General features: G+C 36.5%; 2 long non-coding RNA genes across 2 annotated transcripts; one reads left to right on the forward strand and one right to left on the reverse strand.

The window, feature by feature from the left end:
* Positions 1–4,052: 4,052 nt before the first annotated feature.
* Positions 4,053–7,091, reverse strand: LOC145243825 (uncharacterized). Its single transcript, XR_013862944.1, has 2 exons — positions 6,142–7,091; positions 4,053–6,095 (listed from the first exon to the last, which is right to left on the reverse strand). It is a non-coding gene; the product is annotated as an uncharacterized LOC145243825 (long non-coding RNA).
* An 11,641-nt stretch (positions 7,092–18,732) lies between these two features.
* On the forward strand, positions 18,733–33,835 carry LOC145243826 (uncharacterized). The gene is made up of 2 exons (XR_013862945.1): positions 18,733–19,006; positions 30,660–33,835. It is a non-coding gene; the product is annotated as an uncharacterized LOC145243826 (long non-coding RNA).
* Positions 33,836–70,000: the final 36,165 nt, after the last annotated feature.

Consider the following 70,000-nt stretch of genomic DNA (forward strand, 5'->3'; position numbering starts at 1 on the left):
AGATGAAACGTCACTTCCTGCAACGTGGATTTACTACAAAAATATCTCTCTGACCTCCTCCCACCCTCTCCCTCTCTCTCTCGATCTACTATCTAATAGAGACACAGAGAGAGAAAATAGAGAGAGTATGAAAGAGCCAGAGAGAGAGAGAGAGGAGATGCTCTTTAACATTCCTCCACCCCTTTTTTATCAAAATGTATGGCAAGCCATACATTTTTAATAACTAACTAACTAAAAAAAATAATTATGTCCGAAGTACATCTTTATTCTTTCACTTTCCGGACTCACCCCTTTTCCAAGAAAGATCAGGCACCAGTACTCTTCTATAACACTATCAACCCTTCTGCTGCTTCTCGAAAGTCCCTCCTCGACATTAACTTGCTTCCAAGTTAGACAAAGATACAGCTTTGCAGATATACATCTTGTCTAGGCGGTCGCATTGTTGAATATTTTCCACTGACTCTGCTCTTTATTTGGACCACTTGGCCAAACAAATGGAGACTCCATTTTCGATCACTTTTTCGAAATGGGGCCAGCATATCGCAATTACGACCAGAACGTCGGATGCTCCATGTTGGTGGTAGCTTTATCGCATGGGGACTCGAACCCCAGACCCTCAGATTTAAAGTCTGATGCTCTACCGACCCAACCATCCCACTCGCGTTCTCGACTTTCAGCATAGGCCTAAGTCCCAGTTTTTTTTTTTTCCTTTACTGTAATGCCCTGACGTCTTTCTCTGAGTGGTCCTATTACTGGAGCTTTGTTCTATTCAATCTACTACTTCGGGACTTCACAAAGCTTCTACTAACTCCCTTGGTTGGTCTAAGCCAAGATACGCCTTCATACTGATTCACTCGGAGCCTGTTTGAGTTCCTGGAACCCGACAAGATACGGAATCATCACTCTCTAACTAATGCGCCAAAGCTTACTTGCGCATCGATTTCTAACTAAGTAGCTTTCCCTTTGTGATGTGGTGTGTTGCACACAGGGCCTTTGAGCGTGTAGTGTTGTAGCTTAGTGAATGTGTAGAGTGCTTAGCTGCTTGGCTTTCAGGTGCTTTGCTCCTCTTGCTTCCAGCTGTAACCGCCACCTATACTCGCAAGAGTGAAGGGGAGGCAGTTTAGTAAGCCCTGCCCACTGGTGGTTAGAGCGTCTCACTGGTCAAGACTCGCATGCCACCTCCTCGTGGTACATCACGGTTTAACTGGGTACCTTGCGGCCCCAGGCTAAGTGTATGTGGGATCTCGGAGCAGTCTGGAGCCCCAGAGGTGTTGAGTGCATGGCCCTCCGGCGTGAGGACACGCCCTGGCTTACACCAATCCAGACCCCAGCTATGTGGTCAAATAGCAAAATGTCATCTCGGCAGCAGGAGTTGGCAGTCATGGTATGAGCGCAGCTGATATATTTTTCAACCACCGGTCTCCCATGGCGGATCACTGAGCGGATGAATCAAGAACGATCAACGGTCAGGGATCAACACCCAGTTAGCGGGTACTGCGGGGCAACCTACCACTGCTCCAGCTGTCGCACTCCTGTGCTCCGCTGGGGTCCGCAATGTTGGGTCCAGAGGTGGATGTTCTGTTCTGGGCATGCACTCATCCACTACTTCCCTGCCCCGGCGCTTGACGTTTCAGGCAACTACTATGGATATGTCAAGAATAAATACACAGACTTCCTGAACTGTAGAAGACTGAAGCGCCTTGCCAATCGTCGTCCTCGACGTTAAGGGCCTATGTAGCTTTCCCTTTGTGATTTTTCCGTATTCCCAGCAAGTCCCAAGATTCCAACCCAGATATCCCTCACACATTCCTCTAAAAAAAATAAAAAAAAATAATAAGGCTCTATCTTGTCCCTTACGTAATCTGCATCTTTCCCTTTCTTCTATCTCCCCGTGATTAGGCTTGGTACCGACTGTCCAGTCGCTCCGTACCCTGAGGAATTATCGCGACCTCGCACGCCAGACTTTTGTTGGACAAGACTTATTGCCGTTGCTTGGGCCTACGTGGCATCTTCCAACTCACTGGAACCACTAGTATTGTTTTAACAGGGTTCTCATTACTCTAAAATAGTATTTCCCCTGCCAAATTTTCTAATTTGTGACAATACCGTGGCTTATAAAAGAAATAAAACAACAGAAAAAACTGCTTTCTACAGCCTAATCACCTTGTAATTCTCATGAAAAAAAATGCAACTACGCGCTAAACGTCCCTAAAATATAACTAAACCAACCAAATCTATTCCAAAATAATTTAATTTAATAATACCAATTAAATTCACCCAGCATGGTTTTTTTTTTTAAATTTGGTACCTTTAATTCACGATAGGGTAACATTTTACTTCTAAAATTCTTCCTCCACCCCTTTTTTATCAAAATGTATGGCAAAGCCATACATTTTTAATAACTAACTAACTAAACTAAGGAGGGAATACATACGCTACCCGCTGGCAAGAAGACTGTCCTACGATAAATCGATAAACTCAAAATTAAATAAATACAACAATAAAATTGCCATGTAGCGCTACCCTGCGCTCTTCAAGGTCAAACTCCTTTATGACCCCATAGCTTCTTCGTACCCATCTCGGGACTTCCAGAGCATCCTTTGCTCCCGGTCGACACTACTCGTGGTCGATAATTTCACGGCTCCTAGCCGAACAACAATAAAACACAAAATCGAGGTCCGTCTGCCTCCTACTTACATCTCAGGATTTACGGACAATCTTCTTTACTCCTAGGTAGCACAAAAACAAAAAAATAAAATCCCATCCCAAACCTTCACCATTTCACATCAAATGTTCTTAATTAATTTACCTCCTCTATGACTATACTTAATTGGTCCAAGAGTAATCAAGTCGGTTTTATTTATTCTACCCCATTGTGGTCAACACACAATGGACACGTCCTCCGACTGTCCATATTAGTTACAGAGATCGCCCATTTCTCTATAACTATCTCGTGTTTTCCTGAGCACCTACCAAAATATGGATTTTTTTTTTATTTATTATGAGGACGTTCTGTACCGCCCTCCACCGAATTACGCATCCGGAACAAAAAAAAAAAATCCGTCGAAACTACAAGAACAATGCAACAAACAAAAAAATATGTATACATGACCACCTCGAAACTAGGATAAATACCGACTGACTTCCTGACCTCATTACTCATAATCCAGCAAACCGTCTGCCTGTCCAACTACTGTATTTCGATAAAAAAAAAAATCCTTATTCCTTATTCTTTTGTCTTCCGACATCATCCCATTTTAAAATTCTCATTTATGTTTTCCTTGCATAATCCCGTTATCTCAAAAATTATTATTGATAATTGATATACCTCTATCCTGTCATCATCTTATTTTTAAAAAATTAAATTACATTGACACCACGTGGCAAGACCATCGATGCCCCCATCTGCTATACAAATACAAGATAACAAAAGTACAGAAAAAGAAATACAGAAAAATACACATGGAAACTCAACAATACTTAACAATATTCAATAATACTTAATTAATATATACTTAATTAATTCACTTATAACTAACAACTTTCAGCAAAGTTCAACAAAATTATCACAGATCAAATTGTCCACGTAAGCAAAGTTCAAGGGTTTTCTGAAACTAAAAAATAAATCATTATTCTTTTACAATTAACCACAGAATTAAATTAAAAAGTTCCGCTTCTATTCTATTCATATAATTATAATTTACTTAAAATTAATCCGGAGGGATGCCGCATCACCAACCTGATTTTTATTTCACCTAATACTTTCGACAATAGTGTAATTTTTTCTTTTTTTTTTTTTTCAAATCTAAAATGACATCTTGCTATTCCGAATGCATTTAAAAGTTCACTGTCCCTTATTTTTGTAACGCTTTGCTAAATTCAACAATGTCAAATGACTGACAGGTTTATAAACTGTGGACAAGCTCGATGTCATTTTGCTTAAACAGATGTTCGTTTGTGTTGTCTTGTAGGGGACTAGGATATATAAATACCCCAATCCCGTTACAAAATAATAATGAAACGAATGGGAATTGAAGGAAACAAAGACACAATTAATGGATAAGATAAATGTCGTTTATTTGCTGTTGAAAGAAATGAATGTTTTAGTTATAACATGTCCGCGCGTATGTAACCAATGTCCGTTGCAGGACTAGTGTTGTAGCAAGAATAGGAAATGTGTTTTCATCTCAAGTCCGGGTCATTATTGTTTGTTCGCGCGTGGGAATTGAAGTGAGTGTGGTAGTGGAAATGAGAATCCAGCGTGTAGGCAAGGAAGAGAATATTAGAGTTGTCATCAGTTAGTAGGCAGCTACGCGAAGGTGTTCTTAGTGGCCAGTAGTAGATAGAGAGAGAAAGAGTGAGAATGTATACATACAGTCTTTAGCTCGTGCCCCATACATAGTAGGAAGTGGGCGTGAGGTGCGCGTGCGCGCGCCGAAACGGCGCGCGGCTTGTTCGCCCAACCTCTCTAGTTGAGAGTTGGTTCCAAAGAGAAAGAAACAGCTTATCACCTTGTTTTTATACTCGTTTCCAGAGTGTATTTTGCGCATGTGTATTTCCTTAGAAAGCGGAAGTGACGTCGTCCATGTGCGTGATCGTGTTCGCGTGTGTGAGTACATGTGTGTACGTAAGTGTGTGTGTGTATATATACGTGAATTTGAGTGTATGTACGCGAACGTGAATAAGTGTACACTGTACATGTGTGGACGTGGGCGCGTATGTTTGTGTGCGCGTATGTATATGACAGCTTGAAATATGAATGTGTGTTTTGTGTGAGACTTGAAAAAGGCTCGTACAAATACTCCCCTTCCTAGGAAAAAAAAAATACATGCAGTGTATATATTTATGTATATATATATATATATTTTTTTTTTTTGTGAGTAATGTTTTCGGCAGTTGATTTTTTTGTTCTGTTTTTTTTTTTTTTTTTTTTTTTTTTTTTTTTTTTTTTTGCTGTTGGTGTGGTTGTTTGAAAAACAACGTCAAAAAGAACAGAATGTCAAAAACGGAGTGTGTTCGTAAAAAAAAAGTATTTACTTACGCGTGGAAAATGCGTTTACTTTTTTTTTTTTTTTTTTTTTTTTTGGCTGACATTTGTTGGTTTGGTTTCTGTTGTGTGTTGACATGTGCAAAGAGTTGCTTGGACAGAGAAGTGAATTGTTCCGTTTGGAAGGAAAATTTTTTTGTTTCGTGTTGACGGTGTCATGTGTGTGTCCAGTTGACGGTAGCTTCGCATGGTTCTGCGGTAATGTGTGCATCGTTTGGACGGGCGCTAGTCGCGCGTTTGTTCTTGTTGAACGGGGTCTGGTTACTGTTGTCTTCGCAAGTGCGTCTGCGGTAATGTGTGTACATTGTCTGTACGGGCGTTTGTTGTGTAGTCGTTCGTGGTTGCCGGCTGTCAACGAAACTTCCAAGTTTTGAGTTTATCCGCGTGCGTCGTGCATCTCAACTCGTATTGTTGATTCAACTTCTTCCTATGTGTTGATAGGGATGTCCTGTTTCTTTATTGCTGCGTCTGCTGTGCGGGAGGGAATTGCATAGGCCTATGTGATTTTGCTCCTCGCGTTTGTTGCAGGGTAATGTCAGGAAACCGTGAAAATGTTTGTCAAGCTCGAATTTGTTTTGAAATTCGATATGAAAGTCGACAACTCCGTGTTCGTTTTTTTTTTTTTTTTTTTTTTTTTTGCAGAGTCTGACGAGGGTTCGTCATTGTAGTTGGTAGTAGCTATTCCTGTGGGTAGTGGTTTGGTTCGCTTGGTTTTCTTTGTTGAGAAGTTCGCTTTTTTCTTTATCAAATAAAACGCGCGTCTCCCTCAAAACAATTAATCTCAAAACGGTAGGGTCGCCATGCTTGTTCGTTCCCAGTCAGTCGGGCGCCAGTTTGTTGTGGACTTGTGGCATAGGAGGAAATGCGTGCTCCTCTCGCGTTCCGAGGGAAAATGAATTGTCTCGAGGAAGAAACGAACGACGTGTTAAATTGAATTAAACGAACAGGAATGTCTTTGGTGAAAGAAACAAGTAAAAGAAAGGGTACCACACGTGGTTAGTTTTGCGTGCGTCTTTCGCTGTAAGCTGGTGAGAAAGAAAGTTTATAGCTTGGCGTGCGTCTCTCGTTAAGTGGTGAAGAGGAAAAGTTTATACCTTGGCGTGCGTCTCTCGTTAAGTGGTGAAGAGGGAAAGTTTATCTTTGTAGAGAAAGAGTCTGTGTGTGTATGAGTGCTTCATTCAACCTCATCCATTTCATTTAAATAACGGGGTCACCAAATTTGTAGGGGACTAGGATATATAAATACCCCAATCCCGTTACAAAATAATAATGAAACGAATGGGAATTGAAGGAAACAAAGACACAATTAATGGATAAGATAAATGTCGTTTATTTGCTGTTGAAAGAAATGAATGTTTTAGTTATAACATGTCCGCGCGTATGTAACCAATGTCCGTTGCAGGACTAGTGTTGTAGCAAGAATAGGAAATGTGTTTTCATCTCAAGTCCGGGTCATTATTGTTTGTTCGCGCGTGGGAATTGAAGTGAGTGTGGTAGTGGAAATGAGAATCCAGCGTGTAGGCAAGGAAGAGAATATTAGAGTTGTCATCAGTTAGTAGGCAGCTACGCGAAGGTGTTCTTAGTGGCCAGTAGTAGATAGAGAGAGAAAGAGTGAGAATGTATACATACAGTCTTTAGCTCGTGCCCCATACATAGTAGGAAGTGGGCGTGAGGTGCGCGTGCGCGCGCCGAAACGGCGCGCGGCTTGTTCGCCCAACCTCTCTAGTTGAGAGTTGGTTCCAAAGAGAAAGAAACAGCTTATCACCTTGTTTTTATACTCGTTTCCAGAGTGTATTTTGCGCATGTGTATTTCCTTAGAAAGCGGAAGTGACGTCGTCCATGTGCGTGATCGTGTTCGCGTGTGTGAGTACATGTGTGTACGTAAGTGTGTGTGTGTATATATACGTGAATTTGAGTGTATGTACGCGAACGTGAATAAGTGTACACTGTACATGTGTGGACGTGGGCGCGTATGTTTGTGTGCGCGTATGTATATGACAGCTTGAAATATGAATGTGTGTTTTGTGTGAGACTTGAAAAAGGCTCGTACAGTCTTGTCTATATAAATATATATATATATACGTTTTTTTTTCTTTCTCCGTTTTTTCAATTCTTTCTCTGTGTTTTTCAATTTTATTTTTATTTTTAATATGGTAAATTAATTTTCTTTTCTCTTTTGTTTTTCAGCCGTTTTCAAAATTCACAGCGTATTTTTAATTTTGGAGTTTAATTTTCTTCTAAATGCGTATGGTATTCTTCATGCCTTTGCTATCTTTTTCAACACATAACTGAATCATTTTTTCTTCTTCTTCCTTCCTCTCTCTCTATCTTTCTCTCTCTCTACCCTTTTTTCACTGTTCTTCCTTTATTCTCTTTTTTCTCTTCATTTTCACTGTCTTTCTTTTTTATTCCACTGTCTCTTCTCCGTTTTTTTCTTCCTCCTTTTTCCTCAATTTCTCTTCTTGTCTTTATTTTTCCTCGTTATTTCTTTTTCTCGTTATGTCCGTGGCAATCCAGGTTTCGATATATGTCCCATGCGGGGGCAAGAAGGTCAACGGCACCAAATAACATATCTGTTACATAAGGGAGGGAGAAGAAACGGATTTGGACTTTGACACTTTACTTGAGGGATACTGGTACCCTGGTGATGACGTGTCCATTTTACTAATGAAGAGAAAAAGTTTATGACGATGAGAGAGATATTACAAGTGTTAAGAGACGAGAGAACGGGACCCAAGATCCCTTAAACCGTTTGTCTGGTGGTTAGGACACTTGTGGATGTATGTGTTTATATATAGAAGTTCATACCTGGTTTTGCTGCTCTGGGAGAGTCTTCATCTGGGTGGAGCTCTCTTGCTGTTTTCACCGGAATACACAAGATGAAGACAGATGTTGGGTTTTCAACCTTTTATTCTCCCAGGCATGATCTGCAGATGTCGCCATCGATGGTCTCCACTGTGGGTACCTACCACGTCCCACGTCTGGGGCGCGCATCTCCCCCCTTACTTAGGAGAGAACCATTTTAGACTTCTGCTCGGCTTTTTCTGAGAGACTCAACGTTTCACCAACCTTGCCACGTAGCATCACATGACATCCGGTTAGATGAAACGTCACTTCCTGCAACGTGGATTTACTACAAAAATATCTCTCTGACCTCCTCCCACCCTCTCCCTCTCTCTCTCGATCTACTATCTAATAGAGACACAGAGAGAGAAAATAGAGAGAGTATGAAAGAGCCAGAGAGAGAGAGAGAGAGAGAGGAGATGCTCTTTAACATATACATCTATCATTATGTATGTTATTTATATAAGCAAATTTTATTTATTTGTGAGGGTGACAATAAAATAAGTTTGTCTTACCGTGCAGATACTTATTTAATTTTATTATGAGTGTGTAGAGGTCGGGATGTCCTGTGGAAGAGATATGAGGAAAGAGATTGACTCCGAGTACTTTAAAGCACCTTTTGTTTCCAGAACGCCATCTTACCAGAAGCCCCAGCTATCGGAAGTGTCCTCCACTATCAACCCGCAGTAAATATCTTTCGTATATATATATACATATATAACAAGTAAAGCAACTGGCCCTGACGGCATTCCAATTATAGTGTTGAAAACCGGAACTTGCCCCTATACTTACAAAACTGTTTAAGAGTTGCCTTAAGGAGAAGTACTTTCCAACATCCTGGAAAAGGTCGTCAGTATGGCCCGTATTTAAGAATTCAGGTGATGAGTCATTTCCCTCTCAATACAGACCAATAAGTCTCCTGTAAGTTGGTAGAATCCATATTAAATAGAGAAGTAGTCAACCACCTCAGCAGAAATAACCTCCGTAGTGACATGCAATATGGTTTTCGTTCTGCTAGATCTACAGCAGATGTGCTGTGATTATATCTCATAGGATTAGTTAATCTCTCGACAAAGGCTTCCTTTCTAGGGCAATTGCTCTTGACATATCAAAGGCTTTCAAGAAGGTATGGCATAAGGGCCTAGTTCACAAGATTTCCAGCTACGATATAACTGGAAATGTTTTCTAAATTATTAAATCATTTCTCTCTGATAGGCTCATAGGAGTAGTGGTTGGTGGGAAGAAATCAGAGGCCCACAGTATTAATGCTGGAGTTCCTCAGGGATCTATCCTGGGCTCAACTCTCTTCCTGATCTACATCAATGATCTCCCAAAACACATACTTAAATCATTCGTTGGCATCTATGCTGATGACACGACCATCTATGGCAACACATCAAAAGCTGTAAATGACAAAGCTCTCTCTGATTATCTCTCCTCTAATCTTGAGCGCGTGGTACAATGGGGAAGAGGTGGCTGGTTACTTTTAATGCATCTGAACCAAGCTCCTATCTTTACATCATCAACGCTCTGATCCCCATCTGACATCAATTGAAATGGATGGCTTTCGTCTTAAGGAGGCTCCATGTTTTTTTTACATGGAGATCACCACTTATGAAGGCCCAGAAGCCACTCGAGTATAAGGGTTATTTTGTGTACAGTAATCAATGGGATAGTATCGTAGTAATAGTTAGTACTGGAGATTTGATAAAGTGTCATTACTTAAGAGGGCGGTTCATCAGGCATTTGTTTGTGTTGGACTTGAAGACATCCAAGTTGAAGTCGGGAGGGAAACAGGCAAACGGCAGAGAGTTCCACAGGTGTGCAGTTCTAAGAAAGAAGCTTTGTTCATGGAATGTGCGTTTTGATTTAGGCACGGATAAATAGTGGGGAAAATTATTGAGAGTGATTTCAGCTAGTCGGGGTTTTTTCGTGAAAGATTGGTGAGGGGGGATCAGAGAATGGAGCTCAGATGAGCACTTGCCATGGAAATAACGATAAAACAGAGACAGGCTCGCAATGTCTCTTCTGTGGGAGAGAGGTTGCAGGAAAGAGAAAAGGTATCCCCCACCAGGCCACAAAGTCTACTTTGTACTCTGTCAAGGCAGGAAAGGTTTTTTTTGCAACTCAGATGTGGCAGCAGTACTCTATCCTTGGATGTACTTTGACAAGCTTCTGGACTTGATCTTTACTCTTGATCTGAAATGTAACATGTACATCAAGTCTGTTGCCAAGGTTGCTGAAAAGATGGTCGGATCCTTCTACCGCTCCAGAAGATATCTCACTACTGATGCAATTCTCTATCTGTATAAAAGCCAAGTACGTCCAAGGATGGAGTACTGCTGCCAAATCTGTGCAGGAGCTGCTTAAAACAGCCTATCCTGCCTTGACAGAGTACAAAATAGACTTTGTAGCTTAGTGGGGGATACCCTTTTCTCTTCCCTGCAATCTCTCTCCCACAGAAGAGACGTTTTAGCCTGTCTTTGTTTTATCGTTATTTCCACGGCAAGTGCTCCAATCTCTGGTCCCCGCTTGCCAATCTTCCATGATAAACACCTGTCTAGCTGAAACCACTGTCATTAATTTTCCCCACTCTTTATCTGTGCCTAAATCAAAACGTAGATTCCATGAGCAAAGCTTCTTTCTTAGAAGTGCATGACTGTGGAACTCTGTTCCGTTTGCCTGTTTCCCACCTGACTACAACTTGGATGTCTTCAAGTCTAACATAAACAAATTCCTGATGAACCACCCCCTTAAGTAAGACACTTTCCAAATTTCCAATACTAACGATTACTACGATACTATCCGATTGATTACACGCAATAACCCTTATCCCCAAGTGGCTTCTGGGCCTTGATAAGTGATGACCTCCAAGTAAAAAAAATGTTAAGAAGTATGTGTGAGGATTGTCATTTTGGAATATTTTTGGACGAAATGCTATAGGATAAACTCGTAGTAGGAGTAAACAATGACAACATTCAGAGAAGACTATTGGCAGAGAAAGACACTATCACCTTTAACAAAGCTTTCAACATAGCAGTTACCATCGAATCGGCTTCCAAACATTTACAGGACATTCAAACAAAAAAAAAAATGGAAATAAACAATAGTCATGACTTCCACTTGTTGCTTCCTCCACGTCTGACATCGATTTGTGCTAACTATAGACCGGGAACATCCTGTGTCTACAAGTGCTGAACATTGCACCTCATTAATTTTAATGCTGACAACAGGCATTGCTGTGTTCATTGCTTGGCAAGGGGCAAGGGTGGCGACAGTACCTTGTCCCAAAATTCATTTCCCAAACAGTTGTGAAATATGTGATCTAACTCATTGTAGGGTTCTGTGTGCTCGTGAATAAACATTCCTCCTACCACTTTGACGTCGGCACTCCATAGCAAAATTGTTAGGACCCCCATATTTATAGCAGACAGGGCTCTTATGCTTAGCATTAACTGGGAGAGAATCCACATTGTCTCCATAGGGTTTAGATGCTGCACGACTAGTGCTGGCTGCTGATATAATTGGATCTGGTTCCTTAAGGATGTTTCGTGTCTGGGCCAATAACTCGTCCATTGTTAATCTGTCGATGCTTGCAAAAGTCTACTGACATCCTCAGGTAAGCCCACCAAAAAGGCACAGCTTAACATTTTGTTGTTGACATTTCCGTAAATCAGCTAAGTACGCATCCATCATTTCATTGGGATATAGTCGCCGGGTAGTGAACTGTTGCCATGCAACAAAAGGATTTGTCCCAAATGCTGTATATAAGCTCTGCTTAATTTCTTTCCAGTCAGTTTCATCCCCGAGTTGCTGGTACACTGCATAGGCCTCTGATTAACCTCAACGGAATGACTGTTGCTGGCTCCTTTATTTTGCAGAATTTACAAATACGCTGTGCCTTCTCAACCTATTCGACAACACACAGCCCAGCAGTAGATCCATCCAATTCCGGTATTAAACGAATGTTTTTTTGTTTTTTTTAGGTCACCGCTTATCCAAGTCACTTGAAAATAAAATAAAATAAAAATGCCGAGATAGCGTATAATATGGAAAAGGAACACACACACACACACACACACACACACACACACACACACACACACACACACACACACACACACACACATAAAAAAAAACTAGCAGTGTCGAACCGTCCTCTTGCCAATACAACGTACGAAAGTCTTTTTTACTTTCTTCTCTGAACTTGCAACAAATCTTCTTATATTCGATATTATGTTTCACCGTTCACTCTTGTTCTAAGCTGTCCAACAAAAAACTCCACTCAACCCCTGCTTTAGAATTTATCCCATTTAACAGTTACCAATTGTATACATATGCAAATTAATGACATACGTTCACTAATGAGCGACCTACAAAATTATACTTGTCTGTTTTTTTCTACATTTTTTGGTGGCATTTTACAGGCAAAGCAAACATGAGGTCGTTTGCGAGATTTATTTCTATTACGGTTACTGGTGTTTACATTTGCTAATAAACATGATGTCTACGCGAGCCTTTTCTAGTCTCACACAAAAACACGCATTCACATTTCAAGCTATATTACTTGCCATATACATACGCGCGCACAAACATACACACCCATGTCCACACACATACATATATTCACGTTCGCGTACATACACTCACATTCACGTGTATATACACACACGCTAACGTACACACATGTACCCACATACACACACACACAGGACAACGTCACTTCCTTTCAAAGGAAATCCACACATGCGCAAAAGACCAGCAGAAACACCTATAAAAGCAAGAGCAATAAGCAGCTTCTCCCTTTTTCAGACCAGCTTCCTAGCTGGACGGTCTACGGACTGACAGCGTGCCTTTTCGGCAGGCGCACGCATGCGCGTGCCTCACGCCATTTGCTACTATGTGGGACAAAAAGCTAATAGACCATACATACACTTTATACGCTTTATCTCTCCATGAACTGGATTGACATTCTCACTCTTTCTCTCTATATATATACAACTTGTCCCTGAGAATACCTTCGCGTGACTGACTGCTAACTGATGTCAACCCTCTATCCTTTGTCTTTGTCTACACGCTGGATTATCATTCTCATTTCTACTATATTACTCACTTCTCTTCCCACGCGCGAACAAATGATAGTGAGATGAACACACATTTCCTTTCCTTTCTACACCACCAGTCCCGCAACAAACAATGGTTACACCCGAACGCGGACATGAACACATGTTATATCTAAAACATTCATTCTTTCAACAGTAAATAAACGACATGTTTATTCCATTCCGCAATTGAGTTTTTGTTTCCTTCAATTCCATTCGTTTCATTATTTTCTTTTGTAACGGGATTAGGATTTATATATCCTAGTCCTCTACATGTCTGTCATTTTTTTCCGCATTAATTTATTAAAATATTGGTGCTAATGCAGAGAGTGATTCACGCTATTTTTTAAATCGTATTTCCACGTTTAATTACAGTTTTATGATATGTTTTTTTTTTCTATTCAATTGTAAGGTTAAAGTACAGAATAGGTTCAAAACACGGTCTTCTTGCACTTTAAGCAAATGGAAATTAGGAAGATAGAAAAGGAACAGCCGTTGTTTGACACCGGTTGAAAGAATGCAATTTGATTGGAGAGAGAAATTATGACGTCATTACTATGAAATATTGATAAAATTTAAAAATTGAAATTGTTCAAAAAGAATTGGACAAGAATTTAATAACTAAGTATTTAATAATTAATAATAGTATTTTTAGAATTAAAAAAAAAATTTTAAGTTAAGATAGAATTTAAGAATTGAAATTATTGTAAAAAAATTTAATAAGTATTTAATAATAATTCATGTAGAAGCATTTTTAAAAGAGTTAAAGTCATTTAAGTAACAATTCGATCGCTGACTTATAGTGAACTATTTTACTTTTATTTTAAATTAAAAACGTTAATTAGCTCTCCAGTTAAAAGAATTTTTTTTTAAGGCTTTGAACACTTTGATCATGGTGTTTATGAACACAATAAAGTGATTCATGAGGATAACTTCGTTGATCCCCATGATGAAACTATCACACACAAACCATAGAAGCCTAACTGTGAGACTAACCGTAGCCCTCGGCGCAAGAGGGTCCGTGTGTGCCTGGCGTGTGGGGTGGCGGCTGATCCTGTGGTCGGGGCAGTGGAAGAAAGAGTTTCAAGATGGCGCCTGCCTGCTTTTATTAGAGACGGAATCTCGCAGGATCGCGCAAGATCTCGCGGGGATGCAAATTAGCTAGGCCATCTTGAGGAATAAAAATCGGTCCATTGGAGGTGCGAGGCAGTCGGGTTCTGACGTTCGTGGCGATCAGTACAGTGACCGTTGGGTTCCGTTAATGACCGTTGGGTTCCGTTTCTATTCGTGCAGTCAGCTGAGCTTTGTTAGTTACCTTCGCGCCGTGGCTGTCATTGTTTGTTGGTTTGCTGTGTGTTGCCGTGGTTCTTCAGTGAAACGCTTAGTCGCCCACGACGAGACTCCCTGTCTCCTACACAAGATACTCATACAAGCTATTTCATCCCGCCCACTCCGAACTTGGTTTTCTTTTCTTCAATGGCGGATAGGTTCGATCTAAAGTTGATACCGGAATTCGACGGATCCGACCCGGTACTCAGCTGGGTTGAGAAGGTCGAGTTACATTGTCAGTTGCCCGGCGTAAAAAATGTCAAGCGCGTGATTCCTCTGCGGCTGACCGGCGGGGCCTTCGCTGTATATCAGCAACTCAGCGCTGAGGAGAAGTGTGACTACTCGAGTATCAAGGCGGCGTTGTACAGGGCGTTCGCCACTGACCCCGCCACTGCATGGGAGCAGTTTGAGACGAGGTCTATACGCTTGGGCGAAACTGTGGACGTGTATCTCGCCGAACTTAAGAAGCTGACGGTGTTGTTCGGCGGTCTTCCCGAGAGGGCCCTAGCCTACAAATTCCTGTCAGGACTCCCTGCTGGAGCAAAGCAGCTCCTGCGAGCAACCTCTACCATGTCCTCACTACCGCTGAGTGACCTAGTGGACAGAGCCAGGACAATAATGAAGGATGACTCGACGGTGCAGGAACCGGTAGTCGCCGTCGCACAGGCCCCACCAAGTGGCGAAGGACCGTCTCAGGGACCCAGCCCGCAAGGTGATGTCATCTGCTACAGATGCAACGGGCGGGGCCACATGGCAAGAAATTGTAGAAGGCGGTCGACGGCTGTTCGCTGCTACCGCTGTAACAAGACTGGGCACATAGCCCGAGACTGTGCGGGAAACGGGGACGGGGACAAGGTGCCAGTGCCGACCTCTTCCCCAAACAGAAAATAAACAAGGCGCTCCCTGTCATTCAGGTCCGAGTTAATGACACGTTATGTTCAGCCCTCCTTGATTCCGGTTGCTCCCGTACCATAGTGTGTGCGGACTTCTGTCAGGCGTGGAAAAAGAAGAACGTCAGGATAACTACCATTACTGGAAAAATACGAATGTGTTGCGGCGTGGGTGTGGTACACATTCGCACAAGAACTGGGAACTCGGCCAACGTCGAAGCGCTGGTGACACGCGAAAAGCCGCTGAGTTTCGACCTGTTGCTAGGCTACGATGCCATCAAAGCACTGGGCGGCATGCGCATAACGCGCGCTGGCATTGTAGAGTTTCAGGATAGGCCCCCGGTGTGCGCAGCACTAAGAGTCGACCAGCCGGACTTCAGTGCGGAATTTGACGGCCAACAGAAGGCGTGGACCGCCACTTGGAGGTGGTCAGAAGACAAGGAACCGGCCAAACTACAAAACAAAGTGGCAGAGTACCGTATGCCCGACCAGATAAGGCCTACATACGAAAGCGAGCTCCGTGAATGGATTAAGAACAGTTGGCTGATTCCATACCCCTACGACAAACTTGGACCCCCCAAGGGCCTGATACCGCTGATGGCAGTTGCCCAACCTAACAAGTCAAAGGTGAGGCTGGTAATGGACTACCGTGAGTTGAATGCGCACGTTGATGCGTTCACAGCGGACGCCGACGTCTGTGCCAGCAAGCTGCGAGAGTGGCGCCAGCAGGGGTCCAATGTGTCCCTACTGGACTTGAGAAAAGCATACTTGCAGGTCCGGATCGGCGAGGCGATGTGGCCTTTCCAGACAGTGATGTTTTCCGGGAAGAGATACTGTCTTATGCGACTCGGATTTGGGCTAAACGTAGCACCCCAGATAATGAAGGCTATCGTCAATGCCGTGTTGTCACAAGAAGAATGGATCAGAAAGGGAACATCGGCGTATATTGACGATATATACGTGAACGAAGATATCGTGTCATCTTCGCGCGTAAGATCCAAACTTGCCGAGTTTGGTCTAAACTGCAAGGACTCTGAGCGGCTTGAGGATGGCGCCCGCGTATTGGACTTGAGCATTCAAGAGGAGCGAGGGATCCTGAAGTGGAGGCGTGGAACCGCAGTTCACGACGTACCCGACGTTTACACAAGATGTGCCGTGTTCTCCCTGTGCGGGAAACTTGTGGGGCACCTTCCAGTATGCGGATGGGTTCGTGCAGCGACAGGCGTCATAAAAAGGAGGGCAAATGCGGTCACCAAAGGCTGGGACGATGAGATAACTGACGAACTATTGGTTCGAATGTTAAAGGAGACCGTCACTAGTGTGAAAAAGAATGACCCCGCCACAGGGAACTGGTGCGTGTAGGGAGACGAACTGAGCGTGTGGGTGGACGCAAGTTCTCTAGCGATCGGTGTAGTTTTGGAGAAAGATGGGGCCGTAGTTGAGGATGCCTGCTGGCTGTGACCGGCGAATGATGCTGCCCATATCAACCTGGCAGAACTCGACGCTGTAATAAAGGGCATTAACCTGGCACTTCAATGGGAAGTGAAGAAACTGCGTGTGTACACTGACTCACTTTGCGTGCACCACTGGGTGTCGGACACACTCACGAGCAAGGCCAGGGCACGCACCAAGGCAGCCAGCGAAATGCTGATAAGACGAAGGCTGGAGACTGTGAAAAAACTGGTGACGGAGTACAACCTGTCCGTAGACGTAGTGCTCGTCACCTCGGACTACAACCTCGCCGACAAGCTCACTCGGGTACCACGGAGATGGTATGAGGCTATGAAGAAAGAAGCTAAGCCATTGCCTCTGTGTGCTGCCTCCGTCGAGGAGGACGAAATCAGGAAGATACATCACGACAGTGGGCACCCCGGAGTACAATGGACCTACTACTTTGTGAAGTTGGCTAGACCATCAATACCAAAAAGCGCAGTAAGAGCAGTGGTCAGGGAGTGCCAAACGTGCCAGTCCATCGACCCCGCCCCAGCCAGATGGCGGAAAGGACAGCTAGGAGTGGACGCGACTTGGAGTCGGTTGGGTATGGATATAACCCACTACGGCAGTCAACACTTCCTCACGCTGATAGACTGCGGGCCAACGAGGTTCGCTATTTGGCGCCAATTAGCGAGGCAGGATTCCACCAGTGTCATCCATGAATTGGAATCCATATTCTACGAAAGGGGGCCGCCTGAGGAGATCCTCACGGATAACGACACGGCATTCTGCAGCAGGGAATTTAGGCATTTTATGGACAACTGGGGGATCCGCCTTCGACACCGATGCGCGTATGTGCCGAGCGGCAACGGCATAGCAGAGCGGTGCCACCGAACCGTGAAGAGGATCGCGGCCAGGAAGAAGTGTACGATCGCGGAGGCAGTTTATAGATACAACACAACGCCTAAGGACGCCGTGACTGGCGGCAGTGCGCCCGCTGATGCAATTCATCACTACCACGTGCGCGTCAAGGACGTTGAAGTGTGTCTACCCGACCAACGAGAACCCCAGGGGACGTACCAAGTGGGAGACACAGTCTGGGTGAAGCCACCCGGCGGCCGGTACACCAGCAGCTTTTGGAGGGGGCGGGTCACCGGCGTCATCAGTGAACAGGCCATACTAGTCGATGATACTCCGCACCACGTAAGGGATGTCCGGCCCGCTCTAAGCGCTGACCAATCGGCGAGCAGTGGAAGTAGCGAGTCATCTGACGATGAGCGATGGATCCAACCCGTGCCCCACAAACCTGGTGACTCAACTGCGAGCAGTGGAAGGAGCGAGTCATCCGACGATGAGCGATGGATCCAACCTGTGCCCCACGAACCTGATGACTCAACTGCGAGCTCTAATGCTGATGCTGATGCTTCCGATGCCACTTCTGAGAGCTCCAATGAGGAAGTCCCGGCAATACCCCTCCGCAGGAGTGCTCGAATCAAACGGCCACGTCCGCCGTGTCACGTATGTGATCTGGAGACCAGGGGGGAGTGTGAGACTAACCGTAGCCGGAAAAAGGAAACTGCGTAGCCTATTAGGAACTACGAAAGAAATGTTCACTTTACATTTGTTGGAATTTGTGTGGCGGAGAAGGAAATCGACACAAATATTTCCGCGTATAATAATATGTATCAGAGAACAATATTAGTTATAATTATCTTTGGTTGGTTAAAAAAAAAAAACTGCTTTATACTAAATAAAAAGAAGATACTTTTTTATCATGCATGTATTTATTTATTTCTAAAACAATCATTTATTTAAAAAAAATTGTTTTCTAATACTGTCAATTTCAATATCGTATCTTTTTATCGTTTCTAATTAATTAAAATTACGCGTAAAAAAATTGTTTAAGAAATTGTTTATTTATAAAATGACGTTATAATTTCTCTATCCAATCAATGGCATTCTTTCAACCGGTGTCTGACGACTGCTGTTCCTTTTCTATCTTCCTAATTTCCATTTGCCTAAAGTGCAAGAGGGCCCAAAACACCCCCTCCCTATGTTAAGAATGGCTTTTTAAATAACGTTATTATTTCAGCACGGATAACTCTCTGCATGAGTACCAAAATATTTTGATTAATAAAATAATATTATTTTTACTCGTAATATTCAGCTAAAAGATCGGCCTTATTTCGAAATTGTTGATTTAAATTTATCTCCCTTTTTATTTTCTGCGAACCTATTTTTCCAATCGCCATTTTGAATGTTAAGTTCCACCCGTTAAACTTGTCACGTTTAATTAATACATCTTATCATTATTTCTTTCTTTAAAACAGATAAATCATTCGAAAACCAAATTGTCAAATGTAAGTATTACTTGAATTTAGTTGCTTTTTTTTTTTTTTTTTTTTACTGCAGTGGTCTAGGTGTATCAGAATTTTTGTGGAATTTTTGACACCCCTAACACAAAACTGCGAAAAAAAAAAAAAAATCGTAATTTCTCTTTTAAATGTGGGTTGTTTATTTTCGTTATGGAATATGCTTCCAAGGTTAACAAGGATTTTGCAACAAGGGTTTGTTGCGACCTGTGACTAGGTAAAAATTGTAGAACCTTGTCGGTCTGGTAATAAGGGTAACGATTCAATTTCCTTCAACTCCAATCCCAAACTGAAATCACAACCAAAATTCAGTTCACTCCACCCCTCTTATAATCCAGTTAGCCAATCAAATAAGTTAAATGTAACATCTACCAATATAAAAAGAGGCATCGCCCACACAAAAGGTTTTGCTGCCACTCTTCCTGAGAGTCGCAGGTAAGTGCTTCAAGTTTTCTCAACATTACAAAGTGCCTGCGTGCGTTCATGACTCCATGTTTTTTACGTAATGAAATCAATTGAAGTTTATGAGTTAATTTTTTTCAATTTTTAAACTTTAAAAATCTATAAAAAATTTTCTATTGGTTAAATTTTTACGATATTTTCAGGGTCAATGTGAAATTTTATGCTCTTCCCAATAAACCGAATATAATATTTTAGACAAACGTTTTTAAATTCACCCCCCTCCATTTTGAAATGTCTTGTAAAAAGTAAATAATTAATTTACGCACCAAAGTTTTATATATCACAAATTGAAGATAAAAGATCAATAAATAAAATATTCTAATTTAAAACAAAAAAGAAGTATTTTTTAAAAATTTACCTGTAAAGTCCAAAGTGTAAAACCTTTTTTTTTTTAAACCACGTTGATATTTTTTAAGTGAAAGCTCATGTGATGAGTCAAGTAAATATCGGATGCTGACGACATTTTTTTCTATTTCGTTCAATCTTTTCTTTTTTTAGATATTAAAAAAAATTCACTCGATAAAGTAGAAATAAAATATATTATTTAAAAACTCATGTATTTCATTAAGAAAATAATAATAAAAAAATCGGCAGAGTGGGTTTGTTTTTAAACGGCAAAAACTATTAAGTGAATGTGTTCAGTTTTCAAGTACAGTGGGCCCAAAATACTAATTTTGGTCTACAACACGCAATAGAGAGAGAAATTAATTGTGACGCTTAGCACCACTGAAGATTCAACGCAAAAAAAGCAGACATTTGTCTCTCGTTATTTCAACATTAACGCACTGTACATGCAATAACCCTTATCCCCGAGTGGCTTCCGGGCCTTGATAAGTGGTGACCACCTTGTAAAAAAAAAAAAAAACACTGTGAAACACATCTGATTGCGCGTTCTTTTGAATACTTGCTTAAAAAAAGTATTTTATTAAAAAAGGACATGGAATATAAAATATAAATATGGATAAATTCTTAACAATGAAGAATTGAAGTATTCATTGAATAGTATTTTCTATAGGTAAGTGATTTTTTGGAATTTATATATATTTTTATAATCGAAGTAAGTAAAATTTCGTTGATTTTCTTTAAATCTTTTTTTAAAGAAAACCGATTTTAAACAAATATTGCATAATTTGCTATTAAACCTGTTATTTTTTTTTAATTTTGGTCTTTGCTCCTTTAATTGAAAAGAAATTAGGGGTTGAATTACATTTTTCAAGTAGTTATAAGCTTCGAAAGATAGTAAGTTGAATTATTAAAGTTCTTATCACATCATTTTTAATGACCGTTTCTGATACACCTAGTGGATGTCTTCGTATGTACAAAATAAATGGCAGGTCCCTAAAATACATAAACATTTTTACCTCTCCCTTCATTTAATAATTCACCAAAACGCAGGAAATCAATCAAATCTAACTACATTTTCAATATTTATTAATTAACAATAACATATTATTTCTTAAAATTTTTTTGTCAAAATATATTACTTTTGTAAAGTTTTAAATACTATAAAAATGCATAGATTTATGCTTGTTTTCTTTTAATATAAAAATAAAGCTGATGTTAATAATTAGAAAAAAATTTTTTTTAAATATTTTACGAATGTTACAAAAACAAACCCGATTCGTGTTAATGAAATCAATATAACTTGAAGAAAAATTAATTTCTCGAACTATCGATATCATTGATTTAAGCATTATATATTCAATATTTTCACCAAAAAATTAATATAATTTTTTAAAAATTTTTCATGCGATGTTAATTATAACAATTCTCATAAAATTTTCAAATATAATATTATATTTTTTGTATGCGTGATGGTGTAAACATCAGCATCAGAAATTTATTTTATAATCCTGTAAAAAAAAAAAAAAATTTTAATGGAAAAATTGAGATTCAGCATCACTATTAAAAAAATATTTGAAAAATGGTATTATTTTAATAACGATTAATTTGGAGAAATACAGATGAGCAACATTAAAAAACAAACAAACAAACAAAAAAACAGACTGGATTTGTATCCCACACTCCATATTCTATTTTTGCCTATTTTTTCAAATAATAAATTGTTAGTGTAATCAGTGATTTTAATTGAATTTTTTCACACTTAAAAGGCACTTTTACTTTTATTTTAAAACAACTAATTTAATTTATTGTTACAATTTGCTTGAGAATAAATCAAGTAATAATGTAAAAAAATAATTAAACAACAATTTCCTTTTTATTAAAACAAATAAGATTACCTAAATTAATAGATATTTTTATAATCTTCAAAAATTGCAGAATTTAAGGTATAATAATGTTTCAATTCCTCTATAAATTTTGGAATTAGATTGACTTTCTGCCATTTTGGACTTCCTTCGAACTTATGTGCGATGCTTTGTCTGTTTTTATTGTGCAGAGCTTGATCTGTTTCCAAACTCTCTTATTTAGGGACTAATTAAACTATTTCTATGTAAAAGAACAATGTTTTTTATTTGTTATTTTATTCTTTCGGCTTTAATCTTTCAAACACAGTCAAAAAGTAATCAGAAACTTGAAAAAAGTATGATAAGCCGACTCTACAGAGCATGTCCCTTTATCAGTTTCCATCATTAAATTGTACGTACCTATGAATGTACAATACAAGCCAACCTTGCATTTTTTAATGGAATCTAAGCCCTCACCATGCTGCTTTTTAAATTTCACAAAAAAATATGAAATTACCATTTTGGAATAAAATTTTTAGTGTTTATAGAAAAATAAATTATTTTTTAGTACGTATGTAAAATAGACATCTAAGAATTTAATGGAGATTAACGAGTTTTGAGATAAATTACAAAATTTGTTGAGGCATACAGCCTATAAATTGTGGAAAATCTCACCTTTTCATTAGATTTCTGATATGGGTACTTATGCAGAATATGGACCATGTTGAAATAATGTTGTTCAGAAACCTGTTCTTTATATGGAGAGGAAGGGTTAACTATTTTGTACTTTCACCTCCAAATTGAATAAATAAAAGTTACCATAAAATTGAATTCAAGTTGAAAGTTCTATCTAAAAAATAGCATAGTCCATATTCTGAATATGAATATGTGTTACAAAGGCACAGCAAAAGAAACGCCTTTCTGTATTGGTGAAACTTTGAAAATTAAATATATGAAAATAAGGAAGCTCCTTGGCGTTTTTGCATCAAAATGGACAAGAAATTCTTGAATGATTCCAATTAAAAATGCACAGATGAAAGAAACACCTTTTCATAGCGGTGAAAATTAAAAATTTTTTTAATTGATGAAAATAACTAAGATCCTCCTCATTGTTATCTGAAAAATACTGCTGCTGATTGCTATTCAAGCAACTCCAACATGTTGCTTTCAGATGATGTGGACCCATGAGCACAAAATATTGTAAATATTTCTTGCAGTCTAAACATAAGATATTTACAAAAAATAAACCAGATTAAAAAAAATCCATCTTAAGCCTGAAAAAAAAAAAAATACAAAAATGTTTAAGGTATATCTTACAAGTGGCCTTGTTTTTAAAAATTTTACATTTTGTAACACAATAATAAAATGTAAACGTAGAAAATCATTGTAAAAAGTGTGGGGTATATGGTTCGGAAAAAAAACGTACCGGGCGTATCTGCATCGCTCTTTGGGAAAGAAGAAAGAAAGGATGGCTAGCTCATTTATATACACAAAGGACATCTTGGGAAGGCAGGGCATGATGAGAGAAGCTATTTTTTTCCTGTCTCTTCCTTTTTTTTCTAGATAGGAGGATATAAAAGCTGGGAAAAATTCCCTGGAGGGAGCACAAAAGAAAGCAGCCGTGAACATCTCTTGAAATGGATTTCATGTTGCTGACGTTCAGATTGTGCGGTGTGACATTGTTGGTGAGATGCCACATGTGGTCTATTGGAAGAGAAGAGGGCAGAAATGTGCTGTTGTCGAGTGAGTGACTCATTTCTTCCCGAACCTCAGAACCGAATCCTGATTGTAACCTTAGAAAAAGTAAACAGGAACACTGGTAATATATATTGAAATCAACATTTCCTACACATAAATATGTTAATATTGTAACGTTAAAAACTTATAATTAGTATAGCATAAAAGAAAATTTCTTAAAGAGTGAGACAATTTTTTTTTCCAATTAAGTGTGCCCCTTTTGGTAGATTTGGATTTATGCACATTTAAAACCAAATGTGTGTTTCAGTATACCCTAGTAGAAAGGCAAGCAAATAACTATTCTTTTTTAATTAAGGTTTGGCAAAACCCCAAATCATATTTGCCAAAAAAAAGCAAAAACTCGATTTTTTATGTCTGAAAATTCTTTTTTAATACAATATCAAATCTGCACCAAATAAAATTCTGATCATATTTAGTCATTTACAGTATTTTTCTGTAATTCTTATATCAAAAACAAGAAGTAATCGATTTTAATGTTGACAAACTGATGATTTTTTTTTGTAAAAAACATAAATAATTTATTTTAAACTTAAAGAAAATATATTTAAAAAATATGAGTCAAACGTGAAAAGAAAAAAAAAACAAGTTCCAGTGTATTTTTCATAAGGAGTGTCTCAGTTGACTAGCAATAAACTAATCCATTTTTAAAGTTTTCAAAAACTTTTTTGTTTTATCACAATTATATTAAATCGAGTGTTTAATTTTGGTAAGACCTTAAAAGATAGTTGCCAAAAGTAAACTCTCGATATATTTAAGCCTGACAAAAAATTCTATAAAACATTTATGATTTTAAAATACTAAACAAATAATTTTTTATTTTTACTTAAAAGGACATGACTTGTTTTTTACATTTCACTCATATTTTTAAACATATTTCCCCTAAGTCTGAAAATAAAACAATATCTTCATTTGTTTTCGAAGATTGGTTTTCATTTCTGACATGAGAATTTCAGAAAACTAATTTAAATATGATTCTAATATGGTTTTATGCATACTTGTTATTTTGTTAAAAATTTTTACATTTTAAAGGAAAAAGTCACTTATAAGATTTAGTTGGAAAAATTTTGTATTTTTTGCTGAAAACATTAAAAAATCGAGGGTTCACTTTTAGTGAGTACCTTTTGAGGTATGGAACTAAAAAGATACTTGCCTAAAATAAACTCTCCGCTGAAAGTTGTGACTAAATCTGTTTTATTGTTTATTGCAACAATACTGCAAAAACAATATTTTACATTGATGAGCCCAAATTGCCTAAAAGTAGTTTGTTTGAAAGACATGCTGAAGTTGTGTTACTAGCAAACAAGCAGTGGTACATTTTTTTGCCTAATTTAGTATACATAAAAGATTTTACTATTTATATATGACTAAATTAGGCATGAATCTAGACACGACTACCTATTGCTACTGATTTGCTATTTAGGCAACTTTGGCATGCCATTTAAGCAAACTGATTTCAGATTAGGCCATTCAATGGAAAATATTGTTTATATTTCTTGTAGTATTGTTGAAATAAGCAATTAAGCATTTAGTCGCAACTGGGGACCATGAGTTTATTTTTTGGCAAATATCATTTTAGGTGCATACTTAAATTTAATATTTTCCAAACTCAATTTTTTTAAATATTCACTGAAAAAACAGCATACAAAAATGTTCAAATTGTAATTTAAAAACAAAAATGTTCTCAACGTTTGTACAATATTCCACACACTGATTTATTCAATGTACTTCCAAGAACTCAACTCTCCTGACCTCTAGACTTCAGGTTTTATATAACGACTATTTGGGGGTAAAGCCACATTGATAGGCAAATCAATGCATATCAAATTACACCCCTTATCATTTTTAAAGATCCTCTCATAACCCTGTACCCAGATCGGCACTCGCATCAACTTCAAACACTGCTAGACGCTACTAGCTTTGCAAATACTGCTAGAGACTAATAGCTTTGCGCACACTGCTAGACACTGATAGCTTTGCGCACACTGCTAGACACTGATAGCTTTGCGCACACTGCTAGACACTGATAGCTTTGCGCACACTGCTAGACATTAATAGCTTTGCAAACACTGCTAGATACTACTAGCTTCACAAACACAGCTAGGCACTACTAGCCTCTCAAACACTGCTAGACACTACTAGCCTCTCAAACACCGCTAGCCACTACTAGCCTCTCAAACACCACTAGACTTTACTAGCTTTTCAAACACTACTAGGCTTTACTAGATTCTCAAACTCTACTGGCCTTTACTAGATTCTCAAACACTGCTAGACTTTACTGGATTCTCAAACAATGCTATACTTTATTAGCTTTTCAAACACAAAAATCAGTCGAATCATAATTTTCTATTATACAACGACGATTAGAAAAAAGTCTTACTCAAATCACATTTCAGTCTTTCCATTTCTCAACACTTTCAATTTTCAAAGTTTTATGCAAATCGTTTTGATATTTCCATTTCTTGCTTTCAATTTTCAAAGTTCAATGTGAATCATTTTAATCTTTTCATTTCTTGATGCTTTCAATTTTCACAAATTCCAGTTTTGTTTACGTTGCATCGTCTTTATATTTCATGCCAAAATATCTTGTAATTGAAAAAAAAGGAAATGTTCTCTGCATTCATATGACATTCCACACTCCGACCTGTTCAATTCAGTTCCAAGAACTTGATTCTCCTGATCTCCAAACTTCAGGTTTTTTTATGGCTTGGGGGGGGGGGGGAAGCCACATTGATATGCAAATCAATGTATATCACACTACACAAACTAAATCTCACAAATGACTTTTCGTTAAAGTTTGAATTTTTTAACACAATAACAAATCTACATAACGTAAAAGTTAGAACTTTTTGTAATTCAAAAACAAAGTAAATAGGAACCCAAGTATTTATATACATTAAGATCAACATTTTCAGTACAAAAATATGTTGGTATTGTAACTTAAAAAATATAATTAGTACTGCATGAAGCAGAAAGACTAGCATTTTTTTCTAATTTACTATTCCTCTTTTGATGAACTGGATTTTTCCCACAGTTAACATCAACCTAGTGTCTAACTTCCCTTGTAGGGAGGGAAGTAAATTACTGTTCTTTTTTTAATTAATTCTTGTTATTCCTTATTTCTTTTTTTAATATTGAATCAATTTCAGTTTTATTAAAAATCGATTTTGTTCATTTCTCTAAATAGAAAAGACAATTTTAAAAAGTTTTATGACATGTATTTAAAAAGTTCACATTCATGATTGAGCACTGCTTCATTTTTGGGAGGGTATTGAATAATTTGTTGTTATTAATTTTTAAATAATTAAAAAGGTGTAAATGTAAACAAATATCTTCCTTTAAACCTATAGAAGCTGTATTTTTGTTGTTAATCTTACTGGTATTCAATTTTTTTTACTATAAAAATGTTTGTTTACTTTTTACAAAGATTTTCTTATTACGATTGGTACTTGGACTGAATGTGATGATAATCACGTTGCTTCAATAACATGCTTAAATTATATGAGTATAGAATCAGCAGCAAAAAAAAAATAAGTAAAAAAAGAATAGCTATTTTCTTGTCCCCCAAGGTATAGTATGTTTTAAATGTGAGTAAAATCCAGTTCTCACAAAATGACGACATTGGATTAGAAAAAAATATTTGTCTTTGTCGTTAAGGCTTTTTTCATGAAGTATCGCTTATAATTTTTAAAATTATGTACTATCAACATATTCGTGTGTAGAAATGTCAATATATTTTTGTGTAGAAAAATGATTTTTTATGTATATAATTACTTGTGTTCTTATTTACTTTTATGTAGTATTGATTTTATTTGAAACGTTTCTATGTTTTTTTTCAAGCTTAAGAAGAAATATATTTTAAAAAATTGAGTTTATTTTTGGTATGGATCTAAAAAGATATTTGCTAAAAGTAAACTCTTTGTTATAATTATGATTAAATTCATTTTATTGTTTTTTTTCAACAATAACTGGAAGACATTTGTGATATTTTGCACAAATGAGCCCAGATAACCTGAAGGCAGTTTGCTCAAATAACGTTCCAAAATTGCTTGAATAGCAAATCAGCAGCAGCAAATAAGTTTACATTTATCATGTCGAATTTAGTTATACACAAATATGAAACCTGCAATAAATTGTTCACCCCCACAAAAATAGTTTGTTCTATCTTTTGAACATTTGTGTAGCTATGCATGTCAAATCTCAGACATCATTGCTAGTACTGATATTATTAAGTATTAAAAAAGGCACAAAGTATAAAAACACTACTTAGGTTTTATGCAGCACGAAAGGTGAAGTTAGTAAAGAAAACAGCATCTTTCATAATCTAGTACAGTACATTAACATATTAAAGGTAGATTACTATTAGAAATATTAGATGATGTCAATTGAAATTAAAGTTCATATGTATATACAAACAATAAATATTTCAAAGATAGATATCTTTGTATTAGAAACTGTTGCGGTAACAGAAAGCTTAATCTAATAAATAGAGAAATTAAAAATAAGAAAAGTTGGTGATAAAATTGAATAAATTTTAGTATTTATGAATTCATCAAAAATTCAAACAAGGAATTATAATAAAGAAAAATTCTTAACCCAGAATTTCCAAAGATACACACTTTTCATCAAAGGATAAACATTAGTAAAAACATGTATCATTGATTAATAGAAAATTTAAAATATTAAAAAAGTTTTGTGAATGAAAAAAGCATTTTCAATAGAATTAAATTTTATAAAGGAATTAAAGTAAAAAGAATCAAATAATTAATGAATTAAGTTGTACCCCACAAAGAAAAACAGAAAGCGTCTGGAATCTGAAGTGTGAAATCTACTATATTAAAATCCAAAATGTTAGTTAAATTTTAACATATCAAACAATCAATAGGTTTAAATGGAAGAAACTGTAATCCCAAAAGTCAATTAAATTTGATAATATATATATAAAACCACTAAGTTGTACTCTGTAAGGTCCAAAATGTATCTGCAATCCAAAGTGTGAATGAATTATATAAAGGTTGAAAAAAATCGTTTACTATAATACTCTATCGTTACATCCATGGCAGGTGCTTGACTGAACTCTAGTCTATGGTTCCCACAGTGTAATATTCACAATGAATACACGTCTATCTACAGCCACTGAAATAGTTTCATGAGCAATGTTTCTTTTCTAAAACTACTCGTCTGTGTAACAAATTACCCTGCTGCTTATGTCCAGCATACTATAACATGGTCGTTTTGAAATATGATGTAAATCAGTTCTTGTTGAACCATCCTTTAAAAAAGTCAAATGTTCACCATTATTGATCATTACATTGCTGTCTCACTGAAATATTGAAACTCATGATTCCTTATCCTCAAGTTGTCTTTGAGCTTTGATATATAGTAATTCACTAGTAAGAAAAAGTGTTCTGATGCCATTAAAAATGTGACTTTTATTGATATTTCATCCAAGCCAAAATCTATGATACAGTAGAAATGTTTTATCACATCTGTTATACTTTAGTTTGTTGTTTTATTTGATAGAATCAAAATTTAAGCATTAATTGTGATTCAATCGAATATATTTGATCCTTACAATGAGTTTTTTAAGTTGCAATTTCTCAAGTTTATAAATTTAACTTTCTTTAGTTTAATGACATTATTATCGGTAGAAAATGAGAATAGTTTATTAGTCGATAGACCCTATGCATTAGCAAATAAAGCTAAGCTCATCAATCTATAGCCTTATGTTAGAATGTAATTAATGGTTTAAGGAGTCGGTCTATTTTATTCATTATTTGAACTATTTCAGCAATCAACCTTACCAGAAAGTTTTTGTAGGAACCCCACACAGTTTTTCTAGAATGAAATGTGGGAATCTTGTATTCTTAGTATCATTCACACTAAAGGTTGGACCGTCAATTTCCTGGAGAGTTTTACTTAAAACTGAATTTTAGCCAGTACAGTATGCAAATAATACAAATTACTAATCCTGATCTGAAAGTCACAGAATATATATATATATATATATATATATATATATATATATATATATATCTTGTTTGTACATTTTTGTTCTGTATCATATGAGTATTTACATCAATTGATCTAGTAGATTTAGTTGAATCTCATATAGAAATAAAACATGAAAGTACACAAATTCTCCATGACTTGTATGCGTTTTTGTTGATATTTAAGGCAGTAGTAATAATGTATAGAGCGCTCTGAGCATCGATTGTCAGGATTTCACCAAAATATAATTTAAGAATTATGTTTTGAAAATTTAGTTGGATAGGAATTTTAACTATTATCAACATTGTTTCTGAAATTATTAAAAATCGAATTATATTTATAGCTGTGAATTTTAACTGAAAGAAATAGAAAAACATTAGTTTAGATTTGATAGCTGATGAGTTAGGGATATGTGTTATTTAACATGTGACATAATAGTCAGCTGGTCAGAATGTTTGTTGGAGCAGTTAGTATCTAAGATTGGAGAAGGATAGGTGTGTGAGAAGTGAGCACAAGCAAATAAGATGGGATAGAGAACAAAGGGTTTGCAGGACTCGACTGGAACAAAAAGAATAAAATGAATATATTTGTAACCGGTGATGTTGTGTTTGTCTGTCTGAGGAAATGCTTCTTTGTTGCAGCCCGTCTGATGAGGAGAAAGTCATCTGAAGAAATGAGCCATCAGAAAGAAAAAGATTAGTCCCAAGTTAATGTAATGTGAATTATCTTTGTATATACACCAAGAACTCAACAGCATAACAGACATTCAGTTAGGCCACATATATATGATTAAAACAAGTATATACACATCAAACATGTAAATAGGTTACAAAGACACATGTATTAACATGCACATGTTCAAATAATAAAATATATATGCTTTTAGGGGTTTTATATACAACAAACATGTAACATGTCACCTTTTTGGTGACTATACAATAGTAGGAGGAACACTGCATATTTTGGTCATTTTCTGAAATGTTTTTTCCACTCAAATCTCAGGAAACTCAGTGCTCTGTTTTAGAAAGAATCACTACATACCATGTCTTTAGATTCTAAATAGATATCGCTAACTGAGGGTAGTGATTTTTTTGAACAAACTAAAGAATGAATTAATGTTAGCACTTAGGAAAGTGTGTCAACATTTTGTGAGCATCTTAAAAACTAATCCTGTTTGAACAAATAAATGTACAAAATTAATATAATTTCTTGAAATGTATCTTTTTAAAGTTCTTTTATATTTTCAGAATCTCGAGCAATCAAAATATAACACAAAACAATTATTGGAGTTAAATGGATCTTCATTCCCTTGTTTGAAAATGTTTTAAGGAATAAAATTTCGAATTTTTCATGTAAATTACTTGAACTACACTCTTTAGATACTGACTTGATCATTCCTACTCAATTTTACGCAGGTAAATCTACTAATATAAAAGTAGTAAATGGTCACACCTTATATCAATATATATTCTTAATTTTTGTGAAAAATCGTAAAATATTTCTTTATGTACTATTTGGAAAATATCTTTTACTAATACAAATTAAAGTATGCATTTCTCATTTCTGTTAATTTTTATATCAGAAGATATATTTCACTAAAATATCTGTTTTTCTCTTGGAAATGAATAAGAAACAAAATACAGAAGCAAATACAAACGGGAAACCATATTCCTGTGAAGTATGTGGTTCCTCTTTTACTTACAAGGGAACTTTACAGCGGCATGTATCAACGCATACAGGAGAGAAACCATATTCTTGTGAAGTGTGTGGTTCCTCTTTTTCTCTCAAGGAAACTTTACAGCGTCATGTGTCAACACATACGGGAGAGAAACCATATTCTTGTGAAGTATGTGGCTCATCATTCCCAAGGAAATACAGTATGTTGAGGCATATGCGAACACATACAGGAGAGAAACCATATTCATGTGAAGTGTGTGGCTCGAGTTTCTCAATAAAATCACATGTGTTGAGGCATATGCGAACACATACGGGAAATAAGCCATATTCTTGTGAAATATGTAACTCGTCTTTCCCTTACAAAGAAAGTTTACAGGATCATATACGAATACATACTGGAGAGAAACCATATTCTTGTGAAGTATGTGGTTCATGTTTCTCCAAAAAATCAAATATGTTGATTCATATGCGAACACATACAGGAGAGAAACCATATTCATGTGAAGTATGTGGCTCTTCTTTCTCTCATAAGAATAGTTTACAGCGTCATATGTCTACGCATATGTAAAGTTCTTCTGGGGATGGCTATTATGCAATGTGACATAATGAAGTGTGTAAATATCTCTACTCGACCATCTTTAAGAAGTTGAATATTGAATACAGCAGCAAGTCCTGGGAATATATGCCAGAAAGAATAGTTGGATATGAGTCCTACACCATCTATTGTGACTGCAATTCCTATAGCTACATACCTTGAAAACAGAACTATTAAACCTGACAGTGATATAAGAAAGGGAAATAATCAATAAAGCTTAGAAGTGTCCACAATGATGCCAGGTTAAACTGAGCTGAGAAGAAAAAGGAAATGTGAATGTCTTATGTACGACATGAAAATAAACTCCAATCTTACGAAAATATGCATCATTCCAGTAATTATAGGAAAAAGCAGACTCATGAAAAAGAATTTAAATCAACTTGGTAAATATACCCGGTCAAGCAAGAACCAGAGAGATTCAACAATTGTACTTAAAGATCTTTCAGTTGGAATGTATGAGATAGCAGGTGAATATCTAACAGCTGGAAGGATGCCATATCCCTAACTAGAAAAAAATCATAAGAAAATTGATAAAGCGAAAGAACCTATATTCGTTTGAAGTATGTGAGGATTCATTCTTTCACAACAATATTTTACAATGTCATATACAAACACATGCAAGAGAGAACTTGAATGCCTACTAGAAACTATTTTCAAGTGTCTAAGGTCTCTTTCTACAGGCATTTTTAGGACAACCTGGCATAAGGATACTTTTCCCTACAAGTAATCCCTGACTAAATATTGAAAATTACATAGTATTCACTGGCCAAATAATATCACCTCCATATAATATCGGCTTTTACAAGGAATGGTGCACTCCCATTGATGTTACTTAAAGTAACAGCACAAAACTGGATAGTCCACCAGACTAGATGAATTCTTGTCCTAGAATTTAGTAAAATGAAGAGACCACAAGAAAGATATACTATAAGATATTTAAATAATGAATTGGAAATAATGTTCTCAACTTCTTTTCTAACTCAGTGTTTTAGAGATAAAAGAGAACTTTAATGGCATAATCAAATATCTATGTAGATCATATAAAAATCAAGTGTTACAGGAAAAGGGCTGTACCCTTTCCATGTAAATAAGAAGAACATTAGATAAGTGAAAATATTAGGATAAGCCAAAACTCGAACCTGGTAAGCAAGGTTAAGAAATAGAATTTTAGAAATCAGAATGTTAAAAAGGTCTATTGCTAAATTCTATTATAAATATTTAGATATTGTTTATATCGTAAAAAGAATTGATTGTTTATTCTTTTAGAAAACTGAATATTTAATATGTCAGTAAAAGAATGAACAATGAAAATTAAAAATATATTGTTAAAAAATAAGTTATGTAAAAAAAATAGGTTAGGAAAGGATTCTTTGTTTGCAGAAGTGTGTTTTGGACAAACATGCATAACCACATGAATTAGTCACGTTTTAAAAACACTTCTGACGTCATAGACAAAGGATGATTCTCCATATAGTTCTATGGGTTCGAGTCTCAGCGCCAGTCTGAGAAGAATCGGGAGTCAATCAGAGAGTGTTGAGAGTCAGTCAGTGGTCAGCTGACCCTTTGGAAGCGAAGTATAGAAGATTAACCATGTAGATCCAAATTTGAATTCCTGATGTCATCAGCATTCGACCGGTCTAATGAATAAAGAATCATCATTGTGTTTTTGTAACTGTTGTCATGTGTCATCTTTCAACACTCAAAGGTAATGTGTTAAACATCTTATGAACATTGCATAACCCTTCCAAGAATATGTATCTCCCCTCCATCTGTGTTATAATAACTGTGCAGCTCTCACCCTCTCTCCTTTTTTCTCTCCCTCATCATCATTATATCTGTTATATATATGTGCCCAATATGAACACCTCTGTCTCTTCTTAATATGAAACCCCACTATACAACATCTATATCGATTTGTTGTTTGTTTTCCAGTGCACCCATACAAGGGTGTGGAAAAAAAAATGAATCTTGTGTATACCACGGAAACAACTAAGGTTCTTAGCTAGACGAAATACACACAGTAAAAAAAAGTAAAGCATACACTCTCACACAGAAAAAAATGTCGATATGCTGCAAAGAAAAAAAAAAACAATAATGATAATAAAAACACCCACACACGAATATCTATTTAGAAAGGTACGAAAATATGCTAGACCATTTATCACACTTAAAAGAAAAGGAAAAGAATCATATACTTACATACAAAAAATGTACTTAAAAAAAGAGATGATATGCCACAAAAGAAAAACAAAGAACAGTCGTAGATATGAATGGAAAAAAAGAAACAGTTGTAAAAGCAAGTCAACACACGTAATTCATTGATAAATGAATTGTTTCGTTTTAAAAATTAAAACATACACACAAGTAAGAAATTGGGTCAGTCATTATCGTTGAAAATTGTTTTGCATAACTGTCAGTCAAACTCAAAATCGCCTGTACTTTTAAAGCCTGTGTTATGAGAAGAGATGTGTTTTTGTTGCAAAAAGAATTTTATGTTCATAGTTGAACTTTTCAGCTTTTCAGGTGTTTTTTTTAAATAGGGACAATTTTTATTGACAAACTTTGTTGTTGTTTTTACAGAAAAAAAGTTATAACTGTAAACGTTTAATGTGTAATCATAGTTAAATGTAATAGTGTATTTTTAAATGTTATATATGTTGAACAAATATTGTGAATAATCTTAATTTTATGTATAATGTTATTGTATTTGTTCGTCAGGAATTCAAATCATAATTAAGTAAATAAATTAAAATAGGAAAAATAAAATGAAACAATACCTGTGACAAATGGTTGGCCTAGAAATAAGTTAGGATTTTAGAGAGGGGACAATAGAAAATTACGTAACCGGGTATTTGGAGAGTTTTTTGGATGTGACAAGTCAAAAGAGAGAATTTTGATTTTTGTTCATTTTTTTTATGCCCATAAACATTTTTTGCAAGAAGTGTAGCTTGCCAGCAGACAGCATTGGAATGCCCCTGTTAGGAAAATATAGATGGGAACCTGCGATATTGTGGCTTATAAAGCATGCTGCAAGTAACAGTACCGAGAAGAATTATAAGTCTTGGTACAATAAATTAAAAAGGCAGGCGTTGAAGGATACGAGAATTCCTTAGGGTACCAAAGCACTATAAGAGTCAATACTACGGGCAAATCACATATAACATTAAGAAAGAAGAAAAGAGTAAAATATGCCATAGGTACGTAGGAAGAAAAAATTAACCTCATATTTTTTTAGAGATGTGTGAATGCGGGATATTTCTGTTGGTGTCTTGGACGCTCTGATGAAAAAAAAAGAAAAATCACAGAAATCTGGCCCATAGTTAGAATTCAGTGTGCAAATAGGAATTTTGGCACAAGGGATGGGAGTTATTTAGTTAGGGGTTATGTTTTCTAAGTCTTTATTGAAATTCCAAGAGTCCAAGCAAGGAAATCTGGTAAAGTTTTAGTTTACTGACTCCTCGGCATTTCCTTTAAATTTTTCGACTTTTATAGGTTTTCAAGTATGCTGAAAACGAATATCGCATTTATTTGTTTGCACAAACAATTAGTTATCCCTTTATGAAGACATTCAGTATCCAACGTAATCACTATCAATTTACTGGCGGCCATCTTGTTTTCCAATACCCCAAAAAACGCCAGAAAAGGTCAACTTTGCCACACATCATTGGACCCCCCCCTCCCCACCCTACCACCGGCGTTGACGTAAAAAAAAGAAAAAAAAAAACAATTTTATTGGAGAGGGGGGGTCCAAGAAATCTTGAGCAGAAGGAAAGAACGTAACACAAGACCACAAATTAAAAAAGTGTTTAGAGTAATATTTATTAAAATAAATTAAAATTAAACTTTAGAAAGAAAAAAACATTATTCTGTAGGAAAATTAACATTTTTTTTAACGAAAAATAAAACTTTTATCTCAAACGAACATGAAAATATATCAATTTTTTTTTTTTACCAGAAAGTGTTTAGAGTAATATTTATTAAATAAATTAAACTTTAGAAAGAAAATACGTTTTACTGAAGGAAAATTAACATTGGTAAATATGAAGACTCATTTCATCCTCGGAAATTCCGGGTTTTTTTTTGCGTTTTTTTACAGGAAAAAAAACGGGGTAGTTCATGGGGAATATGAACCCTGCGTAAACGTAATTTAATAGCTATTCCCTGAGGTTTTCTTTCACTTCCTTCGTATATATCTCGCCCCCCTTTTTTTAATCGAGCGTGTATTTGATATATAATTGCTGTGTTTTTAACAGTATTTTTTCCAGTTTAACTCTTTTTCTCAAACTTACCGTGTAAAAGAGAGTCGGCACTATTTTTTACTTTCTAATACATCGGTAAATACTGTATGTTTTTCAAGCTGAATAAACATGTTACATTAAATAAAAACACTAAAAACATATCCAGTTAGGTAGAAAAGTAACGTATCTTGCCTTTGATAACATTTGTTATTTTGACAACTTTTTTGAATCTGTGTACAGTAATACAAACCCTTATTTAAAATGTAAGACATTAAATTATAACCCGTTTATGCAGGGTCCACCTTTCCCATGAAATGCCAAAAACGGTTTGTTAAAAATTGTAAATGAAAGGTTTTTTTTTGGGGGGGGGGCAATGTCGATAATACACCAACGCACAACTTAACCTTAAAATGACTATTTTTATAGGTTTTCAGGCATGTTATAAACGAATATCACATTCAAAATTGGGGAAGGGAGAAGAGTCAATTATAGAACTTGTATAGTTTTTAACAGGTGCTTCTGCAGTTGATGTATTATCGACTTTGACTTTTTTTTTCTTTTTATCGTTAAAATAATTGTTTAATCATGAAAATACGTGATTTCTTTTGAAAAGGTGAACCAGGTGAAAAAAAACAAGAAAAGAGGAAATAAAAAAAATAGTTAATGCTTTGACTTATCTCCATAAAGCTTGGCTGCTTCAATTAAAAGTTTGTGTAGAAGAAAAGATTTGTCTGTTTCACTTTGAATGAACAGATATCATGACAGGTATTGTTGCATGTACTCTGCCCGATGTCAGGCCTCTCGACTCACTCTTTAATATCTCGCCAGAGACGTTCAATATTTTGTGTATGTATAGTAGGGTCTTGATGGTCCACAAATGTTTTGGAATGGTTTACCATTCTATGTGTGTAAAGTTGGCCGAGATTATGGTAAGCTTTCCAACAATTACTGTAAATAATGGAACCTGGCAAAACAAATTTTGTAACTAACGGGATTAAAGTTTCTTCATTTCTTCGTTCGTCTGGTCCTGTCAGAGCGAGCACGAAACTACGTATCGAAACTCTCTCTATCCCTCCAAAAAGCAATATTTGGCTCAGTTTTCTTCCTCTGTTATATTTTCTGCGAACAATCAATGTTTTGTCAATTTCCACCTTAATGCCTTCGCCACTACCTATCGCGTTTTGGTGTTGCACCCAATGTTCGCACTAGGGTTGCAGAGTCGGATGGTGACAGTCTGACTCCGACTCCTTGAATTCCTAAAACGCCGACTCTGACTCCAACTCTTTTGATATCTTAGACTCCGACTCTTTTGATATCTTAGACTCTGACTCCCGACTCCGACTCCTTGACCACTATGTGGAAATCTATTCTTCAGATTCATATACCAGCCTCCCACACCTATTCAGCATGCATTTTATAATTACTTTTCATGTATATCATTTTTTATATTTAACATTCACTTGTATGATAAATATACTCATATATACACTCTACCAGCTCTATTTATTTAGTTAACGTTAACTCATAACAAGGCATATCACCACTTGGACAAAAAGGCTACTTTTTGAGACCATGTCTAGGAAAGATTAACAAGATGTCGGTTTATGTTACATTAAAATTTCTGCATATCAGTACAACCAGAAAAGCAGGTAGCAGGAAGGGAATTCCAAAGTCCAGCTGTTCAAGGGAAGAAACTATTAGAATAGAAAGCTTTTTGGCATCTAGGGACCTCAACAGTGAAAGGGTGAGATCTTATTGCTGAACAGGTTTGTTGGAGATATGTATGGGGTACAAGTGCAATGAGTTCATCAGAATACATTCCATTAAAACAGGCATAGAGATGCAACATTGTGACGATGGGAACTTAGTTGATAAAGTGGGACAGATTAGATTGACAACTCTTTTTTGGAACGTATCCAAGATGGAGAGGCTAGTGGTAGATGCACCATCCCAGATGTGGCAACAACACTCCATGCATGAGTGAATGGTGACCCTGTAGAGGTACGGGATACTCTCAGGTTTGAATAGTCTTCTAGCTTGATAGAGGGAACCCACCATCTTTGCAGCAGTCTTTGAAATGTCCTCTATGTATTTGTTCCAGTTCATATTGCCCACAAACTAAAATATGGTAAAATAGTTCCAAAAAAGGAGTTTGAAGGTAGAATTCTCAGGTAGAGTGTTTTTTTTTTTCATCGATATAAGTGGTTCGAGAGGTGTCTTGTAATTGTTAAAAGAGAGCAGCTTAGTTTTACTAACATTAAATATTACCATCCATCTGCGTCCCCATTCAACTATGGTCTGGAGGTCATTTTCTAATGATTTTGCCATTGTCTTAGATTTATGTACATCTTTTATTCCCTGATGCATGTTATAGAGCATTGTATCATCAGCAAATATACCCATCTCGAACACAATATTATCAGGGAGGTCGTTTTTGCATATCAGGAATAATAATGGTCCAAGGATCGACCCCTGAGACACTCCCGCATTAATGTTATGCTGCTTGGATGTATGTCCATTAATGACAACCTGTATGCTTTTATTGTCTAAGATGGATCTAATAATATTTAGTATACGTCCAGTTATAATGTACGGTTTCATTTTCATTAGCAGTCCTTTGTGCCAGAGTTTGTCAAAGGACTTGGATGTATCATGTATCGCAGACATGAGAAGGGGTGATTCTTACATCATCTAATGTCGCTTTAGTCCTCAGGGAAATTTGGGAGAAAATTGTTTGTTGGCTCTAAGGAGGAGTTAGAGGCAATTGCCAGGACATTAGTTCACCTTCTTAGTTACCATGCATGCAACCTTCTGGTTGTTGCTCAGTAAAGGAATTACTGATTGTCCTTTATACACTACACTAGTATAGATTTTTTTAAAATCATCCCTAAACACATACTTAAATCATTCGTTGACATCTATGCTGATGACACAGCCATCTACGGCAACACATCAAAGGCTGTAAATGACAAAGTTCTCTCTTATTCTCTCTCCTCTGATTTCGAACGCATGGTTCAGTGGGGGAAGATGTGGCTGGTTAGCTTTAATGCATCCAAAACCAAACTCCTATCCTTACATCATCAACGCTCTGATCCCCATCTGGCATCAATTGTGATGGATGGCTCTCGTCTGGGTGAGGCCCCATGTTTTGACAAGCTTCTGGGTTTGACCTTTACTCCTGATCTGAAATGGAACAAGTACATCAAGTCTGTTGCCAAAGTCGTTGGAAAGATGGTGGGATCCTTCTACCGCTCCAGAAGATATCTCCCTACTGATGCAATTCTCTATCTATATAAAAGCCAAGTACGTCAAAGGATGGAATACTGTTGCCATATCTGGGCAGGAGCTGCTAAAAACAGCCTATCCTGCCTTGACAGAGTACAAAATAGGCTTAGTGGGGGATGCCCTTTTCTCTACCCTGCAACCTCTCTCCCACAGAAGAGACATTGCGAGCCTATCCTTGTTTTATCGTTATTTCCATGGCAGGTGCTTGTCTGAACTCTAATCTCTGGTCCCCCCTTGCCAATCTTTCACGAAAAACACTGTCTAGCTGAATCCACTGTGAAAAATTTCCCCCACTCTATATCTGTGCCTAAATCAAAACGCGGATTCCATGAACAAAGCTTCTTTCTTAGAACTGTACGCCTGTGGAACTCTGTTCCGTCTGCCTGCTTCCCACCTGACTACAACTTGGATGTCTTCAAGTCCAATGTTAAATTCCTAATGAACCGCCCCCTTAAGTAAACACTTCATCAAATCTCCACACTAACGTAATGTACTTGCAATAACCCTTATCGTTGAGTGGCTTCCGGGCCTTGATAAGTGGTGATCACTGTGTAAAAAAAAAAAAAAAAATCACGAATCTCTATCTTTGGCGATTCTATGCATTCCCTGATTATTTCAGCATGCTTTCTTTTGACTGTCACTATTTCTCTCTTACAATGATTTCTAGCATCTACTAATTTTGCCTATTTGTATTTGACTTATGAAGTACAAACTGGCGGAATGTATGCTGTCTTTGTGTCATAGCAGCTGCTCAGTCTGTAGTGAACCATGGGAGTGAGTGGAGCTTGCTATAATACTTCTGTGTGGGAATATGTGCTTCAATTCTCGCTTTGCGCCATTCAGTTTTCTTATTGGCACTGTTTAGCAGGAAGAAAGAAGATATCGGTCCATGGGGCATCTCAGATGTGCTCTCTAATGATTTCTCAGTAAGCCTTGTTAGTACCTTGTGGTTTTAAGCAATAATTCCTCACCTTGAGGTTGGGATTTAAATGTGATGTCAACTGATACCACGAAGTGGTCTGCGTTTCCAAGTGGACTGTGGACATCAGTCATACAATCCTTAAGTACTGTGGTGAGGAATAGGTCTCGAAGTGAAACCTTCTGAGGTTCACGATCTGGTAGGCCAGCTGGAAACATTACTGTCTATGTGAGGGAATGGGCTATATGGAGCGTCCAGCTGTATCTGTGTAACCTGAGAAACCAAGCCAATTTTTATGGTGCACATTAAAGTCACCAAACGCATGTATTTGGGCATTACTATCCAAGGAGAGTGCTGCATCTATACTATCAAAGACATGATCGATTAGGGTACAATCCTGACTTGAGGAAAAACAACAGAGAAAATATAAGTAACTAACGCAGTGATGAAATGTTAGTCGAAAGCACATAAAAGCCTGGTCATCCGATTCAAGATTTTTCTCTCTAATTTAAGATAGGGTGCTATGAATATAGACTCTTAAGTGCATGCATACATCTATCCGAGTCCTTACGGCAAAGAGGGAGGTATCCTGTAATGTTAAAGAAGTTGGAGGGTATTGAAGAGTGTAAGTTTATTTCACTTAATGCTAAGATATTAGTGACATACAATATTATTTCCATTTTGCTAGATCTACAGCAGATGTGGTAATGGTTATATCTCATAGGATTAGCGAATCTCACAATGGAGGCTTCCTTTCTAGGGCAATTGCTCTTGACATATTAAAGACCTTTGATTGGGTATGGCATAAAGGCCTACTTAACAAGATCTCCAGCTACGGTATAGCTGGAAATGTTTTTTCAATTATTAAATCATTTCTCTCTGATAGGTCCATAAGAGTATTGGTGGATGAGCAGAAATCAGAAGCTCACTGATCTACATCAGTGATCTTCCAAATAGCATCCTAAGATCATTTGAAGACATTTATGCTGATGACATTACCATCTATGTCAACACATCAAAGGCCGTAAATGACCAAGTTCTCTCTGATTCTCTCTCATCTGACTTGAGCATGTGGTGCAATGGGGAAAGAAGTGGCTGGTTTATTTTGATGCATCTAAAACCAAGCTTCTATCTTTATATAATCAACGCTCTGATCTATCTGGCATCAATTGAAATGAATGTCTCTCCTCTTGGGGAGGTTCAATGTATTGACAAGCTTCTGGGCTGGAAAAATGGTGGGACCCTTCTAGCGCTCCAGTAGATATCTCACGGCTGATGCAATTCTCTACCTAAGTAAGAGTCAGGTACATCCACAGATGGAGTACTGTTGCCACATCTGGGCCGGAGCAGCTGGAAAACTCTTATATTTTGACAAAGTTCAAAATAGCCTTCGTAACCTGGTGGGGGTGCCCTTTTCTCTTCCCTGCAACCTCTTCCCACAGAAGAGACGTTACAAGCCTGTCTTTACTCTATCACTATTTTCATGGCAGGTGCCTGTCTGAGCTCCAATCTATGGTCCCTCCTCCCCAAACTTTCATGAAAAACACTCGTCTAGTTGAAACCACTATCAATAATTTCCCCCACTCTTTTTCTGTGCCTAATACTAAACATAGATTCCATGAACAAAGCTTCTTTCTTAGAACTGCATGCCTGTGGAACTCTCTTCCAGTTCCCTGCTTTCTAGCTGACTACAATTTGATCATATTCAAGTCCAACATAAACAAATTCTTGATGAGCCACCCCCTTAAGTAATCCGATTTACCAAATTTCCACTACTAACAATTACTAGGATTTTGTGACATTGACTTCTGTACACTCATTAACCATTATCCTCGAGTGACCTTTGGGCATTGATAAGTGGTGACTCCTTTGTAAAAAAATAGGAAGAAGCTATAAAGGGCTATAGTGCCATGGGTTGCTTCTTATTGATTTATGCCCGTTATTTTTTGGGGTGGGGGAGATAAGGTCGTGATTCAGGATTGATCCTGAACTAATCCAATTGCCAAATTCCATTTGATTCAGTAACTGGATAACTTTCAGATTACAATCCGATTGTTATCGAATGTAATCTACAGTGATCCCACTGATAGACAGAACTTTCATTGATCTTGTGTGGCATCACAACCAAAACGAAAACAGCTGTCCAGACAGGATTTGCACTGCTCTGACAGACCGAAATATCTTGATGAAGTGGAAGCATTACATTACAGTACAAAATATGAGGTATCTCCAAAAATAAAAGCAAGACCATACAAAAACTGCTAAATTGTGCGAACCACTTCTTAGGAAGCAATTAAGTTATTGCTTATTCACCATACCTGTTTTTCTGCTCTTATTTACTTATACTGCTTCCCTCTTTTTGGAAACCATAATTTCTCATTCGGTGACTAAGTGTAATGTTTAAATATAAGGCCTATACTGGCCACATGTATATTGTTACTGATGTATGTTACTAAAATAACTGGCACAAATGTTATTTCTAAATGTCTGCTTTAAAGGGATAATGCTTTACCTCCAAGACGCCTTCTTGTCTGTTTTGCATGATAAACATACTCTTAAATCTTCCCTAAATCCCTGTATTGTATATTAATGCTGTATTCTTGTAAGTTCTATCATCTCTCCTGTTTCAACTTGACAAAAAAACAACTGCTCTTCTCCCCAAGCTGATATAAAATCACATACTTTGCATGTATCTTGGGAGGAGGGTTTAGCTTCCGGTCCTAAACTTTAGTCGGCTAACCTTTTCAAAATCAATAAATACTAAACATCTATAGATTTCTATTGCTAAGGGATGCATTAGCTTAATCTATATTTATACTCTATAGTGTAGGGAAATGTGCGACTTACCTAATTAGCACGTGTGCGTAATTTAACGGGTCGGTCATGGAATGAAATGAATGAAGAAGAAAGAAACAAAAATGGCTGCCTTATCTCTTTATATGCCTGCAATGTGTCCACCCATTATGCAAATGAGATGCTCCTGGTTGGAGATAAAAGAGGGTTGATTTTTTAGAGGGACGTTCATTTTGAAGTTGGATTTCGAAGAAATAAGTTGAATTAGCAAAAGTACGTTGGGAGTTGAGAGAAGGTGCATTATGTAACGTGCATCCAGGAGATAAGCACCCGCGTGTTTGCGTGTTGTGTGGGTACGTGGGAGAGACGGATGAGGGGAAAAGACTTACCTCGAGACCAGCTCAGCGTTACCGACCAAAAATAGAAAAGAAAGACTAAGATGGCGGCCGCCGTCTTTTGTAAAGTATGATGTCTCGCAAAGTCACACGAATTCTCGCAATATGCAAATTTAGCCGGCCTAGAACGACGATAAAAGCGGGTGATCAAAAAGATGTTGGGGGGAGCGACGATTGAGTTGGCCGGGGAATCGTGTGGCTGTTGCTTCTCGTGCCGTGTGAGGATATTTTACCGTTGTTGGATTCCGTGCAGAACCGGTGTATAATGATTATTGAATTGCTGCAACATTTATAACATCTTTTCCTGAACTTACCGTGTTAAAGAGAGAGTCGGGCGCCATCTTGAATTTTTCCTTACACATTTCTGTTACAAGCTATTTCGGCCATTTGGCCTCTAGGACTATGACCGAGTCGAAATTTGACTTAAAGCTCATACCCGAGTTTGACGGGTCCACGTCCATCATCGACTGGGTTGAAAGGGTCGAGCTGACGTGCGACCTTTGTGAGGTGAAAAGGGTACACACTGTGATTCCCCTGAGATTGGCTGGGGGTGCCTTGAGTGTATATCAGCAACTCAGTGCTGCTGAAAAGGGGGATGTCACCGTAATTAAAGCTGCGCTGTACAAGGCATTTGCCATGGATCCTTGTACGGCCTATGAAAAATTTGCTTCCCGAAAACTTCTACCGGAGGAAAGCGTGGACGTTTTCTTCGCTGAGTTAAAGAAACTCGCAGTTCTGTTCAGTGGAGGGGTGTCGGAGCGGACGCTCGCATACGTGTTTGTGGCGGGCCTTCCCACTCGGGTGAAGCAGCTACTGAGAGCCTCAACCAGCGTTTCAATAACGACCATGGAACACTTGATGGAACGTGCTCGAGCCATCGTCAAAGATGAGTGGGGCGTCCGACTATGGTTGCGATGTGCACATGTGCCGTCAGGAAATGACATTGCTGAAAGAAGTCATCGCAGCATCAAGAGAATTGCTGCCAGGAAGCGATGTACTATTACGGAAGCCACATATTGGTACAACATTACACCAAAGGACGGGACGTCCCCTTCAACCGCACCTGCGAATGCTATTTACACGTACCGAGTCGGAGTGAAGGGAATCAACACTACGCAGCCAGCCGACAAGGGAACATATAACAGATATGAAGTGGGAGATCCAGTGTGGGTGCGGCCCCCAGGAAATCAGTGCACCGACAAGTTTAAGCGAGGACAAATATCTGGAGTGATTAGCCAGCAGTCTGTTTTGGTCGATGGAACCCCACGACATGTGCGAGATCTGCGCCCAGCTACCGAGGTGCGTCACACAACTACAGAAGAAAGCAGTGTAGCGTCTAGCGATGAGCTGCCGATGCACGGATTCAGTGAGCCCCATCCAGAGACTGATAGCGATACTTCATCTGATGAGGCGGAACCAGATCCAGAGCCCGAATCTGAAACAGTGAATGTACCTCTTCGCAGACGCACACGCACTAAAAGGCCACCCCCCCTAGTGCTCTCTATGTGATCATCAGATCAGGGGGGAGTGTAACGTGCATCCAGGAGATAAGCGCCCGCGTGTTTGCGTGTTGTGTGGGTACGTGGGAGAGACAGATGAGGGGAAAAGACTTACCTCGAGACCAGCTCAGCGTTACCGACCAAAAATAGAAAAGAAAGACCAAGATGGCGGCCGCCATCTTTTGTAAAGTATGATGTCTCGCAAAGTCACACGAATTCTCGCAATATGCAAATTTAGCCGGCCTAGAACGACGATAAAAGCGGGTGATCAAAAAGACGTTGGGGGGAGCGACGATTGAGTTGGCTGGGGAATCGTGCGGCTGTTGCTTCTTGTGCCGTGTGAGGATATTTTACCGTTGTTGGATTCCGTGCAGAACCGGTGTATAATGATTATTGAATTGCTGCAACATTTATACCATCTTTTCCTGAACTTACCGTGTTAAAGAGAGAGTCGGGCGCCATCTTGAATTTTTCCTTACACATTTCTGTTACACATTACGTGTACAGAAGTTTGGAAGTTGGAAGTTTGGACAAAAGTGTTAACCTTACCAAGGAAATTATTGGTGTGACGGGCGGAAGAAATAAAACTCAAGTTATTGAATTATATATAGAATATCTATAAAATAGATAACTAATAGCCACAGTTTGTGCCCAGATTATAAGTGATCTGTACTAACTAGCAACTATATCTTTCTTTCATTAGATGGGATAAGGTACTGGTGATTATCTTTACTTGAAAACTAACACCTAAAGCACATTTCGAAACGCACCCTAACCCTTGTACTATAATTTTCCAATTAGTCACTAATCCACAAACCACATTTGATCTTTTCTTAACCCTAGTAGATATTCACCTTTAATCTACACCCCAAACTCGTACATGCCTCCTTTAAAAACGTAAGCAATCTTAATCCTATTCTGAGGAGTGTAACTTCAAAGCAGATACTAATTCTTTGATATTAACTCTATCAATCCTCACTATCCATGCAACCAGGTGCAAGGAACACCCTTTCAGTGCTGATGGACCAGTAGATCTGGTTAGATCATCCATCTAGGATAAGGAAAACTCCGATTTGTAAACCTGTGCTACTGACCTCATACTGAGGAAATTTTTGGGTGCGTCACCAAAATCCTCTTTTCATGGTAACAAAAAGAAAAGAAAAAAAGGGGGAAAAACGCATTTATGGCAAATTTCTCGGAAAGAGTAACTAGAGGAAAGGAGCAAAAGAATACGTTTAAAATGATCTAAGTTTATTAAAACAAAAGATTATCAATTGCCTTTATTTCCTAAGGCTGGGGTTAAAAAAACCCTTAATAAACATTTAAAATACATATAAAAAAAAAACAAAAAAAACGTCAATCCTTACTTGCAAGAAAGGCTGAAAAAAAGAACATATAAAAAACGGAAAACAGTCCTTTTTTAAAATTCAGTTCTTTTGACGAAATGTTTAGTCTTTCTTCCACAAGATGTTTCTTTTCCAAAAGGAATCACAAACAAAAAGTTTCTTTGACAAAATGTTCTTTTTTTTTCTTTTCCGAAAAGGAGAAAGAAGTAATTTCCTTTGTTAAGGCTCTTGTGCCTTTTAATTCAAAGGGGAGAGAAGACCATAAAGCCGCTTTGGTAGGCTTTATGCTTACAAATAGAATGATTCACGAGTTAAACTCTGGTATTAAAGGAATATTTTTTCTTTTGTGAAGGAAACTTGGGTTGAATAAACCTTCCCGGTGGTCACATGTGCCGATAATGTGCTCGTGTCGTCGTCTAAATTAATTTTGTTCTTTACAATAGAGAACTCTTCAAATAAGGCGGTTTCTTTCGTTAATCCTTTGATTAATTTACCAGTTGTAAGACTCTTGTTTGCCTTTTAATAACTGGTACTAATTTTCCAGTCGTAAGAAACTAGTTTTCTTTTAATGACCGGGAATAAATTTACGTTAAAAGTTTAGTACCTCCCAAAGGAGTTCTAAACAAACGTCTTTCTCTAAAGGAGAAAATTTAGGAAAATTAATTTTAACGTCAACTTGACGGAGAACGAATAGCGTCCTTCTTGTTGGCCGGCTAGATTCGAACTGACGAAAAAGGGTGAAAGGCCCATCGTCCTTTTCCTCTTCCCCCTTCCAGAGGGTAGGAGTCGGGCTGGCTGCTAGAAAGGGAACTATACCTAAGCTGCTGATGATGATAATAGAAGTGACCTGCCGGTCAAGGAACGCATTCCTTGACCCAAATGCGGAGATGCTGAATTGATATGAATAAAAAAATAAATAAAAATTATTTCTTTATTAAAAATTTCCACAATATGTCTTGGTACCAAACAGGGGAGGGAGGCCTCTTCATTCCTGGACGACAACCTCCTTAGAGTGGGTGACATGATCAAATCAACAGTTTGCAAACCTAAACTGCTTCAGGAGTAGTAAGGCTCTGCCTATCTATACTCCATATTCCTTCTTTGCCTATTCGCCAGGAGCAGAGGAGGTGCGGCCACAAGGACTCATTAGAGATGCCAGTGCTTAGCCTTGTTTCCTGACTAGGGCAATGAATGCCGTTCTCTACATTTGCCTTATTCCCTTCTCCTATAACTGGGCATCTTGGAGGTGCTTATTTACCATATATGCTAACATGATGGGACTGGGCCACTCCTGTCGGACAGGTTTGAGGGTACCGGTAAGACAGTTGCTGGTTGCTGCTTCTGACAGTACAGAAGCCCTTTGATAGCGCTTAGAGAGGCTGTTCTATCGTCAGTTGTGTAATATCGGGATATTTGTAGTGTAATGTCACGCATGGAAAGGCACCCTGTACTCATCTTTGGTGGGCATTCCCGAGGCCACATTCCTGTGGATGAGGAGCCGGCTGACGGTCTACTCATGTTGCATGATGGTGCCTATGCACATGCATTTTGCCTAGCACCTCAATCTAGATCTGAAACTACAAAATAGAATGAAATGATAGCTCAATCCAAAAAAAATGTTCAAACCAGACACACACTCAGACCTCGCCTCTTGAGGCTTGCATTTCCACATATCCGAGGACTTAGAACTAACTTAGAGGATGTAGAATCATTTCTCCTAGCAAACTCCTCGGATATCTTAGCACTAAGTGAAACTAACTAGCACTCCTCCATCCCCTTTAACATCTTTAACATGTCTAGTTATCTTCCACTTTGTCATAAGGACTTTAACAGGAACGGACTTGGAGTCTATATTTGTAACACCCTCCCCATATCTAGGGAATCTAAACTAGAATCAGATGACCAGACCTACATGTGCGTTAAACTAAATTTACAACATAGCGTTAGCTACTTGTATTTTCTTTATTGCTCTCCATCCAGCCAGGACTGTACTATAATCAATCATGTCTCTTACAGCATAGATGTAGCACTCTCCCTTGACACTAGCGCCCAAATACATGTATTTAGTGACTCTAACGCCCGCCACAGAAATATGCTTGGCTTCTCTAACTTCACTGACACAGCTAGTAGCATCATCCATAACTTTGCTATATCCCATTCCTTGACACAGACATTCCCGAACCGTCTCCCAGATCGCCAGGACCAGCAAGCCTCACTTGTGGATCTATTTCTGACAAGAGATCCTGAGGATCGTGTAACAAATGCTGATTGCCCACTTAGGAATGCTGATCATACTGTGATAATGATAGAATCACTCTAAACTCTCAACTCCAAGTTGAAGAGCCATTGCTCAAAACGACAACATACATAAGGCTGACTGGGATGGCATTAGCGCTTGTATCAGAGACGTTCCATGGGGAAATATCTTTTCTCTTCTTGCAGAATAGTGCGCAAATGAGACTACTGAGTGGTTCAAAGCAGCAATTGAAGCATATGTTCCTACACGGAAGTTTTATAGCAAACCCCACCCTCCCCAATGGTTTACTTCTATTTGCACAGCTACCATTGATCAGCGGCAACATGCATACCGTAGATTTATCCAGCATACGTCCTGTACAAACAGACAAGGTATATAGAAGCTAGAAGTAATTGTTAGAAAGAAGTAGCAACAGCTAAGAGTGAATATACTGAAACCACCAGGAAATGCATTGAAGCGCAGAAATTAGGAACTCATGATTTCTGGAAAATCTACAACAGTGTAGTAAATAATGGGCAATCAATAATTCTCCCAGTATCTAACAATCATGAGGTTGTTTGTACAGCAACTGAGAAAGCTAACATGTTTGCCCGTTATTTTCCCTTAAACTCTACCTTGGACCAAGCAAATCATTCCCTCCCTGATTTTCCTCTGTGGACAAAAAACACACTAAATGATCTGAAAATCACCCATTCATGATATCATAAAAAACTAGACACCTCTGTAGTGAAGTAGAAGAAAAAAAAAAGAAATTAAAAAAATATATATATAAGACACAGCTGTTCTAGCACTATCAGAATTTTTGTAGGAATTTTTGACACCCCTAACACGAAACTGCGAATACAATATAAAAATCTCGTAATTTCTCTGTTAAAAGTGGGTTATTTATTTTCTTTATGGATTATACTTCCAAAATAAACTATTACAGTTGTTTTAAAAGTAATAAAAATATTTTTATTTTTTTTTAAACAGTAATGAATTTTCCGAACTCAATATTTTTCAATTTTTAAACTCAATATTTTTAAATTTTTAAATTTTAAAAATCTATCAAAATTTTTCTATTGATTCTATTTTTACGATATTTTCAGGGTCAATGTGAAATTTTATGTTCTTTCCAATAAACCGAATATAATATTTTAGACAAACGTTTTTTTTTTTTATTCACGGTCCCCCCCCAAGTGTCTATTACAAAGAAAATACTTAATTTAGTCCCGGATAAGTACATAATTATTTACTTACAAATTGAAGAGAAAAGGTCAATACATAATATATTCAAATTTAAAAAAAAACGGACATCGTGTTCTTGTAGAATTTTACCTGTAAAGTTTTAAGTTTAAAACCTTTTTTTAAACCACGTTATTTGTTTTTTCTTTTTTCTTTTTTTTTTTTTTTAATGGAACCTTGGTCCTTGCTCCTTTAATTGAAAAAAAAATTAGGGCTTGAATTACATTTTTCGAGGAGTTATAAGCTTGGAAAGACAGGGGGTCGAATAATTCACGCCTCCAATTTTGTAAATGTCTAATAATAATTAATTTCGACTCGGATAAGTACATAATTATTTACTCACAAATTGAAGAGAAAAGGTCAATACATAATATATTCAAATTTAAAAAAAAACGGACATCGTGTTCTCGTCGAATTTTACCTGTAAAGTCCGAAGTTTAAAACCTTTTTAAAAAAAAAACACTTTTTTTTTTTTTTTTTTTTTTTTTTTTTTTAATGAAATCTTGGTCCTTGCTCCTTTAATTGAAAAAAAAAATTAGGGCTTGAATTGCATTTTTCGAGGAGTTATAAGCTTGGAAAGATGGGGTGGAATTATTCGCTATTTTCACAAAAAATTCTGATACTGCTACAGCTGTTCCTTCCAAAAGGTTGAGCTCTTCAACGTCCAAAAATAATTCACCGTCACTTCTTCCAACCGTCGTTTCACACTCTGCACTCTTCGCCCTGCTTTAAAAAAAGTACCGTTTATATGCTGCCCATTTCTCCACTTATGCAAATTGACTATCAACCAGAGCCATCTAGTTTTCCATTTCTCCAAACAGCAATTTGCAAAGGAGGACAACTCAAACCACACAGAGCCATCTAGTTTTCCATTTCTCCAAACAGCCAATTTGCAAAGGGGGACAACTCAAACCACAACCTCAAAAGCATGCGGATCTGATCTCATCCCGGCTGTACTATTAAAAAAATGCTCCGCTGAGGTTGCTTCAGTTTTCTCTAAACTCTTTAACAAATGTCTTACCGAATCTTGCTTTCCTGACAGCTGGAATATTGCTTCTGTGGTACCAGTTTACAAAATCTCTGGCGAACAAACTGACCCATTAAATTATTGCCCAATTAATCTCCTCCCGCTTTTCGCCAAAATATTTGAGTCTTTAATTAATCAAGCTCTAGTCCATCACCTTACACCTGCTAAACTTCTGTTTGACCATCAATATGTATTTAGGCAAGCCTGTTCTACTGCAGATATTCTAACTGCAATCTCTGAACTTATATACCAAGCACTGAATGAGGTAGAAGAGGGGAGTAGCCCTATATATATCTAAGGTTTTTGACAGGGTATGGCACGATGGTCTTCTCATGAAAATAAAATCTATGGTATTACTGGACGAATGATTAACATAATTAAATCCTTCTTAAATGAGAGAAGAATCCAAGTTGTCCTCGATGGGCGTACGTCGAAACAATATGATATAAATGCAGGCAGGTGTACCTCATGGATCGATCCTTACTAGATAAAATTATCTCTGACATGGGTATATTTGCTGATGACATCACGCTCTTTATCAGGCACGTGGGGAAAGCTAATGAGCACATATCTAAAGCAATGGCAGAAACCCTAGAGGAAGACTTCACTCTGTAGTGGAATGGTGTCAGAAATGGATGATAACGTTCAAAGCTGCCAAGACAAAGCTCGTTTCCTTTAATAATTACATGAAACCTTACCAACCACCAATAGCTATGGCTAAAGATATATAACCTGGAAGTACTTCGTTCAAACTCCTTGGCTTTTAGTGGCAATGTGCCTTGTTTGGTTAGAAAATGTAATTAAAAAATGGTAAAACCAAACGGGGAAATCATGTAAAAAAATAAATTCATTGGACTTAAGGAGTCGAAGTCGGAAAAAAAACTCCGACTCCGACTCCTTGTACTTTTAGAAATCCGACTCCAACTTCGACTCCGACTCCAGCTAAAACCTCCGACTCCTTCCGACTCCGACTCCGCAACCCTGGTTCGCACACCTCACTACAGAACGACCGCCAGTCAACCGCGGAACGGCTAGAAATTTGTAAATTCTCCATCACTGTTTTGTGATCCCGCAGGTGGCTAAGAAAATGGTTAATAAATATTATCTTCCAGCATTCCATCCTGGTTTGCTCCAGGAATGTTCCTTTCGCGTCACTAACACTGAAGGAGCAGTATTTTCTTTTTGTTTCTTTTCGGCTTCACAGAGTAAGTTCTGCATCGCCACTTGCATTCTTCCTCCCTATAAAAGCACGTTTTTTTACAATTGGGGTAGGTGACACTTGTAGGTAAGACCCCATGGAGTCTAAGAAAATTTCTACTTTTTTCTTCCTGTTGAAGAAACTCCCCAATAGTATCGAAATACATATTTTGGCAACTGTCACAATCCGTGTGACTCATGTTTCCGGAAAATAGATGAAATTAATTGAAAAAAAAAAATGTAATTAAAGTGCAAAAATGAATGTAATGAAGAAAGGGTGGTTTTTTAAGCCAAAAAGTAGCCGAAAAATGTATTGGGGACCATATTTTGGCCCTTCTGGCTCCGTTTGGCTCTTTTTGGTGTTTTTTTCCTAAATTGGAAAATTGAAACCAAAATGGCCGCCAGTGGAAACGATAGTTATTACGTTGGATACTGAATGTCTTCAAATATGGATAACTACATGTTTGCGCAAAAAATGAATGCGATAATCGTTGTCAACGTACCCGAAAACCCTATAAAGTCGACAAATTAAAGGTGAATGCCGAGGGGCCGGTAAACTAAAAAAATACCGGAATCCGAGCAAAAATCAGTGTGATGAAAAGATATATCGTAATAATTAGAAGCTAACCACAAGATGTAAGTAAATAAGCTTTGATGTATGTTCCAAAAGATGAAATATTTAGAAATGTGACTATAGGGCAGGTCGATTTGCAGCTTTTTTCAGAAAATCAACATGACACTGGTGATGATAGTTGGGATTTGATGTGATAAGAACATATACCAAAAATTAGATTCCCACCTTGAACAGAAAATTGAGCATTTAATTTAAAAAATCGTGTAGAAAAATGTTGAAAAATCCTTCATTTTCATAACATTTTTTACAGCAATGACTTTGAAATTTCACTATTTTTAGAAAATATTCAATTAAAATTGATATATTTATATGAAATACATTGAAATAAAAATAAATACATGAATTATAATTTTACTTATGAATCACAACTAGCAAAATATCTCAACTTTTACTACATTGATTAAACAAAAATTGTAAAAAAAAAAGCTAATTAGCAACTAAGTCTTTTATATTTCACAATTCAAAAAGATATGTGGATATGTATTACTCAATATAAGAACTTGATACAAGTTACAGAATCATGTTTTTTTAAAAAATTTTATTAGAGGCAATAATATAAACTTATAATAGAACTAAATTGTTCTGTATAATTTCCTTTTGAGAAAAATGAAGGTCTAATTTGCTGGCACGATGACTTTGTAATAATGTGTCTATGTCTTGCTTCCTGCCCATATCCAACTTTTTGAGAAAAACCAATCAAATTTGACCAGTGTGTGATTGCAAAATTGATAGCAGTAATCTTTTTCATTTTTTTTTAGTTGTTCACTATTTCTAGAAAAAGAAAAACACCAAAAAAAGCAAAACAATTGTTTGACAACACTCATTTTTTTAAAATATTTTTGCGATGTAATATGAATAAAACTAACTATTGTTAGGGTAAATTAAAAAAAAACTAATAAAATTTAATGGATAAATATTTATTTACTTAATGGACAAAATCATTTGAATGCCCTCTTCTCTCACATCCAATTCATCTGAGTTTATCATCGATATTATATTTTCCGGAAATAGTGCAAAAGCACTATATTTTGAACAGTTTAAAACAGTAATTTGGATTTCAGTTAACTATTTTGTTCTTTGAATCATATTAAAATATACTGTTGTTAGTTAAAAAAAAAATATTGTCGGTTTTGATCTCAAACCAACTAACTGTATACACTTGGATGATAAATTTGACCAAAAACGTTTAATTTATCATAGTTTTTGAGGATAGACAACTCTGGTCGCTAAACACATTAATCTTGTGGTTTATGTTAGCCATCTTCCTTAATTCAAGGGCCCAATTTTCTAAGTTAACTTCTCCACAAGAAATGCCAACAACACACTCAAAAAGTAGCCTCTGATCTTCACACTTACATTATTTGTTTCTTCTTCTGTCAGATAATGATGATCGGGAGGGACACCAATTTTTTAGAATTCTACTTGAGGCAAATCTTGATAATTATTGATACAAAGTTTCCCCAAAGGACCAGTAATGTTGGGCTTTTTGTTGTTCAATCAATTAATTTAAAAATTGCTCTAAATAGCAGTTCTTCTAGTGGAACCTGAAAATTGAAAATTTTGCATGTTTAATAATAGAGCCAGTTACATAATAAATACCAATATATTTTATTTTCCACAAAAAAAGGAACATAATTGCAAGTGAATCTATACAATTAATTTTACCTCCTTGTTAGGAGGTCAAGTACAGATTATGTGCCTTGCTTGACAATTTTCTGTCTTGCACTTTACTGCAAAGTCATCACATATCAAGACAGAAAGTTTACAGGTACAAGAAGATATATCAAACAGTCTGTCTAGCTGTTCCTTTATTCTTTTCACTTTGATTCCCTGTCAATCTGTTTGGCCCTCTTATAGCAAAATATATTGACCTTCTGTCCTATATAATGTTCTCTTAACAAGGGCAATTGTGGATTGACTGGTTGCCGAATACTAATTATTTCCTTGGCAATTAACTTAGAAATCTCACTATTTTTTTAATTGGGGATAACTGTTTTCATGGAAATAACTAAACTGGATGACTTGTCGTGAAATTGGGTATGCTGTTTCATCCAAATGACAAGGTGGACCAGAAAATTTTGTGAACCACAGGTTAAAACTGAACGTCGTGCTTTTACTGACATTCTAATCTGAAAAGTAAAATAAATAAATGGATTATAACTGAAGGAAACTGTGTAGCAGACACAAATAGACCCCCTTTTCTTCTCGCGCATTCGCTTCCTCTGAGTGAGTGATGCGGCGTTAAACTGTCCAATCTGAGGACTTGCACACGAATACAAATTAACCCCTAGGGCAGTGGCGGCTCGTGCCTAAGATTAGTGGGGGGTGCTGTTTAAAAAAAATGCGTATTGTTTTAATAGTGTAAAAATAAAACAAACATAAAAAAAATATACATAATTTATACGTATGCACACGTATAAAAATACAATAACTTAAAGGAATTCTAAATAGGTGTAAATATTTGGAATAGCTTACTTATATTTATTTGAAAGTAAATTCCATTCTTCTTATTTTAATTTGTGAGAAAAGATTGATAATTTTCTCCTTAACTTCTGAATGACTGCTGAAGAACTTTTTTTCAATTGAAAGCACTGCAAGTGCATTTAGTCTTTCGCAACCCATGGTGCTCCTTAGAAAAGTTTTTATTCTTTTCAGAGTTGAAAAACAACGTTCTGCCTCTGATGTAGTCATGGGAATTGTCAAGATATTTTTTATGAGTTTTGTGATTTCACTAAGAACATCGTTTAAATTTTTTTCCAAAATAAATTTCAGGAGATCAATTACTTTGCAATACTCATGGATATCTGACCTACTATAAAATATTTCTAACTCAGTTTCAAGCTTTTGTTTGTCAATCATGGGATATGCTTCAGTTGTCAAGGATATCTCTTCTGTAGGTAGTTCTTTCTTGAAACTAGCAAAGCTTTTCTTGTTAAATAATTTATTAAATGTTTAGTTGAAGAATATCTGTCCGTTATATCAACAGATATATAGTCACAGTTCTTTAGCTTCGGCCTTGAGTGTTTGTGAAGGATTTTCACAGTATTTGGAGTTTCTTATCTTATAGCAGTTTTGAAATTTGCGATGTATTCATTGACTTTATATATGCTAATTTCCCGAGATTGCATTTGATTATAAATAATTTCAACATGAGACATAATTTGATGAAATAGCTCTAACCAAAATATGAAATTTTCATCGTTCAAATATTTCAGAATTCCTGTCGCTTCTGCAACGGTTTCATCTACATATGATGTTGACTGAATTTCAGTGAGACATTTTTTTAATGCTTGAACATTTTCATGAACTCTATTTATGGTCCGTATGTTAAAGTTCCACCTCGTGGCGGATGGACGTGGAATGCTTACATCCAGATGTTTCTTGAGAATGGACAGACGCTGCTGTGGTGATCTAGAAAAGAAAGTCGGAATAGCCAAAATGTTAGAGATAAATATTCTAGCATTTCGTGTAATGCTTGCTGCATTCCTCATTATTAAATTAAGTTGATGCGCATAACAGTGAGTGAAATGTGCATTACTATAAACTGCTTTTATTTTCGCCTGAACACCAGCTTTTTTGTCTTTCATGACATTTGCACCATCAAATGTCTGAGCTATCAGTTTTTTGCGATTCCCTTGAAGGATTATATCCAATTGTTGTAGAATATATTTTGATATTCCATCAGCGGTTTGGTTTTCTGGAATAAAGAATCCCCAAAAGCGTTCAAGTATTTTTTCATCCAAGACGTACCGTAAAACAATGATCATTTGTGTATGTTCAGACACATCTGTTGTATCGTCAGCCATGACAGCTACAAAGGAAGCTTTGCTAATTTCTGCCCTTATTTCATCACGGTATATTTGTAAAAGACAGTCAAGTATGTCATTCTGAATGGTCTTGGAAACACCTTTGAAGACACTACTGGTTTCTAAGTGATTCTTTAAATCTGGATCTAATTTAGATGCAAAATTTACTAATCCTCTAAATACACCTGCATTTACTGAATCATCTTTTTCATCATGTCCTCGTAAGGGAGTTTCAAAGTTCCCACAAAAGAAAATACAATCTATTATTTTAGATAAAATTTCACGGTTCTTCTTAACATTCACGTTATGATGATTGATTGAAAGTCTGTAGGCCTCACTAAGTTTTTTTCTTTAATATTTACGGTCCCAAAAATTGATGGGGAAACTACATTGTCAACGTGCTCCTTTGACTTCTCATGCTTTTCAGTTCTATCTTTCATTTTGCTAATAGTTCTGAAACCATCTTTTGTCCACGTTACATCACTCCCAAACAACAAACAAGGAAAGCAGAACAATGCCTTTTTTAGTTCACAGCCGCAAAGCCAACTTTTCCGTTGGTACCAGTCAGAATTAAAGCTACGAATATACACGTTGTTGTTGCTAATGCCTGACTGAGATATTTGAATATCAGGCGTTGAACGGCCTCTTTTCTTAATTTCAACTTTATCATGGAGAGGCAGCTGTGAAAACTCAATCTGTTGAAGTTCACTTACCGTCACAGAAGTTATTTCTTGGGGATGCAAGGAGGCCATGGTTAAATTCTTTTATATCAATTGAGTTGGGAAAGGTAAGTACTGGGCAGTCTATTAGTAGAATATTAATTAGGGTAGAAGGAATACAATGTTTACGTGATCCTCTTTTTGCGATTCAACTGAACCGGGTTCTAACTGAGTTGAATCGTACTTTTATAACTTTTAGATAACAGATTTTTATTAACGAAAATAGTTTTACTATTTAAAAACGTTTTTATTTATAAAAAGCTTGTTGTTAATTAAAAATAGGCGTATAACAAAATAAGCTTGCCATTAAAATTGTCTTTTTTTAATACAAATATTTTTTTAACTTTGCCATTATAAGCCGTCGAAAAAGGGATAATACGCAAAAACATTTTAATAAAAAAATACTATTTTAAATTGTGTACACTTTACAGAGTAATAAAAAAATATACAAATATATTTCTTTTAAACTTTACAGATTAAATAAATTTTATGGGCTTTTCCGCAGGCAAACAAACGAAAAACATTTTTTTAAATACATTTTATTTACAATTTTTTAATAATTTATTTTTTCATAAAAACAAAATCTTTGAAATTTACTTGCTTGCATACGATGGTAAAGTTAGGAGTTTACCATTTAAAAATGTGTTTATTGGATAACAGTTTTCCTTTTGTCCAAGATCAATGTGTAGTGTCTGTTCTTCAGATGCTTCTCTTCAATTTCTTGTTCTCTGTCGGTGGAGGAGAAGTCCTTCACGACTGAGACAATTTTTATTTTTGTTCCTTTTCTCCACGTTAAAAAACAACCCTGGTGTCTAACTCTGTCCCGTGGGGAGGCATTGTATATAGGAACATTTAAAAACATTTTTTAACTAAAATGTATTTTAAAAAAATAAAATTTTCTTCGCTTTTCTATAGAAAAAAAATGTAAATATTTTTTATTCTGTAAAGTTCAACTACCACAAAATGAATAGATTTCAAACTACATAAAAACACAAACAAAATAAGCCGTACGTGAAAAAAATAACATTAGTTACGTTGGTAGCTTTACGGGTAAAAAGCCCGAACACTTTTAATTAAAAAAAAAAAAAGTTTCGCATATTGTATATTTTTGTCTGCTTAAATCGCATTTAAAAGTGTGAGAATTTTTTTTAAGGTGGATATTTATTTACAAGAACACTTTACACTTGTTAATAATAATAATAAAAACAAAACATCTGTAAACAAGCCTTTTAAAAAAAATAATAATATAAGCGAAAACACGCAAACACCGGTTTTCACGAGCGTTTGGAACTGCTAAAGCGACAGTTCCAACTTAGTTTTCATTCGCCGTCTGAAGCGGGCATGCGACGCATGCGTATAAGCGAACTTCGCTAAGAATGTGTAACTGTGAATTTGGCAGCTCCAAGCAAAGTTTTACTTTTATACTTATATGAATATGGGGACAGTTATCGACATTAAGCTTCAGGATTTTATATATATATATATATATATATATATATATATATATATATATATATATATATATATATATATATATATATATATATTATTATTATTATTATTATTATTATTAATATGATATATTATCACATAGAAAGGAATAAATAAACGTATTATTTTTACCGTGTATCGATAATATTGAGTAGAAATGATTGGGGGTGCTGCTCACTGCTGCTGCAGTTCCACAGCTCCAAGCACGAGCCGCCACTGATAATAAGTAAAGTTAGAGTTGCACCCGCGAAAATAGTTACGATGCCAAGACTGGAACAAACCGCAGCTACAGTTTCTGCTACAATCACGACGGCGACTACTGAGTGAATGGGAGAATACCGCGAAGTTTAAATTGTACACAGCCAGGCAGGCGAACTAGGGTAAATACTCCCTTTATAATTATTATCAATGAACGATGAAAGAATTTAATCGATTTCTCTCTTAATTTTCTTTGTGTATTGCTCGAGTATCGTTACTTCCCTTCTTCGATCGTTGTCTGATTCTCTCGTTTTTTTCTGCTCTGTTTACAATTTTCACGGTGAATTAATGAAGTTAATTGCGAAATAAAATTCCTTATCACATCAGTATGAAAGCCTCAAGCCTTGTCCTTTTTTACTCACGGTCGGGTACAGTTACACGGTGATATTAGACATATTCCCAGAACAGAAAAAAGTACCAGCCGATGCACTGTCCCGACTACAGGTGAATACCCTAACAACTTCTGCCTCCATTAATCTAAAAGATATAGCACAGGACCAATCAGTCTTAAGAAATTTAGACTTAACATCAAAAAAATATTCTTGCTGCAAATTTTCTTACTTTCCACTCCCCGACTCGGAGGAGACTATACTCTGCTACACTGCTACGGAGGCCCCTAGACCTCTGGTACGCGAACAACACCAAAACACAGTTTTTGAGGCACTGCACACACTTTCTCACCCAGGCATTGCCGTATAAGTAAAGCTCGCAACAGCCCATTTTTCTGGCCAAATATGAGACGGATCATAACGAGTGAGTCTGCACTTGCCTTCAGTGCCAACGCTCCAATGGTTTACCGATATGTCCGAGCCCCACTCGAATGTTTCCCTTTTCCTGAAGCGCGTTTTCGACACATCCATATAGATATCCTTGGACCATAACCAGTGAGTTCGGGCTATTCATATATATTGACATTTGTAAACCGTTTCTCCCGCAGGCCTATATAGTTGCAGGGGACGTGACGCACGCGAGCGTGCGTCTCCCGAAAGGGAGGCGGCTGGTAAGCCGAACCTCTCAGCTCTCGAGCTGGTCCAAAAAAGGGAGATGCTGCTTATTACTCTTGCTTTTATACTTGTTTCCGGTGGTCTTTTGCGCATGTGTGGATTTCCTTTGAAAGGGGAAGTGACGTTGTCTTTGTGTGCATACGTGTGCGTGTGTGTGAATACATGTGTGTACGTTAACGCGTGTGTGTATACCCGTGAATGTGAGTGTATATACGCGAACGTGAATATGTGGACGTGCGAACATATGTTTGTGGTGCGTATGTATATGACAAGTAATATAGCTTGAGGTGTGAATGTGTGTTTTTGTGTGAAACTAGAAAAGGCTCCCACAAAGCATATCTAATCATAATTGATGTTGTTCCCGGTTGCTTAAGTTTCTCTTAGGGATCATTAGAAGCGCATTAATCTTCACCTTTAACTTTGTTCAATCAAGAAATAGGCCGTAGATTGAAATGTAATTAGAAAACGATACAGATGACTAGAAAAGCATCAAAACACTGGCAGTGTTCGATATGCCCCTAAATCGTGTCGTCCTAGAATTGCTTTCTACATTGAAGGCAATGCTATCAAGATCCACAGCCTCAGAAACAGATTTGAAACGGCTCCCCAAATCAAGCAATAGTGTAATCTTGTTAAAAAGTGCTCTTTTTCTACAGTTAAGAATAGATTGAAGAAATTTAATTTGTGAAGCTGTGTTGCAAGAAGCAAGCCAATGATTTCTGTAAAGAACGTCGTCAGATGCAATAAAGATCATGACTCTTCATATTAGTCGAAAGTGATTTTAGTGACAAAAGCAAGTTCAATGGGCTAAGTAGTGATGGTAGGCAGTATGTTCATCGAGGGAAGGACGAATAATTTAATCCTAGGTGCACAGTTTCAACCTTACAAGGTGGTGAAAGTTAAGGGCCTATAGTTTGTTTACAAGGTCGAATTAATTATACCAAGTATATTTATATGTTGACTGTTGATTTTCTACCCTACTTTGGCCGGAATTTAGGTGATAATCCCATGTTCATGCAGGATAATTGTGGAGAAAGAAGTGGCTTACCGTTAAAGCGGCTGCGCGTTTGTGCATGCAAAGCACAAATTGAGAATCAAGATGGCGCCCGTATGCGTTTATGTGGAAAAAAAGTATCGTGGAATCTCGGAAAATCTCGTACCCTGATTCCATAAATAACGAGGAAAGGAAAGCGGGAGGACAGACGATTTTTAGTCACTAAAGCGAACGGATGTGTGTAAAAGAAGAGGCAGAAGAAAAGAGTGTGGTGAACGAAACAAACAACGACTCGGTTGAAAGTAGAGTTGTAACGAACACAATAATGCTCCCTTTCACACAGCTGACAAGGTCAAGACGTTCCTTGAAGAGCATGATATTTCGTGTTTGGATTGGTCTGTACACTCTCCAGACCTCAATTCTATTGAGAACGTATGGAATTACATCAAGCAATATAAATCTTCAAATCTGGAAGAACTTTGGACAAAAATTAAAGAGAAGTGGAATGCCATTTCACTGGAGTATTTCCGCAGACCAATTCAGGGAATGCCCAAAAGATTGCAGACTGTCAAATTGCAGAAGGGTTATGCTACTAAATATTATATAGTTCATTGTGTTCCTGTTGTATTTGTGTTGCATTAATGTTCTTAAGTTACATTTAAATAATAATTTTCCATTGTGTGGAGTTTCTTTTTGCCTTCTCAATTTGAAGTTAATTTTTTAATTGACGTAGACATCAGGATATTTCAGTTAAAAGTCAAATATGAACAGGTAAAATTATAAAGGAATAAAAGGCGAATCAAATGAGGTATAGGTTCGATTTGGGGAGCCGTTTCGAATCTGTTTCTGAGGCTGTGGATCTTGATAGCATTGCCTTCAATTTAGCTTAATTTTGCGGTTTTTAAAAAAGTACGGACTTTCTTTTTGGCGCCACTGTAATTTGCGTTTAAATTTAGATACAGATAGATAGTTAGGAAAATTCTTGAAGGTTGTTGTAGTTAGACGAGTGTTTTTCGTGAAAGTTTGGCAAAGGGGGACCATAGATTGAAGCTCAAACGTGCACTTACCATGAAAATAACGATAGAATAGAGACAAGCTTGCAACGTCTCTTCTGTGAGAAAGAGGTTGCAGGGGAGAAAAAAGAGCATCACAAACTAGGTTTCACAGCCGGTTTTTAAATTTGACAAGGCATGATAGGGTGCTCAGAGCAGCTCTCATAGATATATGATAATAGTACTTTATTTTAGGATATATATGGCTCTTATACAGGTAGAGAATTGCGTCGGGATTTAAATATCTTCTGCAGCGATAAAATGACACAATCATATTTCCTGTAACCTTGGCAACAGATTTGATGTAAGTCTTCCATTTCAGATCAGGGGTAAAAGTTACATCCAGAAGTTTATAAAAATAGGGAGCCTCTTTAAGACAAGAGTCATTAATATCAATTGAGGCCAGGTGGCAATCAAAGCGTTTATGATGAAAAGATAAAAGCTTGGTTTTGGATGTGTTAAATTAACAAGCCACTTTTTACTTCATTGCATAAGATGCTCAAGGTCTAAGGAGAAAGATTACGATCGTTGTTGGGCTTTGATGTCTTGCCATAGATTATAGGGTCATCTGCGTATATTTCGACGAATGAGCTTAGAATGTTATTTGGGATATCATTGATGAAGATAAGGAAGAGAGTTGAATCAATGATGGATCCTTAAGGGACGCCAGCATTGATACTTTGATCTTTAGATTTTTGCTCATCAACGACTACCTGTATAAACAAGTGGCGTAGCTAAAGTAAACGTCACTCAGGGCGATCCGCTCAAATGTCACCCCATTGACCTCCACTTCACTCTATGCTAATGGGAGGCGCCACTTCCCCCCATGTAAACAGAATTTTTGTGAAATATTAAACGGTTCTTCTGCTAGGTTAATGTCGGCGCGTTACTTACAAAATATGATTAATTAAACTGTAGAAGCATTTGTTAAAATGCTTCACAAGTTCTATAAGTGAATACCCTCTCCCAAAAAAGAAAGAAAAACATGAAAGTATGTTTTTGTAAACCACCTGTGAAAACTTACTGGGTCCTAAATTATGGGATAAAAAAAATTAACGAATCTCTTAATAAAAGTAAAAGAAAATTGGTTCTCTCAGAACAATGACAAATTCTAAAACAACACCAGTATATACTATAGCGAGTCACTTAGTAAATGAATGAATAAATAAATTAATTAATTATTGTTATGAAGAAGAAAAGGGGGTGTTAGAAACGCAGTCGAATAGAAACACCAAAAAAAGAATAAATGGAAAAATTAGTTAGTAAATGTAGAGTTGAATGTAATAATCAAAAAAGAAAGCTCTCGCATGTGTGTGCATTGTGTGGCTATACAACTTACCTTCGGATGGGATCTAAGAGAGAGAGAGAGAGAGAGAGAGAGATTAAAGATGGCAGCCATGGATTTATAAAGTGTGGTCTCGTAGAATATTACGAGATCTCATCTTCCACTGCACACGTATGCAAATGGAATAGAGTCAGTTTTCTAATAACATGCCTGTTGGCAGAGGTGGCTGGGAGAACACGTGCTGGAAATTGAGAGAGAAAATTGCAAGTGACGAATTCTATCTGAACATTTCTTATTGTATTTATTTTATTTTACTGTTTATCAGCCCATTCAATTGCAGTGTCGTTTTCCTGGTCATGATATTGGGTTTTGACAGTTTGAACCTTCTTTTTCCTTGATACTTTGCATTTCACGACAAAGTGGTTTTTCCCCTTACATTTTTAACAGATTTTACCAAATGTAGGACATAACTCTTTGCTCGCTCCATGCCGCAATGCACTCTCTATCAGATTGTGCCAAGGTCTTTCTCCCAGGTTTAAAATCAACCCTGTTCACTTCTTCAGGCTTTTAGATTCTGGATTGGACTGTAGCATTTTCAGACAGCTTACAGATGTCAATACATTTTTGTAAGTCTGTCTTATTTTCAATAAGTCAGCTTGTGTCTGGGAGTTGTGTATTCCCGTACTACCTGATCTCTGAGTACTGATGAAACGCAATATATAATATATAATATATATATATATATATATATATATATATATATATATACATGCGCCAAGCACGTCTGTCGACCTAGTCCACAAATCCCAAAACTTCATCATGAAAAAGTTTAAAGAAAAAATACAGGATTAAACCCGGATCTCCAACTTCTAATGTCTAATGTCTCCTTCTCGAACATCAGCGGTCTACGTTCTAACCTCCCAGAGGTTGAAACCCAATTACAGGAGACTAAACCAGACCTATTATTTCTAAGCGAAACTGGCATTGGACAGACTATTCCCCTAGATTAGTTCGTAATTAAAAGATATTTAAATTTAACTTCCAAATCTGACCCATCAGATCGTCATGGGCATGGAATATGTGCCTATATTAAAGATGGCTTTCTATGTGGTAGGGACATCTCCAGAGAAAATCCTAACACCCTATATGTGCTTCCAGGTTGAACTTGCTCAAACTACTGCGTTTATATTTGCTCTCTATCGCCCCCACAACAGCGGAGTTACTATCTTTAAAAGCATATCTGAGAAAATTGAATACGTCCTATCTGCTTATCTTTCAGCTAATATTCATGTCTGTGGAGACTTCAATAATAATGGTTAACTTACTCAAACAAGACCAATGAAGAGGAGAGGTTCTGTTATGATTACTCCATTGCTTATGACTTCACCCAGCTTGTTCATGAACCCACCCGTGTGTCCGATACTGATGGCCAGTATGCAAGTCTCCTAGACCTTTTTCTCACAACTTGCTCTGAACTGTGTTCAGTTCCGTTGTCTCCACTTAGATCTTCTGACCACTCTGTTGTATCAGTTAAGATAAAAAATGAAATGTAATAAGTCCCCAGATGTACCTCTCCATCGTACAGTTTAACGATACTCTATCGCTGACTGGGATAGCTTCCATACATTTATATCAGATTTACCTCAGCGTTCATGTTTAAAAAGGATGTGTCATCTATAGTATCATACCTGAAGGAATGGTTAGTTGTAGGTATAGACCGTTTCATACCCTCGAAAATGTTTCAGCAAAAACCTAACAGCGAGCCGTGGTTCTTTCAAGAATGTGCGGCTGCCATTGAGCACAGAAATCACTTTTTCCATTGCTTCCAACATAATAGATGTACTGAGACTAAAGCCGCTTTCGAGACTGCCAGAACTACTCTCAAAAAGTAATGAAGAACGCAAGGGAGCTGTATGCTCAGTCCGTCAAGTCCAAAGTAACTGAGCAGCGGATTGGTTCCCACCAGTTTTGGCAAATAGCAAACAGAACCTTGAACAGAAGCGTATTCTCTATCCCAACTATCATCAATGGACCTGGAGTCATTTCGTCAGCATCAGACAAAGCTAAACTCTTTACTAAGAACTTTGCAGCTAATTCTACCCTTTACGACCAAGGCCGCCAATTTCTAATATTTGCTCCTGTATCAGAAAACACGCTATGTGATATACAAATATCTGTATGTGATGTTGCCAAGCTAATCCAAAACCTTGATTCCAGTAAAGCAACCGGCAGTATTCCAATTATAGTACTCCAAAATCTTCAACCAGAACTAACGAGTATTTTGTAAGTATTTACAAAACTGTTTAAACGTTGTCTTAAAAAGAATTGCTTCCTATCACCCTGGAAAATCTCATCAGTATGCCCTGTATTTAAGAATTACCCCACTCTTTATCTGTGCCTAAACCTAAACGTAGCTTCCATAAAAAAGCTTCATACTTAGAACTGCATGCCTATGAAATTGTCTTCCGTTTTCCTGCTTTCCAGCTAACTACAATATGGTTGTCTTCAAGTCTAATATAAACAAGTTTTTGATGAGCCATTCCACTTAAGTTAACAAATTACGGAATTTCCATTACTAACGATTACTATATTGTCCAACTGTGTACTGTACACTCTTTAACCCTTATCCTCGAGTGGCCTTTTGGCCTTGATAAGTAGTGATGCCTATGTAAAAAACATAAATCTCATCAGTATGCCCTGTATTTAAGAATTAAAAAAAAAAAAGAATTAAGGTGATCGGTCATCTCCTTCTCAGTACAGGCAAATAAGTTTCCTGTGCGTCATGAGTAAGTTGCTGGCATCTGTGTTAAATAGAGAAGTAATCAACCACCTCAGTAAAAATAACCTTCTTAATGGAACACAACATGGTTTCCGTTCTGCTAGATCTACAGCAGATGTGCTTACAGTTATATCTCATAGGATTAGCAAATCTCTCGACGGAGACTACCTTTCTAGGGAAATCAAAGGCCTTTGGTAGGGTATAGCATAAAGGTTTACTTCACAAGATCTCCAGCTACGGTATAGCTGGAAATGTCTTTTCAATTATTAAATCATTTCTCTCTGATAGGTTCATAAGAGTAGTGGTTGATGGGCAGAAATCAGAAGCTCACAATATTAATGTTGGAGTCCCTCGGGGGTTCATCCTGGGCCCAACTCTCTTCCTGATCTACATTAATGATCTTCCAAAGCACATGCTTAAATCATTTGTAGACATTTATGTTGATGACACTTCTATCTATGGTAGCACATCTAAGATCGTAAACGACCAAGTTCTCTCTGATTTGCTCTCCTCTGATCTTGAGCATGTGGTACAATGGGGGAAGAGGTTGCTTGTTACTTTTAATGCATCTAAAACTAAGCTTTTATCTTTACATCATCAACGCTCTGATCCCCATCTGGCATCAATTGAAATGAATGGCTCTCGTCTTGGGAAGGCCTCATGTTTTAAGCTTCTAGGCTTGACCTTTACTCCTGATCTTAAATGGAACATATACATTAAATCTGTTGCCAAAACCGCTGAAAAAATGGTGGGATCTTTTTATCGATCCAGTAGATATATCACTGCTGATGCAATTCCTTATCTATATAAGAGCCAGGTACGTCCAAGGATGAAGTACTGTTGCCACATCTGGGCAGGAGCTGCTAGAAAGGACTTATCCTGCCTTGATAGAGTTCAAAATAGACTTCGTAGTCTCGTAGGGGATGTCTTTTTCTGTTCCCTGCAAACTCTTTCTCACAGAAGAGATGTTGCGAGTTTGTCTCTGCTTTATCGTTATTTTCATGGCAAGTCTTCGACTAAGCTTCAATCTATGATCCCCCTTCGCCAAACTTTTACAAGAAACACACGTCTAGCAGAAAACACTATCAATAATTCCCCACTCTTTATCTGTGCCTAAACCTAAACGTAGCTTCCATAACAAAGCTTCATACTTAGAACTGCATGCCTATGAAATTGTCTTCCGTTTTCCTGCTTTCAAGCTGACTACAATATAGCTGTCTTCAAGTCAAGCATAAACAAGTTTTTGATGAGCCATTCCACTTAAGTTAACAAATTACGGAATTTCCATTACTAACGATTACTATATTGTCCAACTGTGTACTGTACACTTTTTAACCCTTATGCTCGAGTGGCCTTTTGGCCTTGATAAGTGGTGATGCCTATGTAAAAACATATATATATAAATAAATATATATATATACATGTATATACATATATATACATGTATATATGCATATGTATATATATATTTATATATATATACATTTTTATATATATATACATTTATATATATATATATACATTAATATATATACATTTATATATATATATACATACATTTATATATATATACATTTATATATATACATTTATATATATATACATTTATACATATATATATTAATATATATATACATTTATACATATATATATTAATATATATATACATTTATATATATATATACATTTATACATATATTAATATATATATACATTTATATATATACATTTATACATATATATATTAATATATATATACATTTATATATATATACATTTATACATATATATATATTAATATATATATACATTTATATATATATACACATATATACATTTATATATATATACACATATATACATTTATATATATATATACATATATATATACATACATTTATATATATATATATATACATTTATATATATATATATACATTTATATATATACACATATATACATATATATATACATATATATATACATATATATATACATATATATGTATACATATATTTATATATATATAATTTATATATATACACATATATATATATTTATATATATATATACATTTATATATATGTATACACATATATACACTCGTGAACAAAAAAAAATGGGCCATGATTAAAATTGGAACAAAAAAAAAATGGGCTATGATTGAAATTGGAAAGAAAACAATTTTTTAAATTTTTATCGCTTGTTTGCTAATAATTAGCTGTTATTTAGTATTTTTCAGATTATTAGTATTAAAGATGTGTCCAAGAAAAGTAAGACGACATCTTGACGAAAAAATTAAAAACCAAATTGCAGGATCACGACAGGCAAATTTGACTTACAAGCAGATTTTCGACATTTTGAAAGAAGAAAAGGTGGCAACATCTCTTTCAGCTGTGAAGAGAATTGGGCAAAGTTTCGAAATTGAAGGCACAGTGATCAGGAAAGTTGGTTCTGGTCGCCCCAGAGCATACACAATAAAGGACGATCACAGGCTTAAAATGACCGTTTTGAAGGATTGCAAAAAAACTTGTTGACCATAGCAAACAATTCGAAACAGCAAAAGGAAATTCTCTTTCTAGAGTGACAATATCCAGAAGGATGAAGGAAATGGGATTTTCATCAAAAAGATGTGCAAAAAAACCTTTGTTAACTAAGAAGAACATCAGCGACAGAAAGACATTTGCATCATGTTATGGTACGAAAGATACAGATTGGTTTAGAAATGTTTTCTGGTCGGACGAATCAAGATTTTGCCTTGCCAGTGATGCCCCTGAACGTTGCATCCGAAGATCCGGAGAAAGATTTTCACCGAATTGCATAAAAACCACAGTAAAACATGAAAACAGAGGAATAATGGTATGGGGGACCTTTTCTGCAGCAGAAGTTGGGGAAATTATCAGATGTGATGCGTCAATTAATGTCAAAGAATACATTCAAATATTAGAAAGAGGTCTATTACCAAGCATCCAGAAGTTAAAAATGAACAATGACATTATTTTTCAACATGATAATGCCCATGCACACACAGCAAAAGTCACAAAGAAGTGGCTTACTGATAATTCAATTGATGTGATGTTTTGGCCTGGCCAAAGCCCAGATTTAAACCCAATGGAAAATATTTGGGCTATAATATCTCGTGCATTAGTTAGAAAAACTTTTTCCAACAAAGAAAAATTATGGGAAGCAGTAAAAAGAGAATGAAATAACATCTCCTCTTCACAGTGCTCCAAGTTGGTTGAGAGCATGATAAAAAAATTGATCTTTTAAAAAGATCTAAGAGCAATTCCATTCCATACTAAGTTTTTATTAAAGTAAATATCTTGCTCTTTATATTTTTTACTCATTTTCGTTTATTATTTAATTGCATTTTGTGTAATGCAGCCTTTTGTGCAATAAATTGTAAATTTCTTTCCTGGCCCATTTTTTAGTTCATGAGTGTACATTTATATATATATACACATATATACATTTATATATATACACATATATATAGACATATATACATAAAAATATACATATATATACACATATATACACATACATATATATGTACATATATATATACACTAATATATATATATATATATACATATATATATACATATACATATATATACACATATACATAAAAATATATACACACATATATATATATACATATATATATACATATACATAAATATAAATATACACATATATATACATATATATACACACATACATAAATATATATATACACACATATATATATACATATATATACACACATATATATATACATATATATACACATATAATCACATATATATAATACACATATATATAACATATATATATACATACACATATATATAACATATATATATATACACACATATATATAACATATATATATACACACATATAAATAACATATATATACACATATATATAATAACATATATATATATATACACATACATAACATATATATATACACATACATAACATATATATACACACACATATATAACATATATATACACACACATATATATAACATATATATACACACACATATATATAACATATATATACACACATATATAACATATATATATACACACATAT

The sequence above is a fragment of the Euprymna scolopes genome, chromosome 22 (genome assembly GCF_053919585.1).
Source record: "Euprymna scolopes isolate OS-2025 chromosome 22, ASM5391958v1, whole genome shotgun sequence".
NCBI lineage: Eukaryota > Metazoa > Mollusca > Cephalopoda > Sepiida > Sepiolidae > Euprymna > Euprymna scolopes.